Source organism: Zingiber officinale, chromosome 1A (genome assembly GCF_018446385.1).
Source record: "Zingiber officinale cultivar Zhangliang chromosome 1A, Zo_v1.1, whole genome shotgun sequence".
Classification (NCBI taxonomy): Eukaryota; Viridiplantae; Streptophyta; class Magnoliopsida; order Zingiberales; family Zingiberaceae; genus Zingiber; species Zingiber officinale.
The window spans coordinates 150,744,505-150,816,593 of NC_055987.1; the positions used below are offsets into that span (position 1 = coordinate 150,744,505).

The 72,089-nt window shown below is 42.9% G+C and overlaps 1 protein-coding gene and 1 pseudogene across 1 annotated transcript; one reads left to right on the plus strand and one right to left on the minus strand.

Moving 5' to 3' along the window:
• Window positions 1–21,761: 21,761 nt before the first annotated feature.
• On the plus strand, window positions 21,762–22,616 carry LOC122005021 (annotated as a pseudogene).
• A 20,572-nt stretch (window positions 22,617–43,188) lies between these two features.
• Window positions 43,189–44,741, minus strand: LOC122005028. Its single transcript, XM_042559933.1, has 2 exons — window positions 44,557–44,741; window positions 43,189–43,738 (listed from the first exon to the last, which is right to left on the minus strand). The coding sequence occupies exons 1-2, from the start codon at window positions 44,739–44,741 to the stop codon at window positions 43,189–43,191; spliced, it is 735 nt and encodes a 244-aa protein (XP_042415867.1).
• Between the last annotated feature and the right edge of the window lie 27,348 nt (window positions 44,742–72,089).

Genomic DNA, 72,089 nt, shown 5'->3' on the forward strand with positions numbered 1-72,089 from the left:
TGGTGGTACCCCTGGTACACATCTAGCATGCATATCAGCTCGCACCCGACGGTTGAATCCACCATTTGATCAATTCGGGGTAGCGGATAAAAGTCCTTCGGGCATGCTTTGTTCAGGTCCCGGAAGTCGATGCAGACCCTCCACTTGTTGTTTGGTTTAGAGACAAGTACTACGTTCGCGAGCCAGCTTGGGAACTGAACCTCACGTATATGGCCGGCCTCAAGGAGCTTTTCCACCTCCGCTCGGATAATTTTGTTCTGCTCGGCGCTGAAGTCTCTCTTCCGTTGTTTCACCGACCAGGCGTCCGATCGGACGTGAAGCTTGTGCTGAGCTACGCTTGGGGAAATGCCAGGCAGTTCGTGCGCCGACCATTCGAAGACATCGTGATTTTGTTGAAGGCATTTGATGAGCTCTTTCTTCTGCTCCACTTCCAGGTCGGATGTTATGAAGGTGGTGGCCTCCAGTCGGCTAGGATGAATCTGCACCTCCTCTTTTTCTCCATAAACTAAAGTAGGAGGCTTCTCGGTTATAGCGTTTACCTCGATCCGAGGGTTCTTCCGTGCAACTTTGGATTCGGCTCGCACCATCTCCACGTAGCATCGCCGAGCTGCTAACTGGTCCCCTCGGACCTCTCATACCTGGTCATCAACGGGGAATTTCACTTTCTGGCAGAAAGTTGAGACGGTCGCTCGAAACTCATTGAGGGCAGGGCGCCCCAGGATCACGTTATAAGCGGACGGGGCGTCTACCACGATAAAGTTGGTGGTCCGCGTCTTTTGGAGCGGCTCCTCCCCCAGTGATATAGCTAGTCTAGTCTGTCCGACCGACAGAACCTCGTTTCTGGTGAACCCATACAGTGGGGTTGTCATGGGTGATAGCTCGGCTCTGTCAATCTGGAGCTGGTCGAACGTCTTCTTGAAAATGATGTTGACCGAGCTGCCTGTATCAATGAATATGCGGTGAATAGTGTAATTGGCTATTACCGTTCTGATGATGAGGGTGTCATCGTGCGGCACTTCGACTCCCTCAAGATCCCTCGGGCCGAAGCTAATCTCAGGCCCGTTCGCCTTCTCTTGGCTACAGCCTACAACGTGGATCATCAATTACTGAGCATGTGATTTTCGGGCTCGGTTAGAATCGCCTCCGGTCGGTCCTCCGGCGATAATGTTGATTTCATCTTGAGCGGCGTTACTCCTGTTCTTCTCCTCCTAAGCGGTCGGTCGGCCACGCTCGTGCGAGGCTCGGGGATGGTGGTGCCTTCTTGGCTGATGCTACTGTTGCTCGGGTGAATGTTTGCCCCCCCTCTCGTCGCCCAGCGTGGTGCTGCCTATACCATCGGTCGGGGGAAGGAGATCGGCGGCGGTAGCCTCTGGGGGTCGGCTGAGCGACTGGGGGAATTCCTCGGTTGTCGCGTGTATTGTGGGTGGTTGACTGGTGGAAGGTATAGAACATGGGCGTCCACATCTTTCCCTTCGGCCTCAGCCGTTCGGCAGCCACATGTTGGACGGCGTGCAGCTTGGCCTTGTGATGCTGTCGGGCCCCCTCAGCTCGGAGTCCTCTAGGGGGCTGGTGGCTGATAGGTGTAATGACCCAAATTTCCTCATTCCAAGTCCTAATAGCATTTAAAAATATTTAGAAATGTTTTAGAAAAATTCTAGAGATTTTTAGAAATTTTTAGAGTATTTTTATGTAATTTTTGGAGTTCGTTTGGTATTTTCACTAAATGAAAGAAGTTTTGGCAAAAATAATGTCCAAGCCGAGATTCGAACCCACGACCTCCGGCCGAGCCAATTCTTAAGAGAATCCGGCTGACCAAGTGCCCAAGCGGGCGTTGCTGATTAATGAAGGAGAAAAATTTATTTAAGGAGTTAACAGAAATATTAAGTTATAAAAAGGGATAAGTTGATGCTCTGTTTTCCGGTGACCTAAACCATTCTCTCCTTCTCTTCTGCATACGATGGCGGAGCTCGGGCAGACAACAAAAGGGAGTAGGGCATCGTCTTCGGCGGTCGGCCAAGGTCCTAGAAGCCCTTCTTGTTCGGTTGTGAGTCCAAGAAGCAAGGTAAGTGCTACTCACCTGCGGTAAGGGTAGTTTCGAGCTTTGATTTAGTGTTTCTTTTAGTTTTCGGAATATGCTGTAAAGGATTGTGGTTGCTTGGGAATTTAGAGTAGATCCAAGATTTGTTTTTCCCTTGTAATTAGAAATTCAGATTTTTATGTGAGCTTATAGTGCAGATTTTAATTAAGCCTATAGTGCAGATTTTAATTAAGCTTATAGTGCAGACTTTTAATTAAGCTTATAGTGCAGATTTTAATTAAGCTTATAATGCAGATTTTTTTATGTAAGCTTATAGTGCAGATTTTAATTAAGCTTGTAGTGCAGATTTTAATTAAGCTTATAGTGCAAATTTTTATATAAGCTTATAGTGCAGATTTTAATTAAGTTTATAGTGCAGATTTTAATTAAGTTTATAGTGCAGATTTTTGGTGGAACTTGTAGTGTATATTTTTGGTGGAATTTATTGTGCAGATTTTAATTAAGCCTATAGTGCAGATTTTAATTAAGCTTATAGTGCAGATTTTTATGTAAGCTTATAGTGCAGATTTTAATTAAGCTTATAGTGCAGATTTTAATTAAGTTTATAATGTAGATTTTTGGTGGAACTTGTAGTGCAGATTTTTGGTGGAATTTATAGTGCAGATTTTTTGTGGAACTTATAATGCAGATTTTTGGTGGAACTTATAGTGCAGTTTTTTTAAAAAAAGATTATAGTGCAGTTTGATTAAGTATTATAGTGCAGAATTTATGTTTGCATAGTATGCAGAAATAGTGTAGCATTGAATGCAGAATCTTGATTAGTATAGTATGCAGAATTTTGATTAGCATAGTATGCAGATTTTTGTTTATGTATTTCAAAGTTAGAATTTGTTTAAACATTTCAGTTTTTAAAGAAGCATTCTTTTATTAGAGGTATTAACAAGTATAAGAAAGATAAAGAAAAGAAAGAAAAAGGCCAAGGCATTAAGTAGATCCCAAAGTCAAGACTTTAGGGATTTTGGCACACAAGGTGCTCGTTAAAATGCCAAGGCATTTAAAGAAGAAGTAATTAAGATAAATCAGCTTATGAATCAGTATTTTACTTTTATCAGTGACACTGTGCTGGACTCTTAGTTGTCCTTGGGTTGGGCTCCCATAGTCGTCCCTAGGTTTAGATAACCTAGTAAACCCTACTAGATTCGGGACTAGCTACCTTGGGTCTAGTTAGGGATGCGGGCATAGCAAGTACAGTTGCCGGGCCCATCAGCAGCATGATTATTATTTTTATCTATTATGAAAATAGTTTTCAAAACTTCACAAATCAGTTACGTGAATACAGTTCAGATTCAGCATTAGCCTAGCATCAATTTAGCTCAGCTTATGTATCAGTTCAGTTAAACTTATTATTATGAAGTATAAAAGTATAAGTTTTGAACAAGTGAAATAAGTTTTACATGTTTAGCATTTCAGCATGTCTTGTTTCTTTTGCTATTAGATGAGCATGTGTAGTATTTCCTTTAAAGCATTCAGTTTTAGATTTATTTTATTCACATGCATATTCGAATTTTGTGAGTTAGATAGCGCTTACTAAGCAATTTTGCTTATAGTTGCATTTCCTCTTACTGCAGATAAAGGAAAGGAAAAGTTATAGCAAAGGAAGGCGACAAGGAGGTGCGGATAGATGTGTGATGCCTGGACTATAGAAGCCTTGGGATTTAGCATAAGAATTTATTAAGATTGCCATTTATTAAGAATGTATTAGATGAGTCATTTAGTCTTCCGCTGCTAGTTAATTGTATATTTTGAGTTCTCCGAGAGTTTTAGGAATTACTATCAACATATGAACAAGGATAGTTAAGTAAAGTTAGTAGTCCAGTAGCGCTCCGCCCTCACGGACTAGTAGCGAGGAGGGTGGGGTGTTACAAGTAGGTGGCCTCCTTTCAGTCGGCGCGGATGGTTCTGACGGCGCCTCCTTCCTTCTGGCCGCTTGTGCTTCCTCCACGTTGATGTATTCGCTCGCCTTCTTCAGTATATGGTCATAATCGCGGGGCGGCTTTCAGATGAGCGAACAGAAGAAATCCCCATCGACCAGCCCTTGGGTGAAGGCGTGCATCATGGTCTCAGATGAAACTGTCGGGATGTCCATGGCTGCCTGGTTGAATCGTTGGATGTAGGTTCGGAGAGTTTCTCTGGGCCCCTGCTTTATGGAGAACAGGCTGACGCTAGTCTTCTGGTAGCTCTTGCTGCTTGCGAAGTGGTGGAGGAACGCCGTCCGGAAGTCCTTAAAACTCCGAATCGATCCGTCCGACAACCTCCGAACCATCGTTGCGCCAAGCCGGACAGGGTAGTGAGGAAGACCCGGCACTTAACTCCGTCAGTGTATTGATGGAGAGTAGCAGCGTTATCGAACTTACCGAGATGGTCATCCGGGTCGGTCGCACCACTGTATTCTCTAATCGCCAGGGGGAATAGTGCCTTGGGAGCGGATCTTGCAGAATCGCCTATGAGAATTAGCGATTGATCTGCTCGGGAGAAGAATCGGTCCGAGGCGCCTTGCCCTTCTTGACGTCTCGTGTGGGCGCTTCATCGGCTGACGATCCTTGGTTGGCCTGCGCGAGTTTGGAGGGAGTCTGGAATAGGGCCCGATGGAAGGAAATTGGCACGGGTGGTGCATCTCCTGGCGTGCCGGTCTGCCCTTTGTTCTGCGCCCAAGTAGAAAATTGTTCCGGTCGATCTTCCAATGCCACTCGGCCACCGGATGCTGAGGTGGCCTGCTGTGCAAGCCGCTCGGCTTGTGTCCTCTGTTGCTGCTCCACTATTTTTGCTGCTCATGCCTAGATGAGCGCGTCGAGTTCTTCTGGAGAGAGCATCACGGTGTGTGAGCGTCCAACTTCCTCCATCTTTTAGACTCGGATTCAGGTGCGTTACCACAAACAGCGCCAATTTGATCCTGTCCGAGTGCTGAGTCGACGTTCACTGGGGACGTGGTGCTCTCGTTGACTCCGCATAGCCCTGTGAGTCACCTAGACCTTCGGTGAGAACCTGCAAGCACAAAACCGAGCTGGAAAGGGGTTCCCGGCAACGACCCTCCGACGCTTGATGTGCGTAGATCTAATGATCATTTATGCATGTTTGGACGCACATCTACTTGTATTTCATAGCATATTCTATGTTTATTGCACCCTATTTCCTTATGTCATACTTTCATCATATTTGTTCGGAGATCTGCTCTTTGCTTGTTTTCTTGTTGACAGGACGTTATTTGGAGCGAAAATGGAGCAAAAGTGCACACAGGAGCTTGGGTCGTGTAAGGCCACACGGCCGTGTGGCCATGAGCATGTTCCGACCGTGCCAAATGGCACGACCGTGCTTGCAATCCAGAGATGAAGAAGGCCTTGGCCGTACCGAATGGCACGACCGTGCCAATCAACCCGTGTCCAAGCAGCACACGACCGTGCCAAATGGCACGACCGTGCCAACATTCCAGAGGGGAGGAACGTCACGGCCGTGTGACTCCACACGGCTGTGTGACCTCGGCAGAGACGAAGAAGGCCACGGCCGTGCAACCTCGCACGGCATGTGACTCAACCCAAGAAGGAACCGTGTGAGGCCGTGTGGATTCCACACAGCCGTGCGACGAAGAACACGGGCCGTGCCACGCCAAAATAGGGATGTTCTGAATTCTGGGCAGATTGCAGACCGTTCATAATTTGGCTATAACTTTGAGCTACGTTGGAGTTTCAGGACGTTATTTATACCGAAACGTAGATGACTTCAATATCTACAACTTTTCTTCAGATCTAACAGAGAGAAAGTGTTTTCTTCCCATGCTAAATGGCACGACCGTGCCTCCCAACTGCGGGTTCAATTGAACCTCCGCCCAGACCGCAGACCAAACTTCGAACCGCCATAACTTTTGGTTCGGTTGGAACCATGTCTCGATTGAAGTATCAGATTGAAGATAATTTCAAGAGATACAACTTTGGTTCAGCGGAGATCATGAGAAAACCTGGTTTAATAGGTGAAAAACTTGATTTACCGGACACCCTGTAATCCTGGTTTTCCTGGGCGGCTTGGAGGAGGTATAAAAGAGTCAAGAACCCTGTTCTTGGCATCTTTGGTTCGGGGACTTCGTCCTTCTCCTTGGGAAAGGGTTTTCTCCTTCGGGGGAAACCCTAGAGCTTCATCCACCGCCGTCTCTTGATGTTCCATCCATCTCCAGAGCAAGGAGGCATCCCCAAGACATCGGAAATCTCGGCAAGCATCACTTCTTCCCTTCCTTCTCATTTCAAGGGTTGTAAGTATGTTCTTCTTTATATTTTGGAGTTTTTCTTCCCCCACAATAGAGTAGACATCCTCTTCTAGGATTAGGAAGTATTTGTAATATGATGAAGATGTAGAACTATGTAGATTCGCCTTATTTCTATTCAATGACCTGTTGATGCCTTGTTCGTGCTTGATGAGTTGCGTGTGTGTCATGTTTACGTTTCTATGCTTTGATTGCTTGATGTGGAGGATTGTTGATCCCGCAAAGGGGATACCTTAGAGTGTATTGACCAAGGTACCCTAGTGACAGGGGTAACCCTTTTCGGATGTCTAAGACATTCCCATAAAAGGAGAAACAATCCCTTAGGAACTACTGCTCTCGTAAAGAGAGTGCTCTAGATCGTATACATGAGGGACCCTAGTGACAAGGGTAATCCATTCACGGACATCTAGGACATTCTTTTGAAGGGAGAGGCAATTCCTCCATAAGGAGGTAGATAACCCTTATCCTTATTGTTATTTACTAGTTGTGTATCCCAGTGATCTACCGAGGCGTCCTCGTGACAGGGGGGTTAACCGTTACAGGATTTCACAGGGATCATTTCTATTCGATACTTAGGGATATTGACCAATCTAACTTCCTACAAGAGCATGGACATAGAGGGCAGAAACTAAGCAATCTATGTAGTATCTCCTAGTATTACAATGAAATCAAAATCCTAGAATCCATCTTCCGAAGCTCATTCCATCCAAGATCAGTTCTTTCTCTTTCTCTCATCCTTCTCTTTCCCTTTTTAATCACCCTCGTTAGTTTGCAAACGCCAAAGCCAGCTTTCGACCGTCTAGATAACTTACCTTGCGACATCTCTAGTGCTTAATCAACAGTCCCTGTGGATTCGATATTTTTATTACTGACGATGAAATCGTACACTTGCGGTTGCGTAACAAGTTTTTGGCGCCGTTGCCGGGGACTGTTCGCATTAACATTAGTAGATTAGCAATTTAGTTAGTCTAGACTTGTGAATAGTTTTTATTTTTCCATCTTCATAATTCAAAAAAAAAAACCTGCATTTTTTTCCTAGCAATTTAAATTCTGTGTTTTGTTTCTTGCTTTTCATATAGCATTTTATTTCTTATCTTTAATTCTTCATTTTTATTTTTCTCTCATAATTTTTTCTTGAATATCTTGAGCACTAATATGTCAAGTAGGACTTCAAGAGAATTTTTCACATCCATGAGTGCAAGATCTTCCATTGATGAATATTATGATTCAGAAGATGATCAATTTGAGTTCCTTTGTGGAGTGTGTGGTAGCACATCTCATCCAGCTTCTATTTGCCATTTTTTTCCAAAAATCTGCTAAGACTCTGGAACTTCAATGTTTGGTTCAACCTCAACATCAAGATACATATGAGCAAGTTCCTGATAGTTATGGCTATGACTGGGAAGATCATCAAATTCAGAACTCTCAACCTTAGTTAATTCTAGAGCAGAGTGAGCAGTCATTTCCCCAGCAGCAGAACTTTGACCCATCTCAGCACTACAATCAGGATTGGAGGGATTATCAAAATTTTGATTATAGAAGTGTGCAAGGTGTTGATCATTCTTTTCAAGCATCTCAGAGTTTCTCAGAGTTTCAGGATGATTTTTCACTGAACAGACTACATCATTTACAACCAGATGAGCAGATTGACTTGGAGGACTCCCAACGCACAAATATCCTTGCTCCAAGTCAGATGGAGGCCACAACACAAGTTTATGAAGAGCTAATGGTGCAACGGGGGATCTCAGCTTTACGAATATTATTTCAAATTTCTAATAATGTGGTTGATCCCTCTATTGATGACATTAGTGTTGGTGGACTCTTCCCCACTTATGATGATGATGTGGTAGATAAAAGTGTAGAGACATGTACTAAGGAGGAAATATCCCAAGGATCACCTCTCTTGGTTGCACAACCAATCGATACTATGGAATTTGCAAGAATGGAGTTGGTTGATGATAATTGTGTAGGGACTTATGCAATAGAAGCAAAGCCCCAAGAATCACTACTTTTAGAGCCAATTCCACCTGAGCCAGAACCAGAACCAGAACCATTTTACATGAATCAAGATTGCGGGTTTTTCTTAAGGATAAGCAAAGGTTTAAGTCTGGGGGTGTGATGTGCGTAGATCTTATGATCATTTATGCATGTTTGGACGCACATCTACTTGTATTTCATAGCATATTCTATATTTATTGCACCCTATTTCTTTATAATGTCATACTTTCATTATATTTGTTCGGAGATCTGCTATTTGTTTGTTTTCTTGTTGACAGGACATTATTTGGAGCGAAAATGAAGCAAAAGTGCACACAGGAGCTTGGGCCGTGCAAGGCCACATGACCGTGTGGCCACCGGCCGTGCCAAATGGCACGACCGTGCTTGCAATCCAGAGATGAAGAGGGCCTTGGCCGTGTCGAATGGCATGGCCGTGCCGAATGGCATGGCTGTGCCAATCAACCCGTGGCCAAACAGCACACGACCGTGCCAAATGGCACGGCCGTGCCAACATTCCAGAGGGGAGGAAGGTCACGACCGTGTGACTCCACACGGCCGTGTGACCTCGGCAGAGACGAAGAAGGCCACGACCGTGCAACCTCGCATGACCGTGTGACTCAACCCGAGAAGAAACCGTGTGAGGCCGTGTGGATTCCACATGGCCGTGCGACGAAGAACACGGGCCGTGCCACGCCAAAACAGGGATGTGCTGAATTCTGGGCAGATTGCAGACCGTTCATAATTTGGCCATAACTTTGCTCTACGTTGGAGTTTCGGGACGTTATTTATACCAAAATTTAGCTGACTTCAAGATCTACAACTTTTCTTCAGATCCAACAGAGAGAAAGCATTGTCTAGTCGTGCTAAATGGCACGGCCGTGCCTCCCAACCGCGGGTTCAATTGGACCTCCGCCCAGACCGCAGACCAAACTTCAAACCGCCATAACTTTCGGCTCGTTTGGAGCCAGTGCTCAATCCAAGTATCAGATTGAAGATATTTCAAGAGATACAACTTTGGTTTAGGGGAGATCACGAGAAAACCTGGTTTAATGGGTGAAAAACTTGGTTTACCAGATGCCCCGTAATCCTGGTTTTCCTGGGCGGCTTGGAGGAGGTATGAAATGGTCAAGAACCCTATTCTTGGCATCTTTGGTTCGCGGACTTCGTCCTTCTCCTTGGGAAAGGGTTTTCTCCTTCGGGGGAAACCCAAGAGATTCATCCACCGCCGTCCCTTGACGTTCCGTCCATCTCCAGAGCAAGGAGGCATCCCCAAGACATCGGAAATCTCGGCAAGCATCGCTTCTTCCCTTCCTTCTCATATCAAGGGTTATAAGTATGTTCTTCTTTATATTTTGGAGTTGTTCTTCCCCCACAATGGAGTAGACACCCTCTTCTAGGATTAGGAAGTATTTGTAATATGATGGAGATGTAAAACTATGTAGATTCGCCTTGTTTCTATTCAATGACCTGTTGATGCCTTGTTCGTGCTTGATGAGTTGCGTGTGTGCCATGTTTACATTTCTATTCTTTGATTTCTTGATGTGGAGGATTGTTGATCCCGCAAAGGGGATACCTTAGAGCGTATTGACCAAGGTACCCTAGTGACAGGGGTAACCCTTTCCGGACGTCTAAGACGTTCCCTTAAACGGAGAAACAATCCCTTAGGAACTACTACTCTCGTAAAGAGAGTGCTCTAGATCGTATACCCGAGGGGCCTAGTGACAAGAGTAACCCATTCACGGACGTCTAGGACATTCTCTTGAAGGGAGAGGCAATTCCTCCATAAGGAGGTAGATAACCCTTATCCTTATTGTTATTTACTAGATGTGTATGCCAGTGATCTACCGAGGCGCCCTCGTGATAGGGGGGGTTTAACCGTTACAGGATTTCACAGGGATCGTCTCTATTCGATACTTAGGGATATTGACCAATCTAACTTCCTACAAGAGCATGGACATAGAGGGCAGAAACTAAGCAATCTATATAGTATCTCCTAGTATTACAATGAAACCGAAATCCTAGAATCCATCTCCCGAAGCTCATTCCATCCAAGATCAGTTCTTTCTCTTTCTCTCATCCTTCTCTTTCCCTTTTCAATCACCCTCGTTAGTTTGCAAACGCCAAAGCCAGCTTTCGACCGTTTAGATAACTTACCTTGCGACATCTCTAGTGCTTAATCAACAGTCCTTGTGGATTCGATATTTTTATTACTGACGATGAAACCGTACACTTGCGGTTGTGTAACAATACTCAAGTCAGCCTCCGGCAGCAAGAAATTGAAGTAGAATGACAAGAACTATAGCTACAGTGATGAATCGCGCATACCTCCGTTGGAGCCTGGGGGTCCTTATATAGGGCTCCCTGAAGGCGCGTGCACGCTTACTGAGACATGCACGCCTCTCAAAGCATACACGTAATGAGTGTGTCAGAAAAGCGTGTCTGATGCCATATCTCAATAGTGCGAGCATATCCCTGATGTGACAGTGGAAACTTCAGTCGTACGATTCTTTGTCTGATCCGACCACCTACCATGTTTCTTGTCGACGACACTTGTCTCGAGGAAGATAGAGTTACCTGCCCCTTTTGTCTCATACCAAGCCGGACGGAAGAACTGATCGGCTAACGTCGCGGTTGGTCGAGTGGGACATCTACTCAGCTAATCATATGAAGCGCTGCTCGTACGAACGGGAGAACCTTAGTGGCCATGGTTCCCGTTCAGTCGAGACGAAGACCGCTCATCCTTCATCCCCTATTGTTAAGCCGTGCTAGTCACTCGCCGGGCGTCAGGAGCTCGGGCCCTAGTCGAGCCGATCTGTCGAGATGTCGGGTCGGCTTTCCGCCGATCGGGGAGGTGATTCGCCCGGTCGGACGCCTATAGGGTGTTGACCACCTTGACCTCCCGCCGGACGGGCCCTTGCTGACCACCTTGACCTCCTACCGGACGGGCCCCACAGGGTGTTGACCACCTTGACCTCCTGTCGATCGGCCTCACAGGGTGTTGACCACCTTGACCTTCTGCGGACGGGCCCTTGCTGACCTCCTGCCGGAAGGGCGCCACAGGGTGTTGACCACCTTGACCTCCTACCGGTTGACCTCACAGGGTGTTGACCACCTTGACCTCCTGCCGGTCGCCCCCCCCTTTACCACCGGATCAATAGTGTTATTGTTTGTCTGTACACGAATCTCAAAGCATATCTAAAAAAGAACAAACCATAAAGATGCTCTGATACTTTTTCCAAAATGAACTCGTAATCTCTGCGTTTAGCAGAGAGGAAGCTTCTAATACACAGCTTGCAAGAAGAGTATTCTCTATCTTCCATGACACAAAACGCAAAAAAGGAATATATGGCTGTTGGATTCAGGGGCCCATAATATACTTCCATGGCCAGCTGACTGAGTTCCTCCTATGACCCGCTCAACAATCGCTCGTAAGGACCACCCGATCATATTTATAGAGTGTTGTTGGGAACTTGTCCTTCATTCGACCTATTTGTTTTGCCAAAGGGTTCAATCAGATCGGGCATCTATTATGTCCGATAGGACTATAGTTCCGATCGGCTAGAATACTTGACCCAGCTAGTGAATTGTGCTATCTTCAAGTGGCAAATAAGTCTTGGTTCTTAAGAGTGCTAACTCGTCTTGAATTATTCATCAATATTTAGGGACTTGGTATCTGACCAGCCCAATAATCCGGTTGGATAACCAGATAGACTCGACGTCCGATCGACCTAATGGTCTGGTCGAATAACCTCTCGGTCGCGATGATCGACTGCGCTAGCTTCAAAGGCTGACCCTTCCTTAACTTTGACTTTCATATTAGCCGACCTCCTTGACTTTGACCTGACTTAGGGGGTCACCTCAATCATCGTGTCACAAGCCTCCCCTTCAAGTATAGTCGAAGGAGGCTATAAGTCTAACTGGCTAGATAATTATGTTGTTTATGTTCTTTATCCTCTGATCGGGTGTTCATTTTCTTTAATGTTACTCAACTCAATACTGATGTCATACTTAGTTGCTAACACTTCTGGAATTATCGGGTGCTCATTCATTATATTGCCACTCAGCTTGTGCTAATGTCATTCTAATACCTTGGAAACAAGGTGCGTCACTTATCAGTAATGCTAAACATGATGAGCACTCCTTTTCATCATAAGTTTGATTACTGCCTCCCATCCCTCATAAATGCCACCGGTATTTGGTTGTCATGTGTCAAACATTGATGGAGAGAATATCTGATGTGATAAGCATCTGTTGAAATTCGATGTGACTATTGTCGGTTCAAATTTTGATGGTCCAAATTAACTCTCTACTTTTTGTACCCTTGATTGAACGACTCTTGGGTGTTTAAGGTTTACGCTTCAACGCCACTTCATTGTTTTCACATTCCTCTCTCATCATCATCATCATCATCTTCTTCTTCTCTTGTTTTCTGCTTACTGTCACCGACAATTGTTCAAACTCCTTGTTCTCTTAATAAGTTTCATTGCTCCCTCACTTTCGATCTTTTTTGTCCTCTCTTCATGGCATTCTCTCTTCCTATCGCTGTCCACAAGCTCTGGTACACTTCCATCACTTTTAACTTTTGATGAAAAGGTAAATATATATTATCAAAATACACAAACATACAAAAGTGATCTTGGAACCCCTTATGTCATGTCTGCCGAAGTATCAGATTTGGAAGGAGAACTATGGTCATGTACATGTGCTCACTCGTGTACCATCTATCCCTATCTCCTGTACACATGTCAGCTGCAAGCTCGTCGTCAGTATCAGATACTGAAGCTGAGGTATCATCCAACATTGCCTGCTATCTATGTCCATGCTACTCATGTGTCTACATCATCATCAGTGTCCACACTATGTCCTGTGTCTCCTAGAACTAGGTGCCTGATGTGCTCCTTATTACATGTCACATGACACTTCAAAATTAATAAAGGTTGGAACCCATTGAAACTAAAGATTGTTGAATCGTTAAATTCGATCGAGGGGGGGGGGTGAATATCGATTTAGAAATTCGTTGAAAATCGAGTGCATATCGGAAAAGAAAAAACATAGTGCTAACACAAGTAATTTTTTACTTGGTTCGGAGCCTTGGTCAACTTCTACTCCAAGAACCGCACTCGTCGAGTGCTTTCATTGGACAATCCACTAGCAGTTCAAAAATTCGATTACAAATTTAAGGTACTAGAACTTTTTTTAAAAAATACCAACAATAGTAAAGAAATAAAGGTAGCACGTTGTTGGAGTCGCTTCGCGGCGTCACAGGAGCACAACACGGCGAGCAAGCTATAGAAGGCTTTGTTGTTCGTAGTTCTTTTCTCCAGGGTACATCCTCCTTATATAGGAGGCTTTGGGCGCCCGGATCCCTTTCAGGTGCTTGGAATGTGACGTAGCCCGTCCAACCAGAGTGCTCCACGTGGCGAAGCGATAAGGGGATATACTTTGCATTCCAAGCGCCCGGATCCCTTCCGGGCACCCAGACCTATGTTTTTGAGCAACCTGCAAGAAAACGTTAGTTCGAGGCAAAATGCAAAACTACCCTGCAAAACAAAGTGTTAGCATAATTTATATAAGGAATAAGTATTAATTAGATTCCATCTCCTCAAAATCAGAATCTAGTCACGATCTCAACTTAGATTTCTGAAATGGATCTAAGGTGGATCGACGCCTAATGTTCCCTTCCCGGAAACGCATCCTCACAGTCACTCCCTTCCAGTGACTTACCTCAACTTACCCGCCAGACGTCTGGTCAGCCCATCGACCAGTTTGGACTTCATTTCAGCTACCTGGTCAGCCCGTCGACCTAGCTGAACTTCCTTGCAACACTGAGTTAGCACAATAGATAAAAACAATGTTAACAGAATTCAAGTATAACCTAGGGTTACCTCCTAGGCTTGCCTAACTTCACTCACTAGGACTTCCATTGCCTAACTTCACTCACCAGGAGTTCCTCCACCTAGCTTTACTCACTAGGGTCTGACTTCACTCGCCAGGACTTCCTCCACCTAGCTTCACTCACTAGGGCCCGACTTCACTCACCGGGATTTCCACCACCTAGCTTCACTCACTAGGGCTCGACTTCACTCACTAGGACTTCCACCATCTAGCTTCACTCACTAGGGTCCAGCTTCACTCACCGGGACTTCCACCACCTAGCTTCACTCACTAGGGTCCGACTTCACTCACCGGGACTTCCACTTTGCCTAACCTTTGGTTAGGACTTACCTTTGCTAGTCATCAAGTCCTGACTAGACTTCTCTCTCCCAAACATCAAGTCCTATTTAGATCAACCCTTGGTCATATTGTCAAATATCAAAACCCTAGAGGTCGATTGCACTAACAAAGATAAGAGTTGTAGTAAGGAGTCCCAAGTCATGTTTTTTTCCGAGGATAACTAATAAATGTGTGAATTCTTGGTTCAAAGCTGTTTTTGGGTTTTCTAATGACAATGTGTGTTTTGGTTTTAATCTATCTAAACGGAAACAACCAAAAGTTAGACAAACAATGCATTTTTGATCATGCTAGCTTAATTAAAGAATAGAAATGTTCTTCAATTCAAATTAAGCAACTTAAATCACTCTCAATAAATTGCATAAATTGATAAAGAAATTCATATTTAAACTCAACATGATCACTTATTAGACTAAAAACCTAGCTGTAGTTTGATTACATAATCCAAATTACAAAGAGCCAAAGGTAGGATCAAGGATTTCAGATACAGTAAAGTGATGGATGAAATACAACAATCAAATTGCAAAAATTCTTTGCTAGAATGAAAATTGCAAATGCAAATAATCAGATCATCAGATCTGAGCAAATGAATGAAAAATCGAAGATAAAGAAAACGTTCCTCAATTCAAATTATGGATTGAGCTTCTTCTTCCTGTTGTCAAACAGAAATGCTCCTGGGAACCACCCTTCAAACAATCGACAAAGAAGATCCAAGCTTCCAGTTAATGTAGACTACGCGCATAGCTCCTGGGTACCTCCCTTCAATCTCGCAATCAGCTAGCTATCTCAACGTGTAAAGAGTTAGATGCTGAAATCTGGTAAGTGATTGATTTGATCGATCTTGGTGTCGCTGATGAAATGGAAGATGGAAATGGATTGGAGACGCCGGGAAAACTCCGCCGGAGCCTCCGATTGCTGGTGGAAATGGGGAAACACCCTCATTCTGTGACTCAGCAGAGGAACATAGAAAAGAAAGTCATGACGTGGGAAACTCCTCGCCATCGTGCTCTGGCCCTTTTAATGTCGATTGCTGGTAGCTCGGAATTCACTGTCGACGAAGGAACTAGCTCTCAGATCTAGAATGATGAACAGAGCTTGTGTCACCATGTGAAGAAGACGAAGATGGTACAGTGAGCAGTAGAGCAAGCTACTGTTCACTGTGCCAACAGCAACGTTAAATACCCCTGGTTCAAATGATCCAATAGTGATTTGGCTCATCTTGATTCACACAGCTGACTGGACTTGAATTGAACCCAAATGGATTCCAGTCAGTTAAGTTTATGAGGTACAAATCATGAATTAAAAGAAGCAAATGCATTTAATCCAAAACATTCCTAATTATGAAAAACATCATCTAACAAAACAAATTGCCTAGAAAATAAGCTCAAAAATCATCCAATAGCAATTACAATGATGTGCCCAATAAGCTAGCTGTCAAAATCCCTCACACTTATTCTTGCATGTCTCATGCAAGTCAAGAAAACTAAAGATCCTATTTTAATGGTACCCCTCCTAAACACATTCCTCAACATGATTGGAGAATAGAAAAGGAAAATCATCTAAGATTGTCAAATTCCAAAACTCAAGCATTCATGGACATCAAATTTAACTCTCGGTTAACAACTTACTAATTTCCACATTTCATGAACGAATTGAAAATGAAAGTACTCTAGCCTCACAAGATAAAGATTTTTGTGGCTCTCATTCTAATTCAAAATGTGATCTGTGGTAGACGACACTCAAGCTACTCATGCTTCTTGCACTACCATATGCTTGCTTATCTTCTACTCTCCATCATGATCATGGATATCAATCACCTTATGAAGGTAGAAAATGTATGAACAACTATACTCGGAGTTTTAATTAAAAACAAACAAAGATAATAAAGAATGAATTCAAATGCTAGTGGAAGATATGGGTACAAGAGCATGCTATATGATTGGATTCCGGTCAGTCTCCCCTGCTTCTCTTCTTTCTTTCTCACCTCAAAATACATCTCCAATGGTCCCACATTTCAGTTTCCAGTCTATTTCAGTCAACTTATTTCAGAAACTCTATATATTGCAGGCTTATTTCTTTCTTTCCATGTTCTAAAATTCCTGAGCTTGATTCCCTTAGTTATAAACCTAGAAAAACATTCCATTCACTCTCAATTAAAGTATATATTTTTTTTACTTCAATTCTCAGCCTTTACATAATTTGGCACCAAATCTGCACTACTCAGAATTAAAACAATGCTGATTGTTCTGTCTTAACTGTTTCCTGTTCCAAAAATTGACCTCAAATCGCTTTTCCAACTGTTTTCTTTATTCATTAACTCATAAACCTATTATTCCTTCATCTTTTCAATTATCTTCAACATTGATTTCCAATTTCATTTTTGATTCCTGTAAATCAGCTTCAAGTTTTAGATTCTGCAACTCTGTAATTTATGCATTTAAGCTTACTACTGATCTCTCTTAAAACTCAAGCTACTTCATTTCAATTCTTCAATTATTTTTCTAACAAATTTCCTGAACTCGAGCTTGAACAAAATTTAATTACAATTCTGAAGCTTAGTCTAACTGTTGGATACAGAAGTTCTAATCAGCAGTTTCAGCTTCCAATTCCTGATTTGTTTCAAAATCTGACTTGCTTCTGTTTCACTTTTTCCTTACTTCATTCTAGTTTATTTAAGAATTCTGCATTTATTCTTCAGAAACTTGTGTTCATGACTGGTACCAATTAAATACTCTTCAAATCTAAATAGTGGTAGAAAAATTCAGCTTGAATTTGGACTCCCACTAGCTACAAATTCAGTAACCAGACACAAACTACAGAATAGGTTTTTAGTTTTTGTTTTGTATTTCTAATTTGTATCCAATTCTCAATCTAAAAATCTTATAAACTATGGAGAAGCAAGATCATCATTTAACAAGACTCTATAAACAGCTAGCTTTTAATTTTTGAGTGAACAGATGGCTATAGACTCCAATCAACATAGCTAGGCATAGATTTCTGAATATCTGCACAGCTTCCTGACTTCATGTCAACTAATTATCATTTAGCCACCAAAAATTTCAATTCCTTTCATCTTGCTTCTTAAGATCCTTATCAATTCATCCTCCAAAAATTTCCCGATTTCAGCAGCTCTAGCTTGTCATAACTCATTTTTCAAAATGGCACAGAAATATTTTTTATAGTTACTGAAATTTCCAGCTCCATCGAACTCCCTTACAACTACTATTTCATTTGATTCCATTAGCTTACTATGTGGGGTTAGGTATTGTACTATTCCATCCATACTGAGTCTCCTTACATCCTCGAGTTCTCCACTATTTATACGACCTAAAGAAGTCTAAGCTAGACATCTTCATCTTTCAAGCCCGAGTGGGTGCGGTATTTTTTGATAAAATGCCCTCCTCTAACAAAGGCTAAAAATCTCACTACTTTTTCCTCTGACTGGCCCATCCAGTAACCTTCCCAACCGGGTGGCAAATGGAGTTGTTCAAGTCTCCTGAATTAATAAAATACAAATGGGAGTCAGTCAACCTCATGACCTCCGCTCAGCTAGTCAGTCTGAAGTACTATATCCATAAGTGCTAACTGAGGGAGTGTTGTACATATTTTGATCAAGTCCCATCTGGATCAGACTGTCTGATGGCTTTGGTGAGATATTATGTTGGTCCCAGTGCGACAGGCAAGAAGGGGGGGGGGGGGGGGAATTGGCTGAAATGACAAAAATACTAATTTTGAAACTTTCGACTTTGATTAAGACAAACATTTTAACAAACAAAACTAAATTACATAAAATAAAGGATTTACTTGATTTTCAACTAGAGAGGTTGCTAATCTAAGGCAAATGAAGCTCAACTAGTCAACTCCTTCTTCAACACAAGTCAGAGGCGGAGAAGCCTTATATAGAATGCTGAACATACAGAACTTTAAAGAATAGAATGGAAAACTCGAATACAGAAAGTGTTGTACTGAATGAAAAAGATTAGGGTTCTATTTATAGCCCATTGGTCAAAACTAGTCATTTACTGATGTAGCATCTCCAAGCGCCTGACCATTTCCGAGTGCCCCCAACGAGGTAAACTTTATCTCCACGCAACGGCTTTGAGATTGAATTTTTCCATGTTTGGGCGTCTAGACCATGTCCGGGCACTTAGACTGTTGTTGACGTCGACCCAAAGGTGATCCATAGCAACGATATTGCGATGAGGCACCTGTTAGACGCCTTGGTGGTCCGAGTGCTCAGATCACTCATCCATACGCTGACCGTCCAACGCCTTCTTCGGTTGCTCACTTTTTCTTCGGTCGTTTGGGTGATCCTCAGACCTTCCAAAGTTGAGCTCACCCGAACCCAACTTCGGTCTTCTCCTCGAATAGTCTTCTGCTCCGACTTCTCGTCCCTCGAAAATACCGCGCTCTTCCTTCTCATCTGCCAGCGTACTCTTTCATAGCACCTCATCCCTCGGATGCACTGAGCTCGTTGACTCCCTTCCCGTGCCATCCTTCTTGTTAGCTGCGTCTTCTACTCGACTTCTTGTGTTCTTAAGCTCTTGCACACTTAGACACAAGGATTAAAAATAATAGGACCTAACTTAACCTGGTTGATCACATCAAAACTAATCCAGAGTACTTACAATCTCTCCCTTTTTGATATGTATCAACCTAAGTTAAGTTAAGATTAAACCAAAATAGAAAAGTAAATAAATATGCAAATTGAAACAGTTAATACAAAAAAATTGTATCTCCCCTAGACTTAATCTTTTCTCTCTTCCTTTGAGCATATTAAATAGGAGGTGAACATTGAAAAAAATTATAAGGGTTATCTAAATATATAATAACTAAGACTTAAAAAAAATTATGGAAATTATTTTTTTTGAAAATATGAATATTTATGATTTAAAAACTAGTTTTTAGAAAAATAATTTTTAAATTATTTTTAATTTTTGAAAAGTTCTTTAAATTTTTGTCATTATGAAACACAATAATCCAGAATTGTGATAAAATTTTTATGAATAAAAAAAATTAATATATATAATAATTAATTATTTTATATAGAGAGATATATTTACTTTAAAAATATTTAATAATTGATTTTCATCTCAAAAAATTTTATAAGATTTCTAAGCGAGTAAAATAGAAAGTATATGTTTAGAAAAACTATATTTTCAAAGATTGACTTTTTAAGAATTTTTAATATTAAAAATTAATATTTTGATAAAAAATTTTATAGAAATTCATTAATAGTAAAAAAAATTTAAAATTTTTCCTACTGATAAGTAATAAAATACTTTTTCACTAAAAAATTAAGACCTAATTAATTTCGAACTAAAAGGATATGAAACAATTTATTTGAAAAAGTTAGACAATTTTAAGTATGTAAATTTTTTTTAAAATAAATTAAAATTAAAACATGTATAAAAATTTAACTTAAGCATGATTTTAGAACCCAATATAGGATCCTACATACTCAATTAATCAAAAATTTTCTTAGAATGTATTTTCTTATCACTTTTCTGATTTGACCCTTATGAAATTTATAATACCAATTTAGCCATGGATAATTTCTTAAATTTGAGATAACAAAATTTTAACATGCATATTTTTTTTTTTCAAATTTTCTATTTTTTTTTAATTTTACAATTTTAGTTTTAACTTTATCAAATTCTTCTAGTAGACATGCTTTAGTTAAAATTATTTTTAAATTTATATTTTTCTTTTTCAAATATATATTCTTAATTTTAAGCTTACATAAAGATTTGGGCATAGACTTTATTCCTAAATATAGTTGATCAACATGTAAGAGACATACCTCACTTACCATGTCGAATCTGAAAGTGGATTTTCCCCCTACATCACTGCATTTATCTAATGTGGCCCCCCCTTCATCGATGCTAGCTTCCGAGTTGCTTGGTTCTTTGTGACTAGCCATCAATGCTAGTCCAACATAGAATTCTATATCGGATTCGAATGAAGAACTTTCATCTCAAGTGACCTTGAGATGTGCCTTCATGGAACTCAAATTTTTTTCCCAAAGTTCATTGGCTGAGGAGTAGCTTTCGATGTGGTTGACTGTTTAGGCGATAATATGCTGATTAGCAAGTGGTATTCTGCTCGGTTGTTGGCTACGAAGTTGTTTTGCTCCTTCTTCATCCACAGGTATTCTTCTTTCTCCTCTCCTTGTTGATCCTTGGGAACTACAAAATCACACTTAATTGTTAAGATCATTTCGAAATCAATTTTTAGGAATGCCTCCATTCGACGTTTTCAGTGTATGAACTCCCCTTCGAACTTTGGTGAATTAATGCTTGGTTCGACCATCAATTTCTTTGATTTAGTCAGTGGTTAGTCCTTCTGAAGCATCCTCTCTTTGATATCACTTGTTGGTCCCAGTGCAGCCGACAAGAGGGGGAGAATTGCCTAAAATGACAAAAATACCCTTTTTGAAACTTTCAACTTTGATTAAGATAAATACTTTAATAAACGAAATTAAATTTCATAAAATAAGTATGAGATAAAAAAAGGATTTACTTGATTTGCAACCAGGGAGGTTGCTAATCCAAGGCAAATGAAGCTCAACTAGTCACTACAACAAAAATGTTAAAAGACAATACCCCAAAGACAACGGTTTTAAGAGAAACTATTGCAAATTTGCTCAAAGACAACAGTTTTTGACAAAACCGTTGTCTTTGAACTCCCAATTAAATATAAAAGACAACGGTTTTGTGAAAACTATTGTCATTGAGCAACTTCTTTTTAAATCAATAACACTTTTTACAACGGTTTCTAAAACTGTTGTCGTTAAGTATGTTTTTAGGGGCTACGACAACAGTTTTGATAAAATCGTTGTATTTGACTTTGGTCATTTTTCCCTTGCAGTTTTACTTTCCCTCTCTTCGAATATCTTTTAGGTGACGTGTTTTCCCTTTCACGTTCCCGAACCCTAGCCATTTTTCTTTCCCTCTCCTCATACAATCTCTTCACACCATCCTGTCGATCGCATGACAGTAAGGAGTACTGCCGCCTCCGCTGGATCTTCTTCCACGACGGTGTGCTCTCCTCTCATCAAGTTGCTAATCTGGTTCTTGTTCATTTCTTCGATCCATTTGCTTTTCCCCTTTAGACTTCGGATTTTCCATCATTTTTAGCGGTAAAAATCTCAACTTGTTTACATCTTTTTTCCCAGATCCTTAGATGGGAGCTCAACACAGCACGAGGCCGCACAACCTAGCTATTGCAGATGCCGGCGCCGGTGGAGGAGATGGCCACACGCACCTCCTGTGTCTGGCAGAGCTGATATCTTACGAGGAGGCATGCCGCCTAAATCCCGAGATCGAGACCTTCGACTCCACGCTCCAGCAGCGCATCGGTCGCGCCATCTCCACCCTCACCGATGGCGTCTAGGTCCTTTCCCTCTCCCTCGATTCCCTCAGGGAGATCATCGGCTGCCTCCTCGAGATGAACCAGGAGGTGGTCAAGGTCATCCTCGACTGCAAGCGCGATGTGTGGAAGAACACCGAGCTCTTCGACCTCGTCAAGGATTACTTCCATAACAACCTCCAAACTCTCGACTTCTGCACTACCCTCGAAAAGTGCCTCACTAAAGCTCGCGATAACCAGCTCATCCTCCAAGTCGCGCTGCAGCGCTTCGTCGTGGAGGAGGAGAACCACAAAGGTGACAATGCGAGGAACTCTCGAACTCTGACGGAGTTGAGGCGCTTCAAGGCGGCCGGCGATCCCTTCACAGAAGAGTTCTTCAAGGCTTTCCGATCCATCCACCACCAGCAACTCCAGATGCTCGACAAAATGCAGATGAGAAAGAATAATCTTGAAAAGAAGCTCAAATCCATCAAGGTCTGGAGGAAAGTCTCGAGCATCATCTTCGTGGCCACATTTACCACCTTCTTGATCTGCTCGATAGTTGCCGCTGCCATAGCCGCCCCGCCTGTTGCTATAGCTATGGCCGCAGCTGCAACCATTCCGATTGGATCGATGGGGAAGTGGATCGATTCACTGCTCAAGGATTACCAAAATGCTTTGATTAATTAAAAAATATTTAAATGTGCATTATTCATTGATAATTTTTTGTTAACATAGGGATGTCAGGTTTTAGTTGAGATCCAAGTGTTTTTTTTAAAAAAGGCATGAAGGGATGTTCAATCGAACTATCAGATTATTAGAAGCAGACATTGAGCCAGTGTAAATTCATTTGCATGTCTAAATATCATTTTGTTTCTCATTCAACCACCATATTTTATTATCATCTTTTTGATGCCAGATATGTATTTGATGGTCAACCTCCAGAGTTGAAGAAACAAGAACTTGCCAAAAGGTTAGTCTTTACAATTTTGCCAATGTCCCCCTCCTTTTTTTTGTTGCAAGATAATGATAATCTTTAAGCTTATTTTGTTATTTAGATATTCAAAGAGGGAAGATGCAACTAATGATCTGAACACAGCAATTGAGATCATTGCTTGTGCATAACAAGTACCTTTATTGGGACTCTTTAGTGTGCTAGAATTTCTTTTGCTGTCTTAGTTGGTTACATTTGCTGTTTGCAGACTGGTGATATGAGGGAATTGAAAAGCACAGCAAAAGGACTATCAAGGTAATCTTTGATATTGCTATGTTATTGGAAATTACCATGAGGATCTTATCGATTATGATGCAATCAGCATGAAGTTAACATGCTGACTTTCAAATTACTTTCTTGAAGAATTTGATTCTAGTAGCTGACTGTAGAGTTTTTTCATAGGTAACCAAGCTACATAATGAAGATTGTAAACATGATACAGTTTTGCTTTCTGTCATTTCCTAAAGCTGCATGCAATTGCTTATAACAAAATGACTGAAAAACTACTGAGGTTGTAGTTCACTTAGTAATTTATGATAACGTTTAATGTACATTTGATGGGGCTTCATTCAGTTCTCAAGACCATTACATCTCACATGAATTTGTGCAGAATAAAAGTACTGGAGAGTTGAGCTTCTTGGCATGTTTTATGAATTTTGCTGGCTCTATAGGTATGTTCTCCCATGTGATTCTTGAAAAGAGATTTAACCATTTAATTCTTTTGTGTCATCTTTCATTTAATTCATGTGGGGCAATTCCTTAGCAACTGTGATTTTGTCAACCTTTTGGAAAATGCATCTTACTGCAAACTAGTGTGTGTGTGAAGATTTAAAGATCAACAAATATTTGTCCAGTCTAGAAAATGATGTTCACTGAGAATCTCATGGACTACCAGATCCTCAACTTCTTGATAGTTCTTGTGCTATTGCTCATGTTCTATTGTGGAACTTTTATACACAGTATACTTTTTCTTTATCTTGCAGTGAGAGTCTTCACCAGCATTCAGGAAAATGCTCTAGTTAGTGGTATCTCACTACTACTTATTATCAATCCTAGTGGCTAGTTGCTTGGATGTAGATGCTCCTTTCGTCTCCTTACCTAAGTAGTCAATCTATCTGGTATACCTGCAATTAACACGATGTCACTCTAATATGGATTAGTTCTATTTTGTGCATAATCTAATTATCATTGGTGACTAGTCACTTAGGTGGAGAAGCTCTCTGTGATGGAATTTGAAGTTTCAAAGGTATATTTATTCTACTTATTGCTAATTGAATTACTGTATTTATTCTCATCCTTATTTTTTAGGTTCTTGAAGAGCTAAGACTCATTATGGATCAGTTCATTGATTTGTGTATTCTCTCTGGATGTGATTATTGCGATAGCATTAAAGGTAAACTTTCTTATGAGATATTGTACATTCAACAAGTTTAACATACAAGGCTAGTACTCTACTGCCTACTGCTTACGAAATTTGATAACTAATGTTCATTCAAATCTCTAGTATGATAATGCTTGTGTAGTTGAATATGGTGTCAGTGCTGCAACTGTTCTATGTCTATGTTACTTGGACTTGATATAGTGTTCAACATGAGTATGATCGCAATCTCTGACATGACTATTTTTACAAATTGTACATGTGTTCAATAGAATTAGTGATTGTTCACTCTTAATGTCACTGTTTGAGTGTCATTATCCAAGTATCTATATCCAACACAGATTGGGGCAGTTTTTTCATGCTTTGGAAATTTCTATTTTTTTTTTATTTTTGGTTAAGGAAAAAAAACTCTGTTTCTGCATTTGATGTTCCATGAAATAAATTATACACATACCTTTGCCCAATACCTCATTCTTGCATTTCTATCATGAGCAGAATTGGCTAACATTTCCTTTATTTATTGCCTCTCTTTGTTCTCATCTTTTGCTTTGATATGTCAATACCTAATATACATCCATGTGTTATCTTGCTGATTGAACATTTTGTAAATTTAGTTATAAGTAAAGTTGTGGTGTCCTTATAATTTTGTTTTAGTTTTGTCTATTAAACTTTACCTCCGGGAAATAAGCTTGTCGTATATTGATTCGGCTGAGTTAGTAGATGGAGTCTGTAGCATGTTGACTGGAATTGTGAGCATGTTTTGTATATAAAGACATTTTTCTAGGAACAAAGCATATATCAAATTCCTTGTCTGTTTTCAACATTTGTCTAGACAAGTTCTTGTCATTTTGTCAATCCTGCCTATAACTCAGCAAGCTCGCATCCTAAATCGATATTTGAATAGCTAATTTATTATGACCTCCTGCAAGCTCCAGGTTTAGATGCATTTTTTGCAGGTTTTGATGATTTCTTATTGCTGCCACGAGTATCTTTTAAGAATGTTCTTGACTGATTATTTATAAACTCAATGGCAAGGTCAATGAAATTCATTGATCGAATATAAACTTATTCTGTGAATTTAAAGCTATGTGCATAAGTTTTCCAATGGAAGTTACCAAGACAACTCTAAGTTGGTTAAATTGCTTGTATTGCATAAGTTTGTATTGAATAAGTTTTTTCTCTTCCGTTTGCAGACATTGAGTCTTGTCCTGGAATTATGGAAATCCTTGTCTTATGTCCAGATATTAGAGCTATGCAAAATATTTATTCTCTGGTTATAGTTCATGCAGTACTTACTACAATTCTCTTTTTTCTTTTATTTTATATTTTTCTTTGATAAGTTTTGTTTAAATTTTCTCTTACAGGTACGTAACTCGAGCAATTCGTGAGGCTTGAGATTTTTGATGCAAGGAGTGAGCTTTGTTAGGTTCTAGTTGCCTTGCTAATGTGTAAAAGTCATATAGAGAATAGTAATGGAAAGCATGTGATTTATGGTTTGATAATACTAAGTTTGATGAGTACAGATAACGGTTAGAAACATTATAAAAAGTACGTAATCACAACAGATTTTTTTTTTGTGAAAAGTAATAAAAGAAAACGGTTTTATCCATTATAAAATATATTAAAATTATATACCACAACGGTTTATAATTGTTGTAAAATTTAAAACCACAACGTTTTAAATTATCTATCATAACGGTTTATATCTGTTGTAAAAAGAGTTTACCACAACGGTTATATCTATTATCGAAATTATCTACCACAACAGTTTTAAAGCATTGTCATATCAGGTAAAAAATTTTTGAGCATATAAACAACAACGGATAAAAACTGTTGTCGAATGTCTACAAAGACAACAGATTCAAAATTGTTCTCATAGAGCAATGTCTTTTACAACACAGTAAGTTATGACGGTTTTTTGACCCTATGATAACGGATAATATCCGTTGTCGTTTGCAATTTTTGTTATAGTGAGTTGACTCATTCTTTGACACAAGTCGAAGGTGGAGAAACCTCACACAGAATGCTAAACGCATAAAATTTTGAAGAACAAAATGGAAAACTCGAATACAGAAAGTATTATACTAAATGAAGAAAACTAGGGCTCTGTTTATAGCCCACTGGTAGAAACTAGCTGTTTACTGACGTGCTATCTCCAGACGCTTTGACCCTCTCTAAGCGCCTCAGCGAAGCAAACTTTATCTCTACGCAATGGCTTTGCAATTGCATCTAAATCTAATTTTTCCATGTCCAAGTGCCTAGACCATGTCTAAGCGCTCAGACTATTGTTGACATTGACCTAAAGGTGATCCACAACAACGACACTACGACGAGGTGCTTGTTAAGAGCCTTGGTGGTCTGGACACCTGGACCATCTTATCTGGGTGCCCGGACCAACTGGTCTGGGCGCTCAGACCAGTCAGCCATGCGCTGACCATCCGACACCTTCTCTAGTTGTTGATTTCTTCTACGATCACTTGGGTGATCCTCAGACCTTCTAGAGTTGAGCTCACTCAAACCTAACTTCAGTATTCTCCTCGAGCAATCTTCCGTTCTTGATTCTCATCTCTCAGAAATGCCACACGCTTTCTTCTCATCTACCAACATACTCTTTTGTAGTACCTTGTCCCTCAGACACACCGAGTCCGTCGACTCCCTTCCCGTACCATCCTTCTTACTAGCTACGTCTTCCGCTCGACTTCTTGTGTTCCTAAGCTCCTATATATACACTTAGACATAAGGATTAAACACAATATTACCTAACTTAATTTGTTGACTACATCAAAACTAACCTGAGATACTTACACATTCATCCTCTTATTTTTGTTGGATCTAACCGATTTCTTTTTCTATTTTACAACTAAAACCATATGGAAGGACTTGCTATGTGACTCCACAAAGCTAGTAGATGAAGTGATGGACTCTCAGGGGGAAGCCGAATTAGAAAGCCATAGACTATTGCCGATCATCCCCTCTGAGGCGGAGACAAGCCGAATCACCGGTAGCCATACAACAACCAATACTAATGAGCTACCACCTCTATGCCCCTTCTTGCTGTTGATAGTCATTCCCTTTGAGTTCGCAACCTTCGCAGAATATCTAATCTACCATCAATATAGAAAGAGACGCCAATCAACCACCTCTTTACCACAAGCCTCCGCCTCGCAAGCATCTTCTGAGTGAGAAGAGAGTTCAACCTCGATGATTCCTGAATTGGCGGTTGGTCAACATGCTCTAGTTTTGTCCGAGCGGATTCCCTCACTCTCTAAACTACTGATCGAAGCATTCCAACACGACCTGTCTCCTTCTTGCTGCCACCTTCAACTGAGTCGACCCTACCCATTTCGACGATATACTCAGCTGCCTTTTCTAAGTCGAAGACTAGATCCAAATCTAGCTTCGAACAGGGTAAACATAGAAGGGTTACGACCACCCTTAGGTTACCTTCTTGTAAATGGATTAGCACTCACCTGAGTTAGTCACTTTCCCCATAACATAAAATAATGATCCAAGGCTCCCTGGCTCAAGCTTGGCTAGATTCCCGAGCCTGAGCGATGTCGAGCTCACCCCAAGAGTTAGTTGATCGGTTTAGCCAAGACATCATTGTGGTAACTTACTTTGCACTTGCACATTCTCCTTTCTTGTATATTTAAATTAACCCTTTTGTTTACTCTAATAGTTTTGGATGGATGACCTGACTCTATACTAAAAATTAACCTAGTTGAGCCATAATCACAAAATTTTGTAGGGCTCGGTTGGGAGAGTGAGTATATCACAAGGTTCGACCGATCAATTATCAATAAAGGTGGCTTAACTAAAGAGAGAGTTGGATAGCTAGTCAGAGCTACTATTGGGGCCAAGCGGGCCCTCACAGTAGAAAAGGATAAAAATCATGAACAGGCTGTCCAACTCGAGAGGCTCCAAAAATAAGTACAAACTTTTGATTCATAGCTCTAGTTGATCAACACTCGGAAGCTTAGGGTCATAGAAGACTTAAATATCAAGAATAAGGAGGCCCGGACCTTGGCCAAGAAACTGGAAGAAGCAGAGGTCACACTCCTTTCCAAATAGACCAATTGAGCAATTGAGCAAGTTGTCAAGGAGCTTTAGCTCGAGGAGAAACAATAGGCTCTTATTTCAAATGACGTCGAGTTGGAGGAGCTTAAGGCTGAACTAGTTATCTATAAGGAGGGGAACCCGGTTGGCTAGAGGCCTTTAGAGTGGAGTATTTGTGCTCAAAGGACTTCAATCAAATGCTCGCCGATCGCAAAGCAAGGCTTATTGCGAAAGGATACACTCAGAAAGAGGGAATCGATTATGAGGAAACTTTTTCGCCAGTAGCCATGCGTAAGTCTATCCGGATACTCTTATCTTTTGCAACTCATATGGATTATGAGGTTTGGCAAATGGATGTCAAGACAGCTTTCCTTAATGGAAGTCTTGAAGAGAACATCCATATGAAGCAACTAGAGGGGTTCATTGAAAAAGGCAAAGAGCATCTAGTGTGCAAGCTAAATCAGTCTATTTATGGACTGAAGCAAGCTTCAAGGTCTTGGAACATCTGATTTAATGAAGTAATCCAGTCATATAGATTTATTCAGTGTCCAGATGAGTCTTGTGTATACAAGAAGTGTGATGGAAACGTGGTGGTATTTCTTGTACTATACGTAGATGACATTTTGTTAGTTGGAAACAATATCAAGGTGTTGTCGGAAGTAAGGATATGGTTTTCCAAACAATTTGATATGAAGGACTTAGGAGAATACACACATATTCTTGGAATTAAAGTAATAAGGGATCGCAAGAAAATAATGTTGTGCTTGTCCCAAGCTTCATATATCGATACAATCCTTGCTCGTTTTAGCATGCAAGACTCCAAGAAAGGCTTTCTACCTTTTAGACATGAAGTAACTTTATCTAAAGAGATTTCTCCAAAAACATCAAAGGAGATAGAGGACATGAAGGCAGTTCCTTATGCTTCGCCTGTCGGAAGCCTAATGTATGCTATGTTGTGCACGAGACCGGATATCTGTTTTACCGTGAGCATGGTTAGCAGATATCAAAGTAACCCTGGACAAGGACATTGGACTGATGTAAAGCATATATTAGAGTATCTGAGAAGGACTAGAAATTATATGCTAGTTTACCAAGCAGATGATTTACTCCCTATGGGTTACACGGATTCTGACTTCCAATCAGATAGGGACAATAGTAAGTCTACATCAGGCTATGTGTTTTTTTAGGAGGTGGAGTCATTACATGAAGGAGTGTTAAGCAGAAATGTATTTCTGACTCAACCATGGAAGCTGAGTATGTGGCAGCCTCTAAGACAGACAAAGAAGTAGTGTGGCTCAGGAACTTCCTAATGGACTTAGATGTGATTCCTGGTTTACCCAAAATCATCACAATTTATTGTGATAATAGCGGTGCAGTAGCAAACTCGAAGGAACCACGATCCCATAAGGCAAGTAAACACATAAAGCGCAAGTACCACCTGATATGAGGCATCATCAAGCGAGCATAAGTTGTTGTCACCAAGATTGCATCAGCGGATAACCTGGCAGATCCTTTCACTAAGGCCCTTCCGGTGAAAGCTTTCGATCGACATGTTGAAGGAATGAGAATCAGATGTATGACAGCTTTTATGACAACATAGTCTTTTAGTATAAGTGGGAGATTGTCAGAGTGTATACTAAAAGCGTAGCCTTTTGTAAACATTTTATTGTGAAATAAAGAATCACATTGGTCAAATGTTTACATTTATATGCTAAGTGTAGTTATTCAATTAATTTATATTGTAGATAACATGGTGTGTGGTGTCACACACAGAAAATCATGTTATCAATTCCTTATAAATTATAAACAGTAGCTCACGACTAAAATGGAAAGGAACAAACCATTGGAATAGTCGTAGTATAATTTGGTATTACTTTATCTTAACTATAAAATTACACTAGTACACTATGAGTGTATTGAGCATGACCATTTAAGATAAGTTCTTTTTATACTGCCTGAATAAAAGAACAAGACCTTTGTTATTATGGAAGTGTATACTCTTAATCTGGATATAATAACAAACACATATATCTAGTATTTATTTCTTTGACTTATCAATGGGTGAGATTTAGTTCGATAAATCAAGAGGCCTGATAAGTTGGGAAATGATATTATTTATAGTGTGTGTTGTTGATTATAAAAGGAAACTGTATCCTAGTAATCTAGGTTGATGATGTCCCCAAGAGGAGCTCATAAGGATTGTCATGTAAACCCTGTAGGTGGACTTAGTCCGATATGATAATGAAGTTGAGTGGTACTACTCTTGGAGCTAGATATTAATTAAGTGAGTTGTCAGTAACTCATATAATTAATGGACATTTTATATCTTAAACACAGGGAGACTAATACACTCATAATAAGAAGGAGCCCAAAATGTAATTTGGGATTGGTGCGGTAGTTCAATAATAATTCTTTAGTGGTATGTGTAAGACCGTTAGATTCGATAGAGGGGGGGGTGAATATCGATTCGAAAATCTCGAGTTAAAACGCAGCGGAAAAGTAAGGAAGTAAAGAAATGAACACGGTTGATTTTTACTTCGTTCGAAGCCTGTGACGACTCCTACTCGAAGGCCCGTACTCCTTGAGTACCTTCGTTGGGCAATTCACTAGCAATTCGGATAATTACAATTTACGTACAAATATTGCTAATGAAAAGAAAGAAAACAAAGCTAACCGACAAACAATGAATTAAAAGGAGAGCCGGAGTGTGTCGTCGGAGCTTTGTGAACGTTGTTGGAGCGCAGAAAGCAGAGTGATTGACCTGTAGTTCTTAGAAGACCGATTGTTGAAGCTCCCTGCTGGGCTTCTTTTATATGCCGCCCGGTGCTCGGATCCTTCCGGCGCCGGAGTGTGACGTAACACTCCCAACCACAGCATGCTCCAAGTGTCAACGTCGTCCGGATAATTTGCCTCCGCGCCTGGATCCTTCCAGCGCCGATTCGGCGCCGAGCCATTCCGCGCTCAACCTCATCGCTCCCTACCCGCAAACAAGCAGTTAGTCCGAGGCAAATAACCCTGCAGACAGCTTGGTTAGCACATTTTACTGATACGCTAAGTAATAAAATTAGCATCAAGAGTATGACTTAGATTCCGCCTTCCGAGACCGAATCTAGTCACGATCTCGACTTAGATATCCAAATGGATCTAAGCCGGATCGACGCCTAATGTCCCTTCCCGGAACGCGCCCTCACAAATACTCCCTCCAAAGGACTTACCTCACTTACCGCCAGACGTCCGGCCGTCGACCCGTCTGGACTTCTCGCCAATTCGGTCAGCCCGTCGACCAGCTGGCTCGCCACTATCCGGTCAGCCCGTCGACCTAGCTGGACTTCTCGCCAAGCGTCCGGTCAGCCCGTCGACCCGCTTGGACTTCTCGCCAGCTATCCGGTCAGTCCGTCGACCTAGCTGGACTTTTCCTGCACACTTGATCAAAGTGTCAGACAACAACACAACTAACTTAACCTATTTGTCATTTATCAAAACCTGGGTTAGACCGTTAGTGCTACCCGCACCAACAGTATGAATTATTATTGATGAAATTAAGTTGGGTGTTTGGGGCGAACACGGGAAGCTTAATTTCATCGGGAGATCAAAACCAATTCCTCCTCTCGGTCCCTATCGTAGCCTCTTATTTATAAATTGTTATACCCACCTATACCCACCTTCTTACCCAACCTTAGGTGGTCGGCTAAGCCAAGCTTGGAGTCCAAGCTTGGGTCGGCCAAAGCCAAAGGGTTGAGCCATTGTGGTGGCCGGCCAATGCTTGAAGCTCAAGCTAGGTGGGCCGACCACAAGAAAATAAAAGGATTTTATTTTTTTAAAATCTTTTCTTATGTGGATATCATGGCTTTAAAAGAGAGTTTAAAATTTAAATCTTTCCTTTTATACCTTTCTACAAAAGATTAAGTGAAAGGTTTGATATCTTTCCTTATTTGTAGTTAAAAGGAAGATTTTAATTTTTGATAAAACTTTACTTTTTGTAACCATCTTAATGATTTAAAAGAGAGTTTTAAAATTAAATCTTTCCTATTATAGTTTCTACAAAAGATTAAGAAAAGATTTGATATCTTTCCTTATTTGTAGATTGAGAGGAAGATTTTAATTTTATAGATAACTTTCCTTTTTGAAAATCATCCACATGTTTTAATAGAGAGATTTTAATTTATAAAATTTCCTTTTATAACCAACCATGATGGGAAAATTAATATAGAAAATTTTATTTTAAAAATTTCTGGAAACAAACAAGGAAGTTTTAATTTTGTGTTTAAAACTTGCCTTATTTGGAGCATGTGATGTGGTCCGCCATAGCATGGGTTAAAAGGAATTTTTAATTAAATTTTCCTTATTAACCTAATGGAAAGGAATATAAGGAGATTTTAATTATAATTAAATTTCCTTATTTGCCAAGACCAAGTAATATAAAAGAGAGGGTAGAAGTGCCTCACCTCAAAACACATATTCTATTATTCCTCTCTCTTTTCTTCCTTGGTGTGGCCGGCCCTATTCTCTTCTCCTTTCTTCTTCTTGTGGCCGAACCTCAACATCTCTTGGAGCTCTTGTGGTGGTCGGATTTTGCTTGGAGAAGGAGAGAAAGGAGGCTTTGCTCTTGCATCCCTTGGAGCTTGAAGGTTGGTGGTCGAAACATAGAAGAAGGAAGTTGTCTTGGTGGTTCTCATCTTGGTAGATCGTTGCCCACACAACGTCCGAGATAAAAAGAGGAATACGATAGAAGATCAAGAGGTTGTTGCGTACAAAGAAAGGTATAACTAGTAATTATTTTCCACATCATACTAGTTTTCTTTGTATAATTTTTGAAATACCAAACACAAAAGACATATGATTCTAGGTTTCGAATTTGTGATTCGAGTTTGTGTTTTTTTTTTTTTTCAAATTTATGATTCGATTGTTCCTTCTGGTTAAACCTAGGGTTATATAAGGGAATTAAATATTAAATTTCATTAAGAGGTTTTGTCGAGGCAGTGGTGGATGTTCCCATACCCAAGAAAGTCAAGTGCCTCGCCATGTTTGACCTGGGAACCAATTTTTGAAATTAATATTTAATTGAATTTGTAACATGGGTGGATTTGGATCAATAATGTTAAGCATCGTTTGAGATCCAAGTCTAAACCTAAAAGAATAGATAAGTTAAACTGGAATTAATAATGTTAAGTTCTGTTTGCGATACAAGTTTAATTTCTAAAGAACATAATAGGTTGTTAGGAAAGGTTTGACACTTGTACAAAATTTTTGTACAGTGGAACCGGTACGATTTTCTGATTAGCAACCAACATATACTCAACAAAAATATTCATATACAACATGTTAACTGAATACACCAGACATCCCTATGATACAAACTCTACATGTGTATATGCTACAGAGTTCAGATAACAAGAGTAGAGACTGTATCGAATTAAATTGGATTACATCAAAGATCAAGCAGAAGTGACAAGCAGGAAAGTAGCAAACTTATAGATTTAAGGTAAAGCAACCTAAACATCCAAATATAGTCATGCTTTAAGTTCAAAGAACTAGATAAGAAGCAAGAAAGAAATACCTGCCTCAATATATCCCGTATCTAACAGAACCACCCACATCATGCGGCTCGTCACCGATCAAGATCCTGTATCATATAATGTATCAAATTATATACATATACTATGATGTATGAATCGTGCACTAAAAGAATTTGTTAGAGTGTATACTAAAAGCCTAACTTTTTGTAAACATATATTTTTAAATAAAGAATCACATTGGTCAAATGTCTACATTTATATGCTAAGTGTAGTTGTTCAATTAATTTATATTGTAGATAACATGGTGTGTGATGCCACACATAGAAGATCATATTATCAATTCCTTATAAATTATAAACAGTAGCTCATGACTAAGATGGAAAGGAACAAACCATTGGAATAGTCGTAGTGTAATTTGGTATTAGTTTATTTTAACTATAAAATTATACTAGTACACTCAGAGTGTATTGAGCTGGACCATTTAAGGTAAGTTCTTTTTATATTGATTGAATAAAAGAATAAGACCTTTGTTATTATGGAAGTGTATGCTCTTAATCCTGATATAATAACAAGCACATATATCTAGTATTTATTTCTTTGACTTATCAATGGGTGAGATTTAGTTCGATAAATCAAGAGGCCCGATAAGTTGGAAAATGATATTATTTATACTGTGTTGTTGATTATAGAAGGAAATTGTGTCCTAGTAATCTAGGTTGATGATGTCCCCAAGAGGAGCTCATAAGGATTGTCATGTAAACCCTGCAGGTTGACTTAGTCTGACATGACGATAAGGTTGAGTGATACTATTCTTGGAGCTAGATATTAATTAAGTGAGTTGTCAGTAACTCATTTAATTAGTGGACATTCTATATCTTAAACACAGGGAGACTAACACACTCATGATAAGAAGGAGCCCAAAATGTAATTTGGGATTGGTGCGGTAGTTCAATAATAATTCTTTAGTGGTATGAATTATTATTGATGAAATTAAGTTGGATGTTCGGGGCGAACACGGGAAGCTTAATTTCATCGGGAGACCAAAACCAATTCCTCCTCTCGATCCCTATCGCAGCCTCTTATATATAGAGAATTATATCCACCAAATACCCACTTCCTATCCACCCTTAGGTGGTCGGCCAAGCAAGCTTGGAACCCAAGCTTGGGTCGGCCAAGCCAAAGGCTTGAGCCAAGTAGGGTGGCCGACCATAGCTTGGAGCCCAAGCTTGGTGTGGCCGGCCATATAAAATAAAAAGGATTTTATTTTTAAAATATTTTCTTATGTGGATACCATGGTTTTAAAAGAGAGTTAAAAATTTAAATCTTTCTTTTTATAGCTTTCTACAAAAGATTAAGTGAAAGGTTTGATATCTTTCCTTATTTGTAGTTAAAAAGAAGTATTTAATTTTTGATAAAACTTTCTTTTTTGTAACCATCTTCATGATTTAAAAGAGAGTTTTAAAATTAAATATTTCCTATTATAGTTTCTACAAAAGATTTGATATCTTTCCTTATTTGTAGATTGAGATGAAGATTTTAATTTTAAAGAAAACTTTCCTTTTTGGAAATCATCCACATGTTTTAATAAGAGAGATTTTAATTTATAAAATTTCCTATTATAACCAACCATGAAGGGAAAATTAATAGAGAAATTTTTATTCTAAAAATTCTAGAAACAAATAAGGAAGTTTTAATTTTTGTGTTTAAAACTTGTCTTATTTAGAGCAATTGATGTGGCCGGCCATGATAAAGGATTAAAGGAAATTTTAATTAAATTTTCCTTTCATTGGCAAAGAGAATAAAGAAGTTTTTATTAAAACTTTCCTTATTTGCCAAGACCAAGGAATATAAAAGAGAGGGTAGAGGTGCCTCACCTAATAGCACAACTCTTCTATTCCTCTCTCTTTTCTTTCTTGGTGGTGGCCGACCCTATCATCTCTTCCTCTCTTCTTCTAGTGGCCGAACCTATCATCCTCTTGGAGCTTGTTTTGGTGGCCAGATTTTCTTGGTGAAGAAGGAGAGAAAGAAGGCTTTATTTCCTAGTTTTCCTTGGAGCTTGGTTGGTGGCCGAGACTTGCTATCTCTTGGAGAAGGTTGCTTGGCCGAAACTTGGAAGAAGGAATAAGGAGGCTTGGTGGATTCTCATCTCGGTAGATCGTTGCCCACACAACGTCTGAGATAAGAAGAGGAATATGATAGAAGATCAAGAGGTTGTTGCTTACAAAGAAAGGTATAACTAGTAATTGTTTTCCACATCATACTAGTTTTCTTTGTATGAATTCCAAACATAAGAGGCTAGTGATTGTAGGTTTCGAATTTGTGATTCGAGTTTGTATTCTTTTCTTTTCTTTTTCGATCTTGTGATTCGATTGTTCTTATTGGTTAAACCTAGGGTTACTATAAGGAGATTGAATATTGAATTTCTTTAAAAGGCTTTGTCAAGGAAGTGGTGGATGATCCCATAACCAAGAAGGCTTAGTGCCTCACCATGTTTAACTTGAAAGCTAATTTTAGAAATAAATATTTAATCAACTTTATAACATGGGTGGACTTGGATTAATAATGTTAAGCATCGTTTGCGATCCAAGTCTAAACCTCTAAGAACAGATAAGTTAAATTTGGAATCAATAATGTTAAGTTCAGCTTGTGATTCCTAATTTAATTTCTAAAGAACACAATAGGTTGTTAGAAATGGTTCAGGACTTGTACAAAATTTTTGTACAGGGGAACTGGTACGATATTCCGAGTATCAACCAACAGAATTAGCTATCCTTAACATTTTAGCTAACCCTAAATAATGCCCCCTTCTATTGATTAAATTGAAACCATTACTCCTTTCACGATTGCTTACAATGGAAGCACCCTAACATTCCATAATCAATTAGATATCTAGTATCAATATGGGTTAAATCCATACGTCCATTTACTACTAATAAATTTAGCAAGAACAAAACCCTACAACCCATTAGAAAACCTATTTTAGCAACATACTGTTGGTTGCTACTCGGAAAACCTAATGGTTCCACTGTACAAAAATTTTGTACAAAGATCTGAACTTTTTCCTAGCTACCATGTGTTCTTTTAAATTAAACTTGGATCGCCTGCGGAACTTAACACGTTTGATCCAAAGTTTAATTTATTTGTTCTTTTAGGTTTAGACTTGGATCTCCTGCGGAACTTAACACGTTCGATCCAAATCACCTAGGTTATTAATTCCATTAAATATTAATTTCCAAAATTGACTTCCAGGACTGCATGGCGAGGCACATGACCTTCTTGGATATGGGAACAACCACCACCGCCTAGACAAAGCCTTTTAAGGAAAGCTAATATTTAATTTCCTTAAATAACTTTAGGTCAACCAAAAAGAACAATCAAATCACAAAGAAAAGAAAAATAAAAGAACACAACATCGAAAACTAATTCGAAATACTAGAATTATATGCCTCTTGTATTTGGTATTTTTACAAAGAAATAAAACTAGTATGATGCGGAAATTAAATACTAGTATACCTTTTCTTTTGCAAACAAAAACCTCTAGGTCTTCTACCGTATTCCTCTTCTAACCTCAGACATTGTGTGGGCAACGATCTTCCGAGATGAGAAACCACCAAAGCATCTTCTTCTCCTCCTTGCAAGGTTCGGCCACAACAAGAGCACCTCCAAGGATGAAGAGAAACCACCACCAATGCTCCAAGGGATGCAAGCTTTCTCTCCTTCTTCTCCAAGCTAGAATCCGGCCACCACTTGATCTCCAAGAGAGAAGAGAGTTTCGGCCACAAGGATGGAGAGAAGAGAAAGGGAAGAGCCGGCCACACCAAAGAATAAAAGAGGGAGAAAATAATAGAGGTTGTTCACCTTGAAGGCACCCAAAACCCCCTCTTTTATAATCCTTTAGCCTTGGCAAATAAGGAAAATTTAATAAAAACTTCCTTAACTCTATTGCCATTGAAAAGGAAAATTTTAATTAATTAAAATTAAAAACCTTTTCTTAGTGTATATGGCCGGCCACACCATGGTGAGCAAACAAGACAATTTTCAATCAACAATTAAAATTCCTTATTTGTCTTCGGAAATTTTAAAAAATAAAATTTCCCTTTAAAATCCCTTCATGGTTGATAAAAAGAAATTTCTATAATTTTAATTTTTCAATATGTGAATAATTTACAAAGAAGAAAAATAAAATATCCTTCCAATTTACAAATAAGGAAAGAGATTTAATATCTTTTTTTAATCTTTTGTAGAGACTTATAAAAGAGATATTTTAATTTTTAATCTCTCCAATAAATTATATCTTCCACATAAGAAAAATTTAAAATTAAAATTTTTTCCTAATTTAATAAGGCCGGCCACCTAAGCTTAGGTTCAAGCCAGGGTCGGCCACCTATGGACCAAGGTTTGGCCGGCCCTAGCTTGGTCCTCAAGCTAGCTTGGCCGGCCCCTACACCATGGGTATGAAGGTGGGTATAGGTGGGTATAGTACTCTATAAATAAGAGGCTACGATAGGGACCGAGAGGAGGAATTGGTTTTGGTCTCCCGATAAAATTAAGCATCCCATGTTCGCCCCGAACACACAACTTAATTTTATCAATAATAATTCATTCCACTAGAGAACTATTATTGAACTACCGCACCAATCCCAAATTACATTTTTTGGCTCCTTCTTATTATGAGTGTGTTAATCTCCCTGTGTTTAAGATGTCGAATGTCCACTAATTAAGTGAGTTACTGACAACTCATTTAATTAATATCTTAGTCCAAGAATAGTACCACTCAACCTTATCATCATGTCGGACTAAGTCCACCTGCAGGGTTTAACATGACAATCCTTATGAGCTCTTCTCGGGGACATTATCAACCTAGATCACTAGGACACAGTTTCCTTCTATAATCAACAACACACACTATAAGTGATATCATTTGCCAACTTATCGGACTTATTGATTTATCAAGCTAAATCTCACCCATTGATAAATTAAAGAAATAAATATCAAATATATGTGCTTGTTATTATATTAGGATTAAGAGCACACACTTCCATAATAACTGAGGTTTTTGTTCCTTTATAAAGTCAGTATAAAAGAAACGACCTCTGATGGTCCTACTCAATACACTCTAAGTGTACTAGTGTAATTATATAGTTAAGATAAACTAATACCTAATTACACTACGACCTTCTAATGGTTTATTCCTTTCCATTTTGGTCGTGAGCTACTGTTTATAATTTATAAGGTACTGATAACATTATCTTCTATATATGACACCGCATACTATGTTATCTACAATATAAATTAATTGAACAACTACAAACAAATGTAGATAATTTGACCAAATGTAATTCTTTATTCAAAATAAATGTTTACAAAAGCTTAGACTTTCAGTATACACTTTAACACATACTACTAAGAAAATTTGAGGTACATCACTGGAAATCACCTACCTTGAGATAGGGTAGCAATCCAGTAGCTCACATCCCTACTACACACTGCCCGAAAGCTACAAATGAACACTCACATACAAATTCTTTCAAGAATCAATCCATAACCCAATTATACAGCAAAAAGTTGCTAAAAACCCTAACAAATGGAACCAACCTTACCTCAACAGACCCCCACCTCTTCTCTCGTGACCTCAGCAGCTACAAGAAGTGGAGAGGTCAGTGATCGACAGAGGAGGAGTACACCAGTGAGGTGATCCAATGCTTTCCTCTGCTCCAGAATAGAAAGAACATCACAATGGAGACTACTAAACAAGATCTTGAATCCATTACGAATCCAAATGGAGCTTACCTAAGTTGATCACCCGATTCAATCCATCTGGTGGGGAGATGTGGATCACCCTCCAGCGAATAGATCACAGAGGACGAACAAGGAGGTCGATCGGCTGGGGGTTGACGCGAATCAAGCCCCTCGCGGTGCCCTAGAGCCGGATCCCCGATCACGTGCAAGAAATAACAAAGGAGACGATTGTTCCACCGGAGATGGCCTGGATGCACCAATATTGTTGAGACCCAGCGATGTTCCTCAGGTGACTCGGGAAGAACAAGATCGTCGGGGAAGATCCCGCCTCCGTCGGTGTTGGTTGCGTCCGGTCATCCACGAGGGAGAGAAAGAGGGAGAGAGAAAGAAAGAGGATTTGTTGTAGCTAGTTTCCCTTGCTCAAGAATTAGCTCTGCGCCGTCGATGCCGAGAGGAAGAGAGAAAGATCGCTGGTGGTGTGGAAACAGCGACGCGAAGAACAGAGAAGAATAAGGAGTCGAGGGGAGAGAAGAGAGTTTGCGGCGTTAAAAGCTAGGGCACAGTAACCTTAATCCACTCCTTAATCAACTCCCACTTATGTTTGGGTATTCTAAACCGGCGTCCAACTAGCCCCATCAATTTGCTCCTCAAAATGAGTTATACGGACTCCGTTTAAATCTCAAAAAATTTCTAAAAAGTCCTAAAATTTCGTAAGGTTATTCCTCGATAACCCTTTTTAATAAGTTTGTAAATCTCACATTCTCCCCCATTAATAAAAATTTGGTCCCCAAATTTACGACTACCCACTAAAGCAAAGAGTAGTATATAAACTAATTCTAGTTACTGAAATGAACTTTACTCACCTTTAGAAAATAGGTGCGAGTAACTAGCTCGGATCTTTTCCTCCAATTCCCAAGTGGCTTCCTCATCCGAGTGGTGTTGCCATCCGACCTTGACAAGTCGGACTGTTGTGTTCCACAACTGACGTTCTTTGCCGTCTAGAATCCACACAGGAATCTCCTCGTAGGATACGTCTGGCTGAAGTGCAACTGATACATCTGATAGAATATGCGAAGGGTGTGGTACGTACCTCCTCAACATAGATACATGGAATACATCATGCACCCCGACAAGTGATGGTGGTAGCGCTAGCTGATACGCTACCTCACCTATCCTCTCGAGAATCTGGAAGGGCCCAATATAGCGAGGTGCTAACTTAACCTTCAACGCAAACCTTTAAACTCCTTTTGTAGGGGGCACCTGCAAGAATACATGATCATCTATGAAAAACTCCAAAGGTCTTTGTCTCCGATCTACATAACTCTTCTGACGATCCTGAGCTTCTGACAATCTGCGTCTGATAGTGCGAACCAACTCTGTATCACGCTGAATGCCTTGTGGTCCCAAAATCTGTGATTCCTCAACTTCTTACTATAAGGTGGGAGATCTACATGCTCTACCATACAACGCCTCATAAGGTGCCAAATGTATTGTTGAATGATAACTGTTGTTGTAGGCAAACTTTACTAGGTGTAAATGATCCTCCCAACTACCTCTGAAGTCTATGGCACATGATCTCAGTAGGTCCTCCAATTTCTGTATGGTACGCTCTGACTGACCATCTGTTTGGGGGTGGAAAGCGGTACTGAATCGTAACTCTGTACCCATAGCCTGTTGTAGACTCTGCCAGAAACGTGAAGTAAACCGCGGATCCCTATCAGAAATAATACTAAGGGGTATGCCAATATAATACAACTTTGCTAGCCGATCCAATGACTTTGTCTTACATATCGGTAGGAAATGAGTAGATTTGGTTAATCGATCAACGATTATCCAAATCGTATCATGTGCTCGCCGTGTCCTGAGCAGTCCCACAACAAAATCCATCGTGATATGCTCCCATTTCCATTCTGGTATTTGTATCTTCTGGAGCAATCCGGTTGGCCTCTGATGTTCAGCCTTCACTTGCTGACATACAAGACATCATGCAACGAAATCCGCAATGTCTTTCTTCATGCCAGCCCACCAATATGAACATCTCAGATCCCTATACATGCGAGTACCACCAGGATGAATCACAAATCTGGACCGGTGTGCCTCCTGAAGTAGGTCTTCCTTCACAGAAGATGATTTAGGGACACACAATCTTCCCTGGAAATACAGAATTCCATTTCCATCATAAGAAAGCTCTGTCTGCTATTCTAGGATAATTCTACTACATAAAAATTGTAGATGTTGATCAATAGCTTGAGCTTCTTTAATCCACTCGACAATAGGTGACTAGGCAACCATAATTACTAGAATACTCCGCTCAGTCTGACTCTCCTCAACTAATCCCAACTCAGAAAACCTCTATACCAGTTCTATAACTAACACTCAGTGATTAGCCAGAACTCCTCGGGATTTCCTACTCAAAGCATCAGCTACCACATTGGCTTTCCCTGGGTGGTAGTTGATTGTACAATCATAGTCCTTCAAGAATTCCATCCATCTCCTCTGTCTTAAGTTCAATTCTTTTTGAGTAGATAAATACTTAAAACTCTTATGATCTATGAATATCTCGAAGGTAATCCCGTATAGATGATGTCTCCAGATTTTCAGTGCAAATATAATAGCTGCTAACTCCAAATCATGCACTGAGTAATTCTTCTCATGCTCCTTCAACTGATGAGAGGAATATGAAACGACTCATCCGTGCTGCATGAGCACTGCATCTAACCCCTGTAATGATGCATCTGTAAAAAGTACAAAGCCATCATTCCCAAAAGGAAGTAGTAATATAGGTGCGGTAATGAGTCTTCGCTTGAGTTCCTGAAAACTCATCTCACAAGACTCTATCCAAGCAAACTTCACTCCTTTTCTGGTCAGTTGAGTCAAAGGCAGAGCTATGCTAGAGAAACCCTCAACAAACCTCCGGTAATAACCAACTAGACCGAGGAAGCTATGAATCTCCTGTACAAACTTTGGCTGCTCCCAGCTGGTAATCGCTTATATCTTTTATGGGTCCATAGATAGGCCACTGCTGGAAACAATGTGTCCCAGAAAACCCACAGAAGATAACCAAAATGCACATTTGCTGAACTTCATATAGAGATATTGTCGCCGAAGCGTCTCCAAAACTATACGAAGATGTTGTCCATGTTCCTCTTCAAATTGAGAATATATCAAAATATCATCGATGAATACAATGACAAACTGATCTAGGAACTCGAGGAATATCCTATTCATCAGATCCATGAAAATCACTGGAGCATTGGTAAGCCCAAATGACATTACCAAAAACTCATAATTACCATATTGAGTACGAAATGCTGTCTTTTGTATATCTGAATCTCTCACACTGAGTTGATGATAGCCAGAGCGTAAGTCGATTTTTGAATATACACAAGTATCCTTGAGCTGGTCAAATAGATCCTTTATACGCGGTAGGAGATATTTGTTCTTAATAGTTACTGCATTCAACTGTCGATAGTCAATACATAACCTCATCGATCCATCCTTCTTCTTCACAAAGAGTACTGGGGCTCCCCATGGAGAAACACTGGGATGGATAAACCCTCTATCCAGCAGCTCTTGTAACTACACCTTCAGCTCCTCTAATTCTTTAGGTGTTATGTGATACAGAGCCTTTGATACCGGTGATGTCCCTGAAATCAACTCAATCGTGAACTTCACTTGCCTTCTTGGGGGCAGGCCAAGTAATTCATCTGGAAATACATCAGGGTATTCTCGAACTATCGGAATGTCCGAAGGCTGTGAAGTATGATCCTGATCAACCTTAATCATAGATAACAAATACTCCTGACAACCTTGGAACAATAATCTTCGAGCTTGCAGTGTTGAGATAATAGAAATCCCATCATCCTTGGTACCCATAAATACCCAAGATGGTTGACCTGGAGGTCTAAATGTAACTACTCTCACGCTGCAGTCGACGGTGGTATAATACTTTGCCAACCAATCCATACCCAAAATAATGTCAAATTCTAGCATATCCAAAACCTGTAAGTCCACCATAAGTGTTTGGCTCTTGAATTCCAATGGGCATTCTTTAATCTCCTGACTGATATTTAGTATATCTCCCGAGGGTAAAGATACCGCTAATCCATGCATCCGATGAACTGACAATCTACAAATCTTACTTAGAAATACCCGAGAAATGAAAAAAATGGGAACTACCAGTATCTATCAATAATTCAGTAGGAAATGAATAAACAGTAATCATACCCTGAAAGACCAATCCCTCGGCCCGCTGTGCCTCCTCACGTGTAACAGTATAAACCCGTCCTACCTCCGGGCACGATGGAGGTACTCTAGTACTGGTCTGAAACTGTACTGGTGAAGCAGTAGCAAATTGCTTAGGCTAGATCACCGGACAAGAACTAGGTGACACCGTAAAATTCTACTATGCTAAATATATCTGATGCGAAGAAACAATGGTGGAATACTGTATAGTAATTGGTATTGCTGAGTGCTCCAGACTCTGGATGTGATATACCTGTGCCTGAGGAGGTGGTATACGCTACTAATGTGAAGCACTTTGTGTCCTTTGTGATCCTTTTGACTGTCGAGTCAGAGTAGTACGACTTCCTTGTGCAATACTCTTGGCTGCCTCCATCTGTGCCTTCAGTGTGAAATCACGACTCATATGACCCGGAAGCTTACAGTAATAGCATACATCTTGGCCCAATGGACAATTTGGTTTAGTGTGACCATCAACACCACACCTATAACATCTAAATCTAGTAGAAAGATCTTTCTGAGGGGGCCCAGAAGAACCAGCTTATCATCGTCTTGTCTTCGGTACTCGATAAGACTCCCCCGAAGTAGCCTAGGATCCGTGCCATTTAATTTGCCTTTTCTTGCCATGGTTTTGTTGATTCTGATTTGAAGTTGTACCCTGAGCCTTTTGTTTATCTTTTTCCCGTTCCTGAGGAAACCTACTACTGTGTCATCTCAATAACCAAAGCTCGATCTAATGCCTCCAGGTAAGTGCTAGGAGTAAAACCTGACATCTTGACACAGATATAAGCTGTAAGGCCCTGGGTGAACTGATCTAACCGATTGCTATCCTGAGCAACAAGATGAGGACAATGCTCCGCTAACCGATTAAATTCTGCATCGTACTCCATCACTGATCGATCACCCTGCTTAAGATTTAAGAACTCCTATCGACGGGCCATACGAAAAGGAGCCAGAAAATATTGTCTCGCAAATGCTACTCTGAATAATGTCTAGGTAATACTCTAATCCCCAAAAAGCGCTTTTTGCATCTTCCACCAAGTAACCACCTAGTCTCGCAAGTGATACGCAGCTAATTCGGCCTTTTCTTCCTTGGTGCATGACATATACTCAAAAGTGTCCTCCATATTTCCCAACCAAGAACGAGCAACACTAGGGTCAGGAACTCCATGGAACAAAGTAAATCGTCCCTTTATCGACCAAGCCAATAGCGGAATACGAGCTCTATCTCTCACCCAAGGAGTAGCGGCAGGAGTAGGGACTACTGATGGTAATATAGGAGGAATCTCTTGAGACTGAATACCCTGATCTCTCATAGGAGTCTGATGGGGCTGACCACGACTACCAATCTCAATATTTGTAGGATCCTTAGAAGAATCCACCTCCTGATCAACCTGCTCAGGTCTCGTTGACTCGATAGGTTGTTTTTGTGGTTGCCCTGGACCACGTCGGTAACTAGGGGTTGTCTCTCCACGCTTCATACCTGATACCAACGACAATATAAGACTACAAGAGTGTAATACAATAGTAAAGTAACTTACATCGTATAGCTTGGAGATATCCTTCCGCTGACTAGTCCCACAATCTGGAAAATCACAACGAGAACATAAAATATGAAATTCCAAATCACGGAAAAATAAAACTCGTAAACCTCATAAAACCTCGTAAAACCCCATAAACTATTGGTTGCTACACCTAGATTCCGTTCTGTTCCCCTGTACAAAAATTTTGTACAAGCACAAAACTTTTCCTAGCTACCCATGTGCTCTACTGAAGTTAAACATGGATTGCAAACAATGCTTAACATTATTAATCCAAGTTGCTCTTCAGAAGTTAAACTTGGATTGGAAACGAAACTTAACATTTTTACTCCAAGTTCAACTGACGTGTTCTTCAGACGTTAAACCATATTACAAAAGATAATTAAACATTTATTTCAAAGATTGGCTTCCAGGTTAAACATGGCGAGCCACTCGGCATTCTTGGGTATGAGATCATCCACCACTTCCTAGACAAAGTCTTTCAAAGAAATTCAATGTTTAAACTTCTTACAGTAACCCTCGGTTTAACTAAAGAGACCTCAATAGAAGCACAAGATCGAAACATGAAATCGAAACACAAAATCGATAACACAAAACCGATAACCTAAAATCGATAGCCTCTTGTGTTGGTATTTCAGGATCCATTCAAAGAATATGAATTAATTATGAAGCGGAAACTAATAATTAGTTATACCTTTCTTTGAAGATTTAATAACCTCTTGATCTTCTATTGTATTCATCTCCTTCTCTTGGACGTCGTGTGGGCGACGATCTACCAAGATGAAATCCACCCAAACCTTTTTCTTCCTTCCAAGCTTTCGGCCACCAAAGGGATATCACAACTAGAGAGCCTCCCTTCTCTTCTTCTTCACCTCCAAGTATCCGGCCACCAATGGAACTCCAAGCTTGATGCCGCCGGCCACGAGAAGAAGAAGAAAAGAAGAAGATGAAGGGTCACCCACCAAGGAAAGGAAGAGGAAATAGAAGATGTGTTAAACCATAAGGCACCATCTCTTTTTCTTTTATAATCCTTGGTGAATGCAAAAAAGGAAAGTTTTAAAACAAAATTAAAACTTCCTTTTAATCCTCTATCATGGTCGACCACACCCTTTTCATCAAACAAGGAAAGATTTTAAACAAAAATTAAAATTTCTTTTTTAAAATCTCTTTTGTGGATAGCTATAAAAAGAATGTTTTATAAAATTAAAATATCTCTTTTAAATCCTTTTGTGGATGTCTATAAAAGGAAAGATTTCAATAATTAAAATCCCTCTTTTAAATCTATTTTATGGATCTCTATAAAAGGAAAGATTTTAACAAGTTAAAACTCCTTTTATTTCCTTTTGTGACCAATCTAAAAAAAGAAAGTTTTATAATTAAAATCATTCTTTTAAATCCTTTTTATGGATCTCTATAAAGGAAAGATTTAACAAAAAATAAACTTCCTTTTCTAATTTATGTGTGGTCGGCCCCTCGCTTGGGCACCAAGCAAGGCTTGGCCGACCATAGCTTGGGCTCTAAGCTTGGCTTGGCCGGCCCCTTGCTTGGACACCAAGTAAGGCTTGGCCGGCCCTAGCTTAGGCTAAGAAGCTGGGCTTTGGATGGATATAAGGCTTTATATAAGAGGCTACAATAGGGACCTAGAGGAGGAATTAGTTTTGGTCTTCCGATGAGCTTGAGCTTCCCGTGTTCGCCCCGAACACCCAACTCAAGTTCATCAATAATAACTCACACCACTAAAGAGTTATTATTGAACTACTGCACCAATCCCAAATTATATTATGGGCTTCTTTTTATCATGAATGTGTTAATCTCCTTGTATTTAAGATATCGAATACCCATTAATTAAATGAGTTACTGACACTTACTTAATTGATATCTAGCTCTAAGAGTAGTACCGCTCAACTTTATTGTCATGCCGGGTTAAGTCCACCTGCAGGGTTTACATGACAATCCTTATGAGCTCCTCAAGGGGACATCATCAACCTAGATAACTAGGACACTGTTTCCTTCTATAATCAACAACACACCATATAAATAACATTATTTCCCAACTTATCGGGCCTATTGATTTAATGAACTAAATCTCACCCATTGATAAATTAAAGAAATAAATACTAAATATATGTGTTTGTCATTATATCGGGATTAAGAGTACACACTTCCATAATAACAGATGTCTTGTTCTTTTATGCAATCAGTATAAAAAGATTAACCTCAAATGGTCCTGCTCAATACACTCAGAGTGTACTAGTGTAATTCTATAGTCAAGATAAACTAATACTAAATCACATTACGACCGTTCTAATGGTTTGCCCCTATCCATTTTGATCGTGAGCTACTATTTATAATTTATAAGGAACTGATAACATGATCTTCAGTGTGACACCACACATCATGTTATCTATAATATAAATGAACAACTACATTTAACATAAATGAAGATATTTGACTAACGTGATTCTTATTTCAAAATAAATATTTACACAAAAAGCTAGGCTTTTAGTATACATTCTAACAATCTCTCACTTATACTAAAAGATTATGCTGCCATATATACTGCCATACATCTGATTCTCATCCCCTCAACATGCCCATCAAAAGCTCTCGCCGGAAGGGCCTTAGTGAAAGGGTCTGCCAGGTTATCTGCTGATGTAATATTGGCGACAATAACTTCTCCTTACTTTACGATGTCTTGTATCAGGTGATACTTGCGCTTAATGTGTTTACTTGCCTTATGGGTTCGTGGTTCCTTCGAGTTTGCTACTGCACGACTATTATCACAATAAACTGTGATAATTTTGGGCAAATCAGGAATCACATCTAAGTCCATCAAAAAGTTCCTGAGCTATACAGCTTCTTTGGCTGCCTCAGAAGCTGCTACATACTCAGCTTCCATGGTGGAGTCTAAAACGTACTTTTGCTTAACCCTCCTCCATGCTATGGCTCTACCTCCCAAAGTAAACACATAACCTGAGCTTGACTTACTATTGCCCCTATCTGATTGGAAGTCAAAATACGTGTAACCTACAGGGAGCAAGTCATCTGCCTGGTAAACCAGCATATAATCTCTAGTCCTTTTCAGGTACTTTAATATATATTTTACGATAGTCCAATGTCCCTGTCCTAGATTACTTTAATATCTGCTAACCATGCCCACGACAAAACAAATATCCGGTCTCGTACATAGCATTGCATACATTAGGCTTCCTACAGCCGAAGCATAAGGAACTGCCTTCATCTCCTCTATTTCCTTTGGTGTCTTAGGAGACATCTCTTTAGATAAAGGTACTCCATGTCGAAAAGGTAAGAAACCTTTCTTGGAGTTTTGCATACTAAAACGAGCAAGGATAGTATCGATATATGAAGCTTGGGATAAGCATAACATCTTTTTCTTGTGATCCCTTAGTATTTTGATCCCAAGAATATGTCCACATTCTCCCAAGTTCTTCATATCAAACCGTTTGGATAACTATACCCTTACATCTGATAATACTTTGACATTGTTGCCAATGAGCAAAATATCATCTACGTATAGTACAAGAAATACCACCACGTTTCCGTCACTCTTCTTGTATACACAAGACTCATCCGGACATTGAATAAACCCATAAGACTGGATCACTTCATTAAATCGGATGTTCCAAGATCTTGAAGCTTGCTTTAGTCCATAAATAGACCGATTGAGCTTACATACGAGATGCTCTTTGCCCTTTGCAATGAATCCCTCTAGTTGCTTTATATGGATGTTTTCTTCAAGACTTCCATTAAGGAAAGCTGTCTTGACATCCATTTTCCAAATCTCATAATCCATATGAGTAGCAATAGATAAAAGAATCCAGATAGACTTAAGCATGACTACCGGTGAAAAGGTTTCCTTATAATCGATTCCCTCTTTCTGAGTATACCCTTTCGCAATAAGCCTCACTTTAAAGGTTTCCACCTTCTCATCTACCCCTCTTTTCCTTTTGTAGACCCACTTACATCCAATGGCTTTTACACCATTTGGTGGTTCCACTAGCTCCCAAACTTTATTAGAATACATAGATTCTATTTCAGAGTTCATTGCACTTTGCCAAAATGCTGCATCTTTATCTTGGAGTGCTTCGTCATATGTCGAGGGATCAGGTTCATGTTCACCAGGGATCAAGTCCAAAGACTCTCCTAAAAACATGAATCTATTAGGTTGCCTAACAACCCTCCCACTACGACAAGACACTACCTGTAATTGTGTATCATTTGTGACACGTATTGCAGTTTCTTGTGGTATCTCATATTGTACTGTTGGTACTAGATTAGACGTGCCCTCCTTAATTTTTTTAAGAACAATTTTACTCATGGGCTTATGGTTCATTACATAGTCCTCTTCTAAAAATCAGGCATTGGTGCTAACAATGACCTTCTGATCTTTAGGACTATAAAACAAACCACCTTTCATTCCTTTAGGGTATCCCACAAATAAGTGGACTTCTGTACGTGATTCCAACTTATCAGCGTCTCCCTTCAGCACATGTGCTGGACTTCCTCAAATCCGAACATGTCTTAGACTAGGCTTACGCCCATTCCACAATTCTGTGGGAGTAGAGGATACTGATTTAGAAGGTACCAAGTTTAGAATGTACGCTGTCATTTCCAGAGCATATCCCCAAAATAAATTTGGTAATTCTGAATAACTCATCATCGATCTAACCATTTCCATAAGAATCCTATTCCTTCGTTCCGCGACACCATTCTGTTGGGATGTACCAGGTGCAAATAATTGGGATTGAATCCTAGCCTCTGATAAATAATTCCTAAACTCCCCTGAGAGGTACTCGCCATAACGATCAGATCATAGTGTCTTGATGCTTTTACCATGATGCTTTTCCACATCAGCCTTGTACTCTTTGAACTTATCAAAGCACTCAGACTTACATCGCATCAAGTAAATACACCCATATCTCGAATAGTTGTCTATAAAAGAGATAAAATATTCGAAACCACCTCTCACCTGGATAGTCATAGGTCCACACAAATCAGAATGAACCAATTCCAACACCTCTTTGGCTCTATACCCCTTTGCCTTAAAAGGTCTCTTGGTCATTTTCCCTTCCAAGAAAGACTCGCAGGTTGGAAAGTTTTACACCACTAATGAACCCAAAAGTCCATCAGCTATTAGCCTTTGAATCCTACTTAAGTTAATATGACCAAGCCTTAGATGCCAAAGATATGTTTGGTTCATTTCCGAAGGCTGATTTCTCTTATTAGAATTAGAAGATGTGTTATTAATTTCCATTTGTTGCATCGTGGAGTTATTGGATTTAGAGTATACAAATTGCCAACCATCATACCAGAACATATAACTACCCTATTTTTCTTGACAACCACTTTGTCATAAAAAAAATAGAATATCCATCCATAAACAGTTTAGAAACTGAAATTAAATTCTTTCTAAAACTTGGTACATAAAGATAATTTCTCAATATCAAAGTTTTATTCCTATCAAAAGTTAAGTAAACATCTCCCACTGCAACAACCGCCACTTTCGTAGCATTTCCCATGTAAACGGTTATCTCTCCTTCATATAATCTTCGGGTTTCCTGAAACCCCTGCAATGAATTGCAGACATGATCAGTGGCTCCCATATCTACACACCAGGTACCAGTAGATAATACCGCTAAACATGTTTCAACTACTAGAGAATAAGATATACCTTTATTGTTCTCCTTCCTATGAGGACAGTCCGCCTTCCAATGTCAGACTGCTTGCATGTGAAGAACTTGCCCTTCGGCTTCTTCACTCCTACTTTCGGCCCAGTCCCTAGAGATCGATTCACTTTCTTTGCTGAACCAACTTGTTTCTTCTTCTTCTTCTTGCCTTTCGACTTAGAAGTAGAACCGTTTTTAGCAAAATGAATTTGAAAACTTTGAGGAAATAGCCCTTCTGCTGCTTGAAGTTTGTCAGAAGTTTCGCCAACAAATATGTCGTTTTGTTCATATTGTAGTTCAGGCGAAACTGCTCAAAACTTTTGGGTAGCATTTGGAGAATAATAGCAACCTGGGTTTTCCCATCGATTTCAGCTCCAAGGATTTGTATCTCATTCAAGTAAGCCATCATTTGGAGGATATGATCCCTTACGGGTGTCCACTCAGACATGGTGGTTGTCATTAAGTTTCTCATAGCCTCTTGCCTAGTAGCCCGATTCTGGTGTCTGAAGAGTTCATTGAGATTGTACATCATGTGTAACGCCTGAAAATTCTCAAAATAATTATTAGAAATATCCTAGTATTTTTCTGGAATTTTAGGATATTTTTACAGAATTTTTAGAGTAGCGGAGGTAGCAAAAATAAATGGAATCGTAAAATAGCCTACGCGGGAATTGAACCCGAGACCTATTGGATCCTACAACTTTTAGCGGACTCCAGTAACCAAGTGAACCCAGCAGGGCCGTGCTGAAAGAAAAGGGAGACAATTAAATTTATATTAGAGTTGGGGGAAATTAACCACTTAATATAAATAAGGAATTAATAAGTGAAGAGTTATTTTTAACGTAACTTTTCCTCACCCTCACCCTAGCCACGCCGCCCCCTTCTCCTCTTCTTCTCTCGGCGCCAGCCACAAGCACACCTAGGGTTCCGTCCCTAGGGCCATAGGGGTACTTTCCGGCGACGACTCCGACACGAGGACGCTCCCCTCCGCGAGAGAAACGCATAGACGCGAGAAGATCGTCGAAGAGATCTCTCCTCCGAAAAACCTAGCGATTAGATTTGTAAGAAAATCTGAACAGGAGGTAAGAAACCCCTCGCCTGCAGTATAAGTAGCTTTTGTATGAATTTATGCTTCAAATTTAATAGTATGTAGATTTCCGGCTCAAAGGATGCGAATTAGCGCACACCAGGTGTCCGATTAAATTGTTAGCACAGTTAAAATGCAACTTAGGCGTTTTGGTAGCTTAGATAAACGCAATAGAAGCATTTTTATAGCTCATTTAGTCTTGCTACAGCTATTACAGGATTAGATGTCCAATGGGTGGGCTCCCACAGTCGCCTCTAGGTTCAGATAACCTAGCTCTAGGTTCAGATAACCTAGAAATAGCAATATAAGAAGAATTCAGCTATAATCAGTATTTTATTTTAGCAGTGGCACCGTACTGGATTAGATATCCATTGGGTTGGACTCCCATAGTCGTCCCTAGGTTCAGATAACCTAGTAACCCTACTAAATTCTGGACTTGCAAACCCGAGTCTAGTTAGGGATGCGCGCATAGCAAGTATAGTTGCCGGGCTCAAACAGCAGCATGATTATTATTTTAATATATTTATGAAAATAGTTTTCAAAACTTCACAAGCAGTTATGTGGATTCAGTACAGCTTTAGCATTGGTTAGTGATCCTGTCTGAACTAGGAGTCAACGGACGCTGGGGACGTGGCGCTCCCTGCTGGATCCTTGAGTGCTCCGGCGAACCTGCAACAAGACCGAGCCGGGGGGGGGGGTGTCCCGGCGACGGCCCTCCGACGCTCAAGTCAGGCGAGGAAATAGCAAAGAAGTGGCTTCAGAGATCCAGACGCGCGTACCTCCGGTGAAGAAATGGAGGCCTTATATAGAGCTATCGAAAGAACCCAGGCACGTCGATCGAAGCAGTCATCTGCTTCAGACCATACCCAAGTATGGGCCTGTCAGAAGAGCATATATGAGGCCATACTGCTACTGTATCCACCTCTCCCTGATGTGACGGCGGGAGCTTCCATCGTGCAATCTCGGGTACGGCCTTATCATCAGACGTGCCTTCTCTGACATCCTATATCTCGAGACAAGCGCATAGGCCGCTCGGCTACCTTTGTACCCTCGCCCTTATCTTGGCCGAGCGGACCACCCGCCGGCCCTTAGGTCCCAGCCCAAGCTGACTCGCCCCTTAGGACCCAGACTCTGCCGGCCCTTAGGTCCCAAATGACGGACTGCTCGCCCTTAGGTCCCAATGAGCGGACTCGCCGGCCCTTAGATCCTCCCCGCCTTGGCCGTAAACCCAAGCCCATGGATGGGTTATCTATAGCTCCGCTCGGACCATATCCCTCGGCCCTCCCTGTGTTGCTGACCTTACCCTCTGAGGGCCCCCCCCTTTTCACCGGATCACTTGCCTTCCTTCAAGTCTAGTCGAAGGAGGCGGTGAGTCCGACCGACCGGACTATGTGTCCGAGCGGGCGGTCGTCGCCTTACCGTCGCCTATGGGCCGTTCGGCCCTTCCTCCAAATTCAGTCGTTCGGCTCTTCATTCCGGTTGTCTTGTCGCTCAACATAGATGTTTGCTTGTCTAGATCTTCTCGAAAATCACGCAAATCCTTTTCATTAAGTCGAAGCATGCGCGGTATGGGCGCATTAATTGTGCCTGGCGACAGAGCGCCACGTGGCTCCTCTTGCGCGGCGGTGATGACCCGTACGATGGGACGCTGGTTATTTCGAAACGGACGGCTAGATGATGACTTCGTCTTCCGTGACCTGCATCCAACGGACGAGGCCGACCAGCCTCGTTCGTATAAAGCCCTCGTCTTCGCCTTTTTACGCCGCATTCTCTGTTTTATCGCGAATTTTCAGTCGAAGGTGCCCGCTGCTGCTGCATCATTCCGGCCGTCCCAGCTTTCGCCTCTCAGTGGTCTTCGGCTCTTTGGTGATCCTTTCTGTCTACCTTCCCTCAGTAAGCTTTTCCCCTCCCCTTACAAGGCCCTCCCCACTTGTTCTACCTTCTTTGCTCCCATTCCTTCGATTTCTCGCTGTCTTTTTGCTCCTTCGAGATGGCAAGCTCCTCTGAACCCGCTGTTGGAGTTCAGGGCCCTTGGTACCTGACTATGGAGAGCCGATTTGATGAGGAGGGCGCTCGGCGCCTTGTTCGGACGTACAGGATTCCCGATGACTATGAAATAGTTGTAGCCGACCCGTCTGATCGGCCCCATGACCCGCCGATCGGCACCATTTGTTTCTTTCTGGACCAATTCCAGGGCGGCCTTAGGTTTCCTACCCATCCCTTTATTTTGGAGGTTTGTAATTATTTTCGCATCCCGCTCGGCCAACTTGTGCTTTAGGCTGCTGAGCGGGGTAGTCGTCCTCTTTAAGCTGCACAGTATCCCTCTCGACCCCAAAATATTCCACTTCTTTTTCTACCCTAAACAATCTGAGCCGGGCACCTTTATCTTCCAAAGTAGAATAGGCTTTAGATTTTTTGATAATATGCCGACCTCCAACAAACACTGGAAGGAGTTTTTCTTCTACATCCGACTTCCCGAGCGGCCAGCCTTCCGCACCAAATGGCAGACCGCTGTGCCGACTCAGCCGGAGCTCGGCAAGTTCAGAAGCAACCCATCCTATCTTCATGCGGCGAACTGGTTATCCGGTCAGCGATACAAGATCGACCAGTTGCTTCTCAAGGGGGTGTTGTATATTTTCGGATTGTCTCCCGTTCGGGCAAACCTCCCCATCCGCATGAGTAAGGATTCTTCACTCTTAGTCTTTTTTGTCTAATTGATTTTAATTTCTTTTACTGCAGCTGAAGTCATGTGGCGCTCCAAGGCCACCGATCATCTGAAGTTGAAGTCCGTGGAAATCGAAGCGGCGACTAAAAGAGAACTCGCCGAGCGGGGTCTCATCCCCAGCCGCCCGGCAGATGCAGGAGAAGGGGGGGCGCAGTCCGCCCCTGAAACAGAAGCTGCCTCCTCCGCTTCAGTTGGGAGTCCCCCAGGCCGGGGCCCCCCCACTGGAAGTTCGGCGGAAACGTCGAAGAGACCCCAGCCTTCCGACTCAGAGCGAACCACAAGTGCCGATCGGGGTAGATTCGCCGGACCGCACACCGACGCAGATCGGGACCCCTGTGTCTTCGCCTACCGCACGGCCCTCAGGCTCTCCTCCCCAAACTCGTCGCCGCTTACGTCGGTTGGGCGAAAATTCCACTATGGGGGAGTCCTCGCATCAGGCGGCCACGACTGAAGAAGCGCCGTCCGGCCATCCGACCATCAAAACTACCCTCCGATTCCCGTCGGAGGAATATTTACTGTCTTCTGATCAGCCATCAAGCCCTGTCCACGAAATAACCCTGACGGGCCCGCTCGCCAAGCTGTTCGAGGACGCCCAGATTCAAGTGGCCCTCATGACGCCCAAGCAGCTCGGCGATAACAACATGCAGCAGGCCACTCAGGTAAATTCATTTTTCTTTCTGTGCTATGCTACCGTCCAGTTCCTCATTTTATTATTTCCCTTACAGCGCTGGGCTGAGCAAATCGCCACTAGCCATCGGCTAGCCGAGCTGGAGGATCTCTTGGAGAAACTCCAAGTGTCAGGGGGTCCATCGGCCGAGCGGGAGAAACAAACCCTCGAGGCCGAACAGAAGAAGTCCGCCGACTTGGCGACAGAGGTGGCTCGACTTGAAGGCCTGGTCAAGACACGCGACGCAGACGTGAAGCGCGCCAGCAGCCGGAAGAGGCGGGCGATTGCTGATCTGGACAAAATGAAAGTTGAAGTCCGAGCCCTAGATCAGCAATCTAAGAACCTGGAAGCCCAACTAGCTGCCGAACGGGAAGGGCGCTCGGCTGAACGCACCAAAGCGGAGGTGGACCTGAAAGTTCTTCAAGATTCGCTGATTTCCGCCCGAGCGGCGCTCAGACAATATAAGTCGCCTAGCGGCGCCAAGAATACCTCCACTCGGAGCGGTTCGGCGCAAAATTCGGTTGGCAACGTCTCCTCAACTTTCCTCGAGGCGGTCAAGGTCACCATGGCGGCCATTTGAAGAAGGGTGGCCACCTTCCCGAGGAAATGCACATTCCAGCCTCCGACCTGGCGGCCATGATTGATGATATCTCGGACGCCTTCTTTAATTTTGAAGACCCAGAGTGAGGCGAGTTGTTTCAAGTGCTTTCTGTATTTCATCCGCTCAGCGGATGCAAAAATTTCTGTACGTGCCGTTCGGCCTCCTTATGTTTCTTTGCTTGCATTTTTTTGTTTGCCCTTCATTGTCTCGTTTTAGCGTGTTGCTGCATATTCGTAGCATCAGTTGGACTCCCCTAGCTTCCTACTAAACGGCCGATCGGGTTAACCAATTGACTTATTTCCTCAGAATCGTTTAGCGCTTGGCTATAATAATTGCCTTCAGTGAATGCGAAGTGTTGGCAAACCGACGGCCGATCGGGTCAATCAATCTGGTACTTGCGAACAATCATGATCGGTGGGGCTCTCGATCTTTAACGACGGTGCTCGTCGGAGCGATTATTTATAGCCGATCGGCGCGGCTCTCGATGTTTAACGACGGTGCTCGTAGATCTTCCGCTCGGGGATTTATAGACGCCGGCTCGTCTCTCGATTTTTAACGTCGGTGCTCGACGGCGCGGATATTTATAGCCGGTCGGCGCGGCTCTCGATGTTTAACGACGGTGCTCGTCGACCTTCCGCTCGGGGATTTATAGACGCCGGCTCGTCTCTCGATTTTTAACGTCGGTGCTCGACGGCGCGGATATTTATAGCCGGTCGGCGCGGCTCTCGATTTTTAACGACGGTGCTCGTCGACCTTCCGCCGATTTATAGACGCGCTCGTCTCGATTTTAACGCTGGTGCTCGACGGCGGATATTTATAGCGGTCGCGACTCGATTTTTAACGACGGTGCTCGTCGGCGCGGATATTTATAGCCGTCGCGGCCTCGATGTTTAACGACGGTGCTCGTCGGCGCGGATATTTATCGGCGCGGCTCTCGATTTTTAACGACGGTGCTCGGGCGCGGATATTTATAGCCGGTCGGCTCTCGATTTTAACGACGGTGCTCGTCGGCCTTCCGCCCGGATAAGTCGCCGGCTCGTCCCTCGATTTTTAACGCCGGTGCTCGACGGCGCGGATATTTATAGCCGGCGGAGCGCTCGATGTTTAACGACGGTGCTCGTCGGCGCGGATATTTATAGCCGGTCGGCGCTCGATTTTTAACGACGGTGCTCGTCGGCGTGGATATATATCGGCGCTGCTCTCGATTTTTAACGACGGTGCTCGCCGGCGCGGTTATTGTCGGCGCGGCGCTCGATGTTTAACGACGGTGCTCGTCGGCGCGATATTTATAGCGGTCGGCGCGGCTCTCGATTTTAACGACGGTGCTCGTCGGCGCGATATTTATAGCCGGTCGGCGCGGCTCTCGATTTTAACGACGGTGCTCGTCGGCCTTCCGCCCGGATTTATACGCCGGCTCGCCTCTCGATTTTTAACGCCGGTGCTCGACGCGGATATTTATAGCCGGTCGGCGCCTCGATTTTAACGACGGTGCTCGTCGCGGATATTTATAGCCGGTCGGCGCGACTCTCGATTTTTAACGACGGTGCTCGTCGGCGCGGATATTTATAGCCGGTCGGCGCGGCTCTCGATTTTTAACGACGGTGCTCGTCGGCCTTCCGCTCGGGGATTTATAGACGCCGGCTCGTCTCTCGATTTTTAACGTCGGTGCTCGACGGCGCGGATATTTATAGCCGGTCGGCGCGGCTCTCGATGTTTAACGACGGTGCTCGTCGGCGCGGATATTTATAGCCGGTCGGCGCGGCTCTCGATTTTTAACGACGGTGCTCGTCGGCGCGGATATTTATAGCCGGTCGGCGCGGCTCTCGATTTTTAACGACGGTGCTCGTCGGCCTTCCGCTCGGGGATTTATAGACGCCGGCTCGTCTCTCGATTTTTAACGTCGGTGCTCGACGGCGCGGATATTTATAGCCGGTCGGCGCGGCTCTCGATGTTTAACGACGGTGCCGGCGGATATTTATAGCCGGTCGGCGGGCTCGATTTTAACGACGGTGCTCGTCGGCGGATATTTATAGCCGGTCGCGTCTCGATTTTAACGACGGTGCTCGTCGGCGCGGATATTTATAGCCGGTCGGCGCGGCTCTCGATTTTTAACGACGGTGCTCGTCGGCCTTCCGCTCGGGGATTTATAGACGCGGCTCGTCTCTCGATTTTTAACGTCGGTGCTCGACGGCGCGGATATTTATAGCCGGTCGGCGCGGCTCTCGATGTTTAACGACGGTGCTCGTCGGCCTTCAAGGCTAACTCCTTACCAGGTCAAGCGACCTTGGCCTTCATTTCAAGTCTAGCTTGGATAATTACCCCCTGGCCGAACGGCTCAGGGTCCACTTCATCAAGTATCTTGGCTCGGATAATATACCCCCTTTCGAATGGTACGGGGCCTCCGTTTTTAGAGCGCTTGTCGCCAATTTGATCCGTATACCACCGGCCGAGCGGCTCGGGGCCTTCGTTGTCGAGCGCTTGGCTCGGAAAACCATATACCCGGCCGACCGGATCAGGCCTCCACATCGAGCGCGTGGCTCGTAAATAATCCTCCCCGAGGTAGCCTCGGCTAAAATGTACCTGGCCGAGCGGCTCAGGCCTTCGCTCCAAGTAATAACGAACTATGCTTATATTCTATACGCAGCCCGGCCGAACGGCCTGGGGTCTTCGGGTCACGATGATAATGCCTTATATTCGCTCTTTTGACTTTTCATCTCTGCATTTCAAGTATTTGGTCGAAAAATGAAATACACGGTGATTTACAGTGATACACCTTTCACCCCGCCCGGTAAGGCTGGAGGTGGTTCGCGCTCCACGGCCTATCTAGCTGCCGTCCGTCCTCGTCCTCCAAATAATACGCGCCCGAGCGGAGCTTTTCGATGATTTTGAAAGGGCCTGCCCATGGAGCTTCAAGCTTGCCGACCTCTCCAACCGGCTTGACTTTCTTCCAGACAAGATCGCCGACTTGGAACGATCTGGGAATTACGCGCCGGTTGTAGTTTTGCTTCATCCGCTGACGGTAGGCACGGACGCCTTTGCCCTCTCCTCTTCTACCAAGTCCAGCTCCATGTTTCTTCGTTCGGCGTTGTCATCATCATAGCTCTGGATCCGGGCTGACTCAACGCCGACTTCGACCGGTATGACAGCCTCACCGCCATATACCAAATGGAACGGTGTGACTCCTGTCCCTTCTTTTGGCGTCGTTCGGATGGCCCACAAGACGCTCGGCACTTCATCCGGCCAACTCCCTCCCAAATGGTCGAGCCGAGCGCGCAGAATTTCTTGACCATTGCTCTGAGGATAGGCCACGGACGTGAAATGTTGCTCAATGCCGTAGCTTTTGCACCAATCCTCTAACATTTTCCTTGTGAACTGCCGCCCGTTGTCGGACACTAGTCGGCGAGGGATACCGAACCGACAAATGATGTGTTGCTAGATGAATTTTTTAACCATTTGTTCGGTGATCTTTGCCAGCGGCTCGGCCTCCACCCACTTGGAGAAATAGTCCACTGCCACTAGTAAATTTCCTTTGCCCGGTCGCCATCGGAAATGGACCCACAATATCCATTCCCGAACGAGCATGAAATGGTTGATGCCTTCATCTCCTCTGCCGGTCGGTGGGAGAAGTTGTGATATCGGCATGAAAGGCATGTAGATACTGTCATAGCGGCATCTGTTTGTAAAGTTGGCCAAAAGTATCCGGCCAAGAGGATCTTGGCCAATGAGCGTCCGCCCGGATGACCCCGCATGATCCTTGATGTACTTCCTGGAGGATGTAAGCTGCGTCCTCCGAGCTTACACATTTCAGCAAAGGGCGCGAGAAAGCTTTCTTGTAAAGCTGAGTGTAAACCGACCGGCTCTTCTTCTGAGGAGCCGGGCTGCATATTCATCGGACGGTGTGGTGCCCGAACGGAGGAATTCTATAATAGGTGTCCTCCAATCACTTGGAAACGCGAGGCCTTGCATCCGGTCGACATGCGCCACCAGCAGCGTTTTTTCAATTGGTTGCTGAATGGCGACCGGCGTTATTGAGCTCGTGAGTTTGGCTAACTCGTCGGCCGCCTGGTTCTCCGTTCGTGGGATCTTCTGAATAAGCACCTCTCGGAAAGTAGCTTGGAGTTTTTCAAAGGCCTCAGCGTAGAGTTTGAGCCGAACACAGTTGATTTCATAGGTGCCGGAAAGTTGCTGAGCGACCAACTGTGAATCAGAATAGAGTGTCACCCGGCCCGCTCCCACATGCCGTGCTGCCTGCAGTCCGGCTATGAGGGCCTCATACTCTGCTTCATTGTTAGTAGCTTTGTAATCTAGCCGGACGGATAGGTGCATCTTTTCTTCCTGAGGTGAGAGTAGTAATATTCCGATCCCACTTCCGAGCCGAGTGGAGGATCCATCCACATATATTCTCCACATAGCTTCCGGCTCTGGCCTTTGCACTTCGGTCACAAAATCAGCCAAGGATTGGGCTTTAATCGTCGAGCGGGGCTGATATTGGATGTCAAATTCACTTAATTCTGTCGTCCACTTGATGAGCCGTCCGGACGCTTCTGGATTCAACAGCACTCTTCCGAGTGGACTGTTCGTCCGGACAATAATTGTGTGAGCCAAGAAATACGGTCGAAGGCGCCGAGCGGCTAGAACCAAAGCAAAGGCCAACTTCTCGAGCCCAGTGTAACGAGATTCAGCATCTTTTAAAATGTGGCTTAGAAAATACACCGGCTGCTCTCCGCCGCAAGGCTTGATGCTCAGTTGTCGACAGATACATATAAAGTGACTCACCCCCGACCGGCTTGGCTAACACTGGCAGAGAATTCAGATATGTCTTCAACTCCTCAAATGCTCGGTCACATTCTTCATCCCACTGGAACTTAGTGGCCTTGCGCAAGATCTTGAAGAATGGCAGGGTCGGCGGTTCTGAGATGAATCTGGATAAAGCGGTTATCCAACCGGTCAACCTTTGCACTTCTCTTGTATTTCTTGGGGGCGGCATGTCTTGCAGTGCTTTAACCTTGCTGGGATTTGCTTCGATTCCCCGCTCGGTCACTATGTACCCCAAGAAACGCCCTCCTTTGGCTCCGAACAGACACTTTTGGGGATTTAGCTTGACTCCATATTTACACAGCGTTCGAAAGGTTTCTTCCATATCCTTGAAAAGATCGGCCGCTCGGACGGATTTGATAAGAATGTCGTCCACATAAACTTCCAGATTCCGCCCGATCTGCTCCTTGAACACCTTGTTCATCAAGCGTTGATAGGTGGCACCGGCATTCTTCAATCCGAACGGCATCACATTGTAACAATATGTGCCGTCGGCCGTTACGAAGCTTACTGGGCGAGCGGCACTTGATGATATCCTTGGTAGGCGCTCAAGCATGCAATTAATTCGCACCGTAGAGTCCACCACTGATCTATCCGGGCGAGGATAAAACTTGGGGCATGCCTTGTTTAAATCTCCAAAGTCGATGCAGACCCTCCACTTGCCGCCCGCTTGGAGACCAAGACTACGTTGGCCAACTCGGAACTGCACTCGCGTATGTGGCCTTGAAGTTTTTCCACTTCCGCCGGATAATGGCATTCGCCGTCAAGTCCCTTTTTCTCTCGCTTCATCGCCGAGCGTCCGGTCGGACATGCAATTCATGCTGCGCTAGGCTTGGCGAAATTCCGTGTAACTCATGTGTCGACTGGACGAAGACATCATGATTTCGCTGGAGGCATTGAATCAGCTTCTCCTTTTCTTCTCCGGATCGAGGCGATAAAGTCGTGGCCTCCGATCGGGGATGGATCTGGACTTCCTCCTTTTCATCATAAATTAAAGCAGGAGGTTTTTCGGTTATGGCGTGTACCTCAATTCGGCGCCTTCCGAGCGGAACAAGCTTCTGCTCGGATCATCTCTATATAGCACCGCCGAGCTGCTAGCTGATCTCCCGCACTTCTCCCACTTTGTCCTCCACGGGAACTTTATCTTCGGTGGAAGGTTGAGACCACCGCCGAATTCGCCGAGCGCCGGTCGTCCCAAAATGACGTTGTAGGATGAGGAGAGTCGACCACCACGAAGTTTATTGTCCTGGTCCTCCCGAGCGGCTCTTCTCCCAGTGAGGTAGCCACCGATTTGTCCGACCGTGAACTTCGTTGTGAAACCCGAGAGCGGGTCGCCATGGCGGCGGCTCGGCTCGATCAATTTGCGCTGATCGAACGCCTTCTTGAATATGATGTTGACCGAGCTACCTGTGTCAACAAATATGCGGTGAATGGTGTAATTTGCTATTACCGCTTTAATGAGCGTCGTCATGGGGCACTTCTACTCCTTCTAAGTCCCCGGTCCGAAAGTGATTTCCGGTCCACTCGCCCGCTGCATGAATCTGGATCTGCCGGACACCCGCCTTTCTCGCTCGGTTGGAGTCTCCTCCGGTCGGCCCGCCAGCGATGACATTGATCTCGCCTCGGGAAGTGTTGCTTTTATTTTCTTCTTCGCGAGCGGATGGTCGGGATCGTTCTCTGGACGCTCGGCGATTCTCTTGCCTGGGTGAGCGATGCCGATCGGGAGTCTGTTGCCGTGGCCTATCAACTCGAGTCCGATCGGCTTCCCGAATTCTTTGTCGCCGATCGGCTGAGGGAGATCGCCGTTCGGCATTCCGCGGCACAGGATGAGCCACGAAGGGAAGACTTCGACAATCCCTGGTGTTGTGCGTATCCGTCTGGTGGAAGGAGCAGAACATCGGGGTCCATTTCTTCTTTGGCTTGCTTCGAGCGGCAGCTACTTCTTGTACCTGGGACCTTACACGAGGGGATCGGATTGCTTCTGCCCTCGGTCCTCTAGGTGGCTGCTGAGCGGCGTGCTGTTTCCGCTCGGCATGAACAGGTGCCCGCTCTGTCGGAGTTTCCTTTTTCCGGGCGGCTTGCGCTTCTTCCACGTTAATGTACTCGTTGGCCCGATTTAGCATGTGATCATAATCTTGGGGCGGCTTGCGGATGAGCGATCGGAAGAAGTCGCCATCCACTAGGCCTTGTGTGAAGGCATTCATCATGGTCTCTGATGTGGCCGTTGGAATATCCATCGCCACTTGGTTGAATCGTTGGATGTAAGCACGAAGCGATTCTCTCGGCTCTTGCTTGATGGCGAACAAGCTGACACTTGTCTTCTGATAACGCCGACTGCTAGCGAAGTGGTGGAGGAAGGCCGTTCGGAAGTCCTTGAAGCTAGTGATGGATCCGTCCGGCAGCCTCCGAAACCACCGTTGAGCCGATCCCGAGAGAGTTGTAAGGAAGACGCGGCACTTTACTCCATCTGTATACTGATGGAGTGTAGCTGTGTTATCAAACTTACCCAGATGATCATCCGGGTCCGTTGTTCCGTTGTACTCTCCGATCGTCGGAGGCACGTAATGCTTGGGCAAAGGGTCTCGTAGAATGGCCTCCGAGAATTGGCGATTGATCCGCTCGGGAGATGAATCTGCTCGGGGAGCTTTCCCCTTTCTGGCGTCTCGCCTGGGCATTTCGTCAGAAGAAGATCCCCTATCTTTCCGAGCTGGTACGGTTTCAGGGGTGCGGAATAAGGCCCGATGGAACGCCACGGTGGCTTGAGGTGCTTCCGCTCGGCCACCCGACGCAGATGTTGCTTGTTGCTCCTGCCGCTCGGCTGCCTCTTTCTGTTTCTGCTCCACAAGTTTGGCGGCCCTCATCTCGACCAGAGCGTCCAACTCTTCTTGTGAGAGTGCCACATTGTGTATCCTTCCAGCCTCGTCCATTGTCTCTGCTCAGATGCAGGTGCGTTCCCACAGACGGCGCCAATTTGATCCTGTCTGAACTAGGAGTCAACGGACGCTGGGGACGTGGCGCTCCCTGCTGGATCCTTGAGTGCTCCGGCGAACCTGCAACAAGACCGAGCCGGGGGGGGGGGTGTCCCGGCGACGGCCCTCCGACGCTCAAGTCAGGCGAGGAAATAGCAAAGAAGTGGCTTCAGAGATCCAGACGCGCGTACCTGCCAATTTGATCCTGTCTGAACTAGGAGTCAACGGACGCTGGGGACGTGGCGCTCCCTGCTGGATCCTTGAGTGCTCCGGCGAACCTGCAACAAGACCGAGCCGGGGGGGGGGTGTCCCGGCGACGGCCCTCCGACGCTCAAGTCAGGCGAGGAAATAGCAAAGAAGTGGCTTCAGAGATCCAGACGCGCGTACCTCCGGTGAAGAAATGGAGGCCTTATATAGAGCTATCGAAAGAACCCAGGCACGTCGATCGAAGCAGTCATCTGCTTCAGACCATACCCAAGTATGGGCCTGTCAGAAGAGCATATATGAGGCCATACTGCTACTGTATCCACCTCTCCCTGATGTGACAGCGGGAGCTTCCATCGTGCAATCTCGGGTACGGCCTTATCATCAGACGTGCCTTCTCTGACATCCTATATCTCGAGACAAGCGCATAGGCCGCTCGGCTACCTTTGTACCCTCGCCCTTATCTTGGCCGAGCGGACCACCTGCTCGGCCCTTAGGTCCCAGCCGAGCGGACTCCTGCTCGGCCCTTAGGACCCAGCCGAGCGGACTCCTGCTCGGCCCTTAGGTCCCAGCCGATCGGACTCCTGCTCGGCCCTTAGGTCCCAGTCGAGCGGACTCCTGCTCGGCCCTTAGATCCTCCTGCCTTGGCGTCAGAAACCCAAGCCCATGGATGGGTTATCTATAGCTCCGCTCGGACCATTATCCGCTGGGCCAGCCCTCCCTCCGTCCTTAGGCTGGGACCCTTCAGAGGGCGGGCCCCCCATTCTTACCGCTGGATCAGTTAGAATTAACTTAGTTCAGTTTTTGGTATCAGTTCAGTTCTCTATTGATACAATATGATAGTTTATGTTAGCACTTATTGCCATGACTAGTTTGTTTGTATGCCATGCTATGCTCTTACATGTTCAGTATTCATATGTTTCAAATAGCATATTTTAAAAACATAAATTACATCGTATGCATGTTTTAGTGAGGTAGATGGTTTCTTACTAGGCTCTCAAGCTTACAGATACTATTTTCCTTATACTGCAGATAAAGGTAAAGGGAAGATGGACTAGCGGAGGCTGGAGGTCAATGCAATGATGAAGATGTGTGTGGATGGAACTTGGAAAAAGATCTTAGGGAATTGCAGCGAGTTTTGTTTTGAACATTAGAACTGTTAGCATTTTATTATTCTGCACCTTAGTATGTTAAATGCCATGAACTAGTAAATTATGCACTCTACCATGCTTAGAACATTGGTTATGTGTTGTTAGAATGTTTCCCAGTTGTTTTAGAACTTGTATGTGTGATTGAGGCACGAAACAGTGCTGAAATCAGACTTCTGTTACGAAATCAGAAACCCCAATCGATCGGCCGATCGATTGGAGGCTTCTCAATCGATCGGCCGATCGATTGAGAAGTTCGTACCGCAAACAGTAAACTCCTGGATCGATCAGCCGATCGATCCGGATGCCTTCTGTCGCGAACAGAAAGCCCTGGGATCGATTGGCCAGTCTGGATCGATCAGCCGATCGATCCAGAATATTGCCCCGAGCACAGTAGCGTGCTGGATCGATCACTGGATCGATCCAACCTAAGTTCCGCATACAGTAGCATGCTAGGTCGATCACTGGATCGATTAGACCATTCCAATCGATCCATGGATCGATTGGGAGGCCTGACAACAGTCGGAAGACCTTAGTTTAGTTCCTTGACCATGGGGGATGTAAAATATGTCATGAATAGTTTAGATTACACCCCTTAGCACATATAGAATAAAGAAATGACAAGAGCTTAGCAAAGTTTTAATTAGTACAGCTTCCGCATCTAGATATAGTGATGGTCATGGATATAGTTTAGCACAGCATAATGTGACGGTCCAGCCTTACAGCCCAGCCAGTAGAAGGTGGGTCGTTACAGAGTGGTATCAGAGCAAGTTCCATACTTCCTTCTCACACATCAGTATTGAACCTGTAGCTTCCAAGTAAGAACACCTCTCCTCTTATTTATGTTTTATTACTGTCATGTTTATAGATAGCTAAAGCATGTTGATATATGATAGTGTTTAACATGGTTGATTATAGTAAATAGTTAAATGTGATAGTATTAGTTATCTATGTCCTCTTTTCCTTTAGAAATGGCAAGAGGACGCCCAGCTAGAAGGGCACCAGCTGCTGAGCCCCAACACGAGGCAGGCAGTTCAGTGCCTCCCCCAGATCTTACAGCATTAGTGGCTCAGTTACAGCAGCAGCTAGCTGAACAGCAACAGGAGATAGCCATCTTAAAGGCTAATCAGCAGAATACTCCCACAAACTTAGCAACGCCAGTAGTCTTAGAGGTTCCACCAGTCCAGCATACAGCACCAGTAGCCCCAGCAACAGAGGCAAGAAGAGAAGCCTATCTGATCCAGTGGCAGAGAGTCAAGCCAGAGAATTTCGCAGGCACTAGTGAACCATGGGATGCTCAGGCCTGGTTCAAAACACCGGAGAGTACGATGGAGCTTCTGGACTAGCCAGAACATGAGAAGGTGAAGTGCGCCTCCTTCTGCTTGACCGGAGATGCACGTATGTGGTGGGAGAGAATTAGAGCGAAGCGCCCAGTAAACCAGATAACATGGGCTGACTTCGAGAAAGAATTCTTCGAGGAGTTCTTTCACATGCGGGTCATGAACCGCCACTACGACGAGTTCACAGAATTTCGCCAGGGCAACCTTTCAGTGGAGGAAGCCGTGAAGAAATTCAACAGATTGGCTCGCCTATGCCCTGAACTAGTCAGCACAGAAAAAGAACGAGTTCGGTTGATGCTCAAGATGCTGAGGCCGGAAATAGCGATGAACGTGGCTGGCGGCATTCATAGGCCGCAAACCACCGAAGAACTAGTCAGCAGTGCTCTGACCACCGAGCACTACCAGAATAATATCAAGCAGTAGAAGCAAGTCCTCTTAGAGTCCAAGGGGCAAGGAGGCTCCGGTACTCAGAAACACCAGGGCCACAGCTCCCACGGCTCTAATTGGAAAGGGAACTCTAGCAACAAGCGCAAACCAGGGAGTTACTCAAAAGGAGGACCAACTAGTAAACAACCCAGTTATCCCAAGTGTGCTACTTGTAGGAAATTCCACCCTGGAGTTTGTCGTAAGGGCACACGAGGATGTTTTGAGTGTGGACAGGAAGGGCATATGGCTAAGCAGTGCCCAAACAAGACCAGCTTTCCTCCACCACAGCCAATTCAGTATGAAGTCAAGCCAGCACAGTTGCACCAGATGCAGGTGGCTTTAGATGGTCCACAGATTAGTCAGGGCAGATTAGAGGCCCCTCCAGCTACGACCAATGCGAGGATCTACTCACTCACCAGAGAGGACGTAGCAAATGCCTCGACAGTTGTTACAGGTCAGATCAGTATTTTACAGCAAAGTACAACTGTCTTATTCGATACTGGGGCAACCCATTCTTATATATCCAGGGCATTTGCCGAGAAGTTAGCGATACCTCCAGAGGTACTCCGTAGCCAATTTTTGACGACGCTACCTTCAGGAGAAATTATGGCATCCACGCACTGGCTCAGAGCAGTGCCAGTTATTATAGCAGATAGAGAACTCTTTTGTGATCTGATAGTGCTAGATATGACTGATTATGATGTCATATTTGGAATGGACTTCCTAATCAGATACGGTGCCTCTATCGAGTGTCGTAAACAGAAAGTCATATTCCAACCTGAAGCAGAAGTGCAGTTCGAGTACATTGGAGAACCAAAGAGAAAAGTCAAGAAATTTCTCTCAGCTCTAAAAGCACAGAAGTTAATGGATTCAGGATGTACGGGATTCCTAGCACAAGTAGTCAATACCAGTCAGGACAAGGACCAACAGCTAGCAGAGGTCTGAGTCGTATGTGACTACCCAGCAGTCTTCCCTGAGGAGTTACCAGGTCTAGCACCAGACAGGGAGATTGAATTTGAGATAGAACTCATTCCCGGTACAAATCCTATCTCCAAGGCACCCTACCGCATGGCTCTAGCAGAACTGAAGGAACTTCATGAGCAACTACAGGAGCTGCTTGACAAAGGCTTCATACGTCCTAGTCACTCACCATGGGGGGCGCCTGTATTGTTCGTGAAGAAGAAGGACGGGAGCATGCGCCTGTGTATAGATTACCGGGCACTGAATCAAGTCACAATCAAGAACAGGTATCCTCTTCCCAGAATTGATGACCTGTTTGATCAGCTAAAGGGAGCAGCAGTGTTTTCGAAAATAGACCTCAGATCAGGTTATCATCAGGTGAAAGTTAAAGAAGGGGATATACCCAAGACAGCATTCAGGACTAGATACGGACACTACGAGTTCGTAGTCATGCCCTTTGGCGTGACAAATGCTCCAGCTACTTTCATGGACCTCATGAACAGGGTATTCAGAGAATACTTAGATAAGTTTGTTATCGTATTCATCGATGACATCCTTATCTATTCAGGAACTCAGGAAGAACACGCCGAGCACCTGAGAATAGTATTGCAGACCCTTCAGCAGAACCAGCTGTACGCCAAGTTCACAAAATGTGAATTTTAGTTAGATCAGGTGTCCTTCCTGGGTCACATCATCTCAAAGGATGGTATCATGGTAGACCCCAGTAAGATAGAAGCTGTGAGTAGTTGGAAAAGACCCAAGAACGCCAGTGAGATCAGAAGCTTTCTGGGATTAGCAGGTTATTACAGAAAGTTCGTAGAAGATTTTTCCAGGATAGCCTCCCCACTGACAGCTCTTACCAGGAAGAACAGAAGGTTTCAGTGGATAGAGGACTGTGAGAACAGCTTTAGCGAGCTACAGAGGAGATTGACCAGTGCACCTATTCTGACTCTACCAGAAAACACAGGCAGCTTTGACATTTATAGTGATGCCTCTAAATTGGGACTAGGAGCAGTGCTGATGCAAAATGGCAAGGTGATCGTCTATGCCTCAAGACAACTCAAAGACTATGAGAGGAATTATCCTACTCATGATCTTGAGCTTGCAGCAGTCGTGTTCGCTCTCAAAATTTGGAGACATTACCTGTATGGAGCTCAGTGTAGAGTGTACACAGATCATCAGAGTCTGAAGTATTTCTTCACTCAGAAGGATCTGAATATGCGACAGCGCAGATGGCTAGAGCTGGTCAAGGACTATGACATAGACATCCTCTACCACCCAGGAAAAGCTAATAAGGTAGCAGATGCACTTAGCAGAAAGTCCAGTGCTACCTTACTATCCCTAGCAGTCATGTCACCGCCCCTACAGAAGGAGATCACAGATTTCGATCTCGAACTCATAGTGGGACAGCTCTCTACTATGACCTTAGCATCTACCCTGCTTGGTGACATCCAGAAAGCTCAGGAACAGGATCCTGAAATTCAGAAAATCAAGCAAGGGTTAGCAGAATCAGAAAGTGGAGAGTTCAGAATGACCAGTAGTGGGGTATTGTACTTTGGTGACAGACTTTGTGTTCCAGATCAGGAGGAACTACGCAGGAAGATCTTAGATGAGGCTCACAGGACTCCTTATGCGATGCATCCTGGCTCCACCAAGATGTACCAAGACTTGAAGAGACGTTTTTGGTGGCCTGGGATGAAGAGAGACATCGCTAGATATGTTAGCACCTGTATGACCTGTCAGAGGGTCAAGGCAGAACATCAGAGACCAGGAGGAGTTTTGCAGCCTATTCAGATTCCAGAATGGAAGTGGGAAGATATTTCCATGGATTTCATAGTGGGATTACCCAGAACCACGAATGGTTTTGACGCCATCTGGGTAATAGTCGACAGATTGACTAAATCAGCCCACTTCTTAGCTATCAGGATATCCTACTCCATGGAGCAGCTAGCTCAGTTGTATCTCAAGGAGATCGTTAGATTACATGGAGTCCCACGAACCATTATTTCAGACAGGGACAGTAGGTTCACATCACACTTCTGGGAGTGTGTACAGTCAGCTTTGGGCACTAAGTTAAAGTTTAGCACAACCTTCCATCCTCAGACAGATAGTCAAACAGAGCGAGTAAATCAGGTACTCGAAGATATGCTCCGAGCATGTGCCCTAGATTTCAAAGGAAGTTGGTGCAAATATCTGAGCTTAGTAGAATTTGCATACAACAACAGCTATCAGGCCACTATCGGCATGGCACCTTACGAGGCTCTCTATGGGCGGAGGTGTAGATCTCCAATCTGCTGGTATGAGAGTGGTGAACAGAAAGAACTAGAACTTCAGAAAGATCTAGTAGCAGATACCACAGCAGCTATACAGCAGATCCGCCAGAGGATAGAGACAGCTCAGAGCCGCCAGAAAAGCTATGCTGATACACGGCGCAGACCTTTAGAGTTTTCAGTTGGGGATACAGTATTCCTCAGAGTGGCTCCCATGAAGGGAGTAATGCGTTTTGGGAAGAAGGGCAAACTAAGTCCCAGATATGTGGGACCATACCTTATCAGCAGAAGAGTTGGAAAGATAGCATATGAGCTAGAGCTACCCCAGGAAATGTCAGTTATTCATAATGTATTTCATGTCTCTATGCTGAAGAAGCATATCCCAGATGCCACCCAGGTGATTGAGCCCCAGTCGGTACAAGTCCGTGAAAACCTCAGCTATGACAGTCGGCCTACTCAGATAGTAGATCGAGCAGTTAAGAAATTACGGAATAAGGAGGTACCATTAGTAAAAGTCATTTGGCAAAATCACACAGCAGAAGAGGCAACATGGGAGACAGAAGCCAGCATGAGACAGAAGTACCCAGAGTTATTCTAAGTTCGAGGACGAACTTTTTATAAGGTATGGGGGATTGTAACGCCCAAAAATTCTCAAAATAATTATTAGAAATATCCTAGTATTTTTCTGGAATTTTAGGATATTTTTACAGAATTTTTAGAGTAGCGGAGGTAGCAAAAATAAATAGAATCGTAAAATAGCCTACGCGGGAATTGAACCCGAGACTTATTGGATCCTACGACTTTTAGCGGACTCCAGTAACCAAGTGAACCCAGCAGGTCCGTGCTGAAAGAAAAGGGAGGCAATTAAATTTATATTAGAGTTGGGGGAAATTAACCACTTAATATAAATAGGGAATTAATAAGTGAAGAGTTATTTTTAACGTAACTTTTCCTCACCCTCACCCTAGCCACGCCGCCCCCTTCTCCTCTTCTTCTCTCGGCGCCAACCACAAGCACACCTAGGGTTCCATCCCTAGGGCCATAGGGGTACTTTCCGGCGACGACTTCGACACGAGGACGCTCCCCTCCGCGAGAGGAACGCATAGACGCGAGAAGATCGTCGAAGAGATCTCTCCTCTGGAAAACCTAGCGATTAGATTTGTAAGAAAATCCGAACAGGAGGTAAGAAACCCCTCACCTGTAGTATAAGTAGCTTTCATATGAATTTATGCATCAATTTAATAGTATGTAGATTTCCGGCACAAAGGATGCGAATTAGCGCACACCAGGTGTCCCATTAAATTGTTAGCACAGTTAAAATGCAACTTAGGCATTTTTGTAGCTTAGATAAACGCAATAGAAGCATTTTTATAGCTCATTTAGTCTTGCTACAGCTATTACAAGATTAGATGTCCAATGGGTGGGCTCCCACAGTCGCCTCTAGGTTCAGATAACCTAGCTCTAGGTTCAGATAACCTAGAAATAGCAATATAAGAAGAATTCAGCTATAATCAGTATTTTATTTTAGCAGTGGCACTGTACAGGATTAGATATTCATTGGGTTGGGCTCCCATAGTCGTCCCTGTAGGTGCAACCTTAGGTCATAGTTGACCTGGTGACCTGACTCGAGTTGACCTGATTCGAGTTGTGTTTTGATGTTTGACGATGTTTGACGAGAAGAGAGTTGTATTTTTGATGTTTGACAAGAATAGGTGTTTGGGAGATTGTTGGTGCAACCTTAGGTCATAGTTGACCTGGTTGACCTGACTCGAGTTGACCTGACTCGAGTTGTGTTTTG

Coding starts and splice junctions, on each gene's coding strand:
- LOC122005028 (XM_042559933.1), bottom strand. CDS start 44,741: ATGGAGTACGATGCAGAATTTAATCGGTTAGCGGAGCATTGTCCTCAT. Junction 43,739..44,556: donor TTGGTTATTGAGATGACACA/GTAGTAGGTTTC, acceptor TAAGATTTGTAG/ATTGTCAGTTCATCGGATGC.